Source organism: Orcinus orca, chromosome 4 (genome assembly GCF_937001465.1).
Source record: "Orcinus orca chromosome 4, mOrcOrc1.1, whole genome shotgun sequence".
NCBI classification, from domain to species: Eukaryota; Metazoa; Chordata; class Mammalia; order Artiodactyla; family Delphinidae; genus Orcinus; species Orcinus orca.
In genome coordinates, this window is record NC_064562.1 from 145,311,263 (window position 1) to 145,383,351 (window position 72,089).

The 72,089-nt window shown below is 35.2% G+C and overlaps 1 pseudogene; it reads right to left on the reverse strand.

The window, feature by feature from the left end:
* Positions 1–18,090: 18,090 nt before the first annotated feature.
* LOC101281793 (microspherule protein 1-like) lies at positions 18,091–19,501 on the reverse strand (annotated as a pseudogene).
* Between the last annotated feature and the right edge of the window lie 52,588 nt (positions 19,502–72,089).

Consider the following 72,089-nt stretch of genomic DNA (forward strand, 5'->3'; position numbering starts at 1 on the left):
ACATTCTTCTGAGTGTCAAGTGTCCAGCTAGGTAAGGTTCAGGTATGTTGACAAATTAAAATCCTTTCAATCTTTTCTTTACTTTCCCTACCTTGAAGAAGTCTGAGACTAAAATCCGAGACACAAGTTTTTCTGTTGGAATAGGGAGTGAAGTAGCCAAAGTTAAGATCTTGGTCTGAAGTTATTCAGACATGACAATTTTAGGAAAATAGGGATTCCCTATGACAGACTTAGTTGTGATATTTATCTGACTTAGAGTTTGGGGCAAATGCATCATCTAATAGTATGTGTATCATGGTATTTACTATCTTTATTCTGTATATATTTCCTACATTTTCTTATAAGTTGGGATGATTATTTCCGTGCAGTATTTAGATATTGTTATATCTTCTGGCCAATTATTAAATAAGAATATTTAATCATAAATACATAAAATGTGTTCCTATTTCAAAGTAAAATTTTGAAATTGCATATTTATAAACGGTATTATTATGATTCCTGTTGGTATTATTACTAAAGATGGCAAAGCCAGCTTTTTTTCAAAATTCTGCTAGTAATCTAGCTGCCAGTTTAAGTTGGGAAAAACAAAAGAACAAACAAACTAGACAAACGAAAAGCCCTGTTCGAAAGAATCTCTCAGGGATGTGATAAAGCATTATTTTATGTGCCACTGAAATTGTGTATTATAAAGGAAAAGCAAACTCTTAAAGACTGTGCTCAGAGCCAAAAAAGGAAGGCACACACACATACACAGAGAGAGAAAGAGAGAGAGAAAGATCTCACACCTACAGCGGGTCAGTATGTTGATACATCTGAGGGCCCTGAAGTAGTTAGTACTTGATTCAAGGCAGAAGTGGAGTTTCTCCACTCTTCATCTTCAAGTAAAGACGGATGGCCTTTCATAATGGACCTTGCTCTGACAATGGGAATAAATGACTGTGATATCTGAACACTTTCAAGGAGACCCAGAGATTCAGTATGCAAAGTCTTTCATTTTATCATTGGAAGTGCAGCCTTGGATTATTACTGACAGTAACAATGCAGTTAAAGTAAAGGTCATGCAGACTATTGACAATAATAAATTTTAAGATTTGTTATCTTTTTGCTGAGGCCTTTTCTGAGTCATTTATCAAAAAATAAAATAAAATAAAAGATAAAGAAAAGGAAAAAAAAGAAATAAGTAGTACTTTGTCCTGGTGTAGTTTAAAACATATGCATTTTCCAGATTATTTCTGAATAAATACCAAAACAACTGTAGTTTTTAAAATGTGTTAAAAACTACTCTCTAAATTCCTAAAGAAGTTTATCAAATTTTATAAAAACTGGTAGTATAATGTAAATGAACTTAGTAAATCTCTGTGTTTTGATAACTGTTGACTGTATATAGTAGGAAGTTTATTTTTTATTATATATGCTAGAGGTTAATAGGTCCTCCATTTTTTGACTGTTTATTTTAATTATTTATTAAATATTTCTTCTCTCAAGAACAACAAAATATAGTTTTCAAATTCAGTGCTAAACTGTTGTTGAAGTATTCATAGTTAAACTGTTTGGAGACTTAGAAAATGATTTATTTTCTTTTAAATCAAAACTTGTCTTCTTAGTGTAGCAATATATTTCTATCAACAAAATTATCTATTTCTAAAATTATACTTCAAGATAAACTTTAAGAATTTATTTTTATGGCTACAATTTTCTCCCTCATTTGCATTGCCCTTTGCTTTTCACTTTTAATTTACCAGTTCCTTCATTTCTCCATTCTTACAATGCATATATTTTATGATTTACTGAAATATAGAAAAATTAGTTTGGCTTAAGGTTTATTTATTTATTTGAAAGACTATCTTAGAGATGTTTTAAAGAATATCTTGGAGAAAGTAAACTTTCTGATTATATAAGCTTTTCTATTCGCTTTAGTTCCCCCGATGCACAATTATTGGCACTCCCACAGGGAAAATTGTCAGAACTATTGTTTATACATAGGGTCTGAATCGTGGCCATGAAAATCATGTAACAGGACAAGCATCTGGGGAGCTCCAGTGATCTCATTATTTAATTTATATTCCTTTGGCACAATCACAATTGAAGAATATAAAGGAAAACTTTCCAAGAAGAGGTTCATTTCTAGCAGGGACACAGATTAATAATAATAATCTCTGATCCCAAACTGGCAAAGCCCTTCAAGAGTAGTAGCAGATCCAAATGCATCTTCACTGTGTAGATTCCAAGTACACAAAGCAACTGGGTAATGTATTCTGGAAGTACAGGATGTACATTTTAACAATCTGTTGCCACTTAGGTTTAGACAGTGACAGAAAACACTTTAATATCTCATTGTAATTTAAGAAACATATGTTAATTATCTACAGGGTGGTTGGCACAGTGTCATTTACTTTGGGGAAGGAAAAGTCTGCACTGTAATAATTGTAAAATTATTTACATACCTAGATTTCCTTAGCTTTACAGATACTGTGAATATAAGCATATTACTTGATTTATTTATAAAAACATGGCAATAGAAATTTAGAAATGTTTTATATTAATAATTATGGATACTGTTAACAAGCAGAGAGTTTGCACTAATGTAAAAATTTTCTATTAAAAGTTGTATAACAGATTATGGTTCCTGGTATGGAATGGGTGTTCTATATTACTAATTGATTGTATATAATTTAATGACTGTACAAAAAAACCATAAATATGGCAAAAAGTAATATTAAAAAATAAATAATTATTTTAATAATAAACTTGTGTTCAGCACTTCTTACATATAAGAGCATTGTCAGTTCTTTATATGTATTAAATTATTGAACTATCTCCAAAATGTATGCACCGAGTGATTATTATTTTTTATTTTAAATAAGAATAAATGACTGCAAAAGACCCTGAATTGCCAAAGTAATCTTGAGAAAAAGAACAAAGCTGGAGGTGTCATGCTCCCAGACTTCATACCATACTACAAACTACAGTAATTGAAATAGCATGGTACCAGTACAAAAACAGACACATAGGTCAGTGGAACAGGACAGAGAGCCCAGAAATAAACCCACACAGTCTTGGACATTAATCTATGACAAAACAGGTAAGAGTATACAATGAAGAAAAGATAGTCTCTTCAATAAGTGATGCTGAGAACACTGGGCGGCTACATGTAAAAGCCTGAGATTTCCTCACACCACAAACAAAAATAAACTCAAAATGGATTAAAGACCTAAATGTAAGACCTGAAACCATATAACTCCTTGAATAGAACATAGGCAGACACTCTCTGAGATAAAACGTAACAATACTTTTATGGATCTGCCTCCTAAGGCAAAAGAAATAAAAGCAAAAGTAAACCATTGGGACCTAATTAAACTTAAAAGTTTTGCACACAGGAAATATGTAAACAGCACATACAACTCAATATCAAAACAGCAAACAACCCAACTGCAAACTGGGCAGAAGACCTGAACAGACATTTTTTCAAAGAAGATATACAGATGGCCAACAGGTACAAGAAAAAATGCTCAACATTGCTAATCATCAAAGAAATGCAAATCAAAACCACAATGAGGTATCACCTCACATCTGTCAGAATGGCTATCATCAGAAAGTCTAAAAATAATAAATATTGGTGAGGATGTAGAAAAAGGGAACACTTGTATACAATTGGTGTAATGGTAAATTGGTGCAGTCAACTGTGGAAAACAGTATGTAGGTTCCTCAAAGAACTAAAAATTGACTTACCATATGATCCACCAATACCACTGCTGAATATGTATCCAAAAACAACAACAAAAAATGAAAAACACTAATTTGAAAAGATACATGCACCCCCATGTTCATAGCAACATAATTTACAATAGCCAAGATATGGAAGCAAGCCAAGTGTCCATCAACAATGAATAGATAAAGAAGATGTGATATATATATATATATATATATATATATATATAATGAAATATTACTCAGCCTTAAAAAAGAATGAAATTCTGCTATTTGCAACAAGGATGGACCTAGAGAGTATTATGCTTAGTGAAATATATCAGAAAGAGGAAGACAAATACTCTATATTATCACTTATATGTAGAATCTAGAAAATAAAACAAATGAATGTATATAAGAAAACAGAAACAGACTCAGATACAGAGAACAAACTAGTGGTTACCAGTGGAAGAGGGATGGGGGGAGGGGCAAGATAGGGGTATGGGATTAAGAGATACAAACAACTATGTGTAAAATAGACAAGCAACAAGGTTATATTGTACAACACAGGAAATATAGCCACTATTTTGTAATGACTTTAAATGGAGTATAATCTATAAAAATATTAAATCACTATGTTGTACACCTGAAACTAATATAATATTGTAAATCAACTATACTTCATTTAAAAAATAAAAACTAAAATCAACACTTTGACTTGTATAAATCAATCATTTAATCAATCAATGGAGGCACAAAGATAAACTTGGCCAAATTTACAGAGATATGAGGGGCAGAGCCAGGATTCATAGCCTGGCAACTTGAAATATTTTGGAGCTTAGATACTTAACTTTTCAGTTCTATGTTGCTTCATCAATTAAGGCATGGTACTTTAGTTGATAAATTGACATTTCAAAATGACTGATGAGAAGGTTGGTGACACTGTTGAATGCATACAGAATGGCATCAAAGCCAAGGCACTGCCTGCAGCCAGATTTTAAGGTGTTTTTTGCCTCTCTACTTACTCTCTGTGTTCTATTGGTTAAGTCAGCTCCTGCGAGCATCAGTTTCCTCATTAATATAATGAGGGGGCTGATAACTCCTCATAGCCTCATAATGAGGATTGAAGTGTAAGGAATGCCTGGTTACTAACCTATTGGTAAACACAGTTGCTGTTTTGTTAAAATTGAAAGTTGCAGATTAATGTTGAAATAATTTGTTTATTGCAACTATATGGACATATTTTCTAAAATACAACTCTTGGAGCTGCAAACCTTAGAATTTTAGCATGAGAATTCATATTTTATTTTACTCTAAAACTTCCTTGCATTGTTATACTTTTCATTTCAAGAAGTTTTGTCCCTATTTAGGGCTGAAGCTTTCTTTATGTACATGACACAAGCAAGGATCACACGTTTTTAGCTCTAAAGTCTAGATACATCAAGTTCTAGTGAATCAATGGGAACCACTCTTTCCTGACCACAATACTTCATAAACAATTAACTAGGAGGAATAATAACACATGCGTGCACACACACACACACACACACACACACACACACACACACTCCAGTCTATTTTATCTTACAGTAGTCTGGCACATCAAAATGTTCTAATTCCAAATTTCTAATTTTAAACAAGAAATGTGTCAATGAAGTTATTCATTTTACATGCCCATGTCAAGGGGTCAGGGAAATTCTATTTGATTTATTCAATTATCACTTATTGAATACTGAGATATGACTCACTTTGTTCTTCTCCATAGAGTATTCATCATTATTTTAATACAGGTGGTAAGGTGGGTTATTAGCAACGATAAAGATAATAATAATGATGATATACTATTTACTTAGCATTTGCTATTTGTAAAGGATGTCAATTAATTCTAACAAAAATCTTGTGAGTTAAGTACCATTATTACGTTTTTACAGATGGGGAAATTGAGAGTTAAAGCGGTTTAACGTTTAATGTCCTATCCAAAACTAGTATCCATATGTCCACTGTCATCAATATCTGTTAATTAATTTGACAGATACTAGCTAACCAGCATGTTTAGTTTTTCTTTTGTCATACTATTGTTATTTTCTATTTTCCCTCAGTAAGAGAAAATAATGGTTTGGGGGTTACAGAAAAACTATAAGCTATTCAGCATCACCATGCCAATCTTATACTATATTTACTAAAAATCTGGGTGCTTTTGCCCCATATCCCTCCATATCATAAGCTAATTCACACACGTGATTTAAACTGATGCTGTATATTATTCCTAGAAGCTGGGGGTTCCCTTCCAATTGTATGCCTGTGTTGTGTAGCTACAATTTCACATATTTTTTATCCAATAACTGCATACTTAATAAGAGTTTTAAGTGTGAGGAAATAATTTTCAAGTTTCTTGGAAACGCAGAGGGCAATTGCTTTATGCACTGCTGCATTTCTGAAGATGAAACAAACTTCTGTTCATTAATTCTTCTAGCACCTGAATCTTTTGTTCAGTAATTCTCCTAGCACCATTTCCCCAAACAAGTCAATGGTTTAATCACTTTTTAACAAGTCCTGGAAGATTCATTTTCAGATGTTACTAATCCTGGGAATAAAATGTATTCTAAATTATTGATTGAAAGATGTGAAGCAAAGCATGTATCACCTAATTCCAAAGAAACAGCAGAAAAGGAATGGCTCTGGGAAGTAGGTCTAGCATTCATTTCCTGGTTGCACAACATGTATTGAGAACACACGATGCTTCAAGGTTCCTAAGTTTATAGTTCAGCCCAAAAGGTGGGGTTATTTTGCATCATGACATGCCCATTCTTGAGATGTTAATGTTTCATGCCTTCACCAACAGGAATAAATCTTGTTTATTAGCATTTAGTTGGTGGTTGATGGGTCGATTAGTTAGATTTCCTGTGTTATTTTGCTGTTTGTGGTGGTGTTGTCATGGGTATTTTCCATATTCATGACTGTCTCTCATCTTTTGAATAATCTTTTCAATATTTGGAAAAATTCCTAAGTATTCAATCTGACATGCTCCTCACAAAGAAAAGTCAGAGCTAAGTATCCGTTCTCCTTCACAGTAAAATCATGCTTATGTGACTCCATTTCCCAATCAGAACACCTGCATAAGAATTTAATTCAGAAGTGACCAATGTGATGAAATAGGCTTTTATAGGACATTCACTTTTGCTGGCAAAGTGAGGGGCAGAATATCAACACTCAGTGGTAGCAGAGTTATCTGTAGTTACCACAAATTTTCAGTGTTAGCAAACCTGGTTCCAGCAAAGGGACCATATCAATGCTAGCAGCAATAGCAGGTGCAGTAAAGAATTGATTCCTCCAAACTTCCAAGCAGTTCTGAAAATTGCTTACTATCATTTAATAAATCAATTTACTGATTAAACTATCCAGATTTGATTTGTGGATTTTCCTTTTCTTCTAAGAACTCTAGGTGGTTTTGTTTGTATATATGCTTGCTTTTAAGAATAAGGGAAGTTGAGTAGAATAGTTTCTGAGTTGTATGTTTGGGACTGATAACATACATGGAAAGAAAGCTCCCAGGATATAAAATTTGGGGAACATGATTGTCTTCCCTTAAAATTTTGTAAGCATTGATTACTTTCTTTCTAGCATTTTTATTGTCCCCAGTTGATGAAGACAACAAAAATGTGACCAGGAAGTGTGTTATCATTTAGACTCTCTCATTAATTTTGCCGTTGAATGCAGTGTGACTTTCAACTTGCTTATATATTATTTTTAAACCAGTAAATTCACGGCTTTTTTTTGGCTGTGCCACGCAGCATACAGGATTTAGCGGGATCTTAGTTCCCTGACCAGGGATTGAACCTGCGCCCCCTGCATTGAAAGCATGGAGTCTTAACCACCAGTGAACTCCCCACAGCTATGTCTTATATGATAATATTCCAAAAATTTGTCAGGTTTCTCTGTCAAAAACACTTTTATATTCTTATATTCGGTATCGATTCTCTGTCCTCAATTATAACTGCTCTTTCCAATTTTTTCACCCTCTTATATCTTTTCTCTTCATTCTGGAAAAAAATGCTAAGTTTGTTATCAGCATTATTGATATGTTTTTCCATATCATAATATCTTATTTTAAATATATCCAATATGAATTTTATTATGATAATCAAAATAGGATATAATTTAAAATCTTTATATTTGTTGATATACCTTATGACAGATATAAGTTCTAGCTTCTACTAAATATTTATATTAATTCATATAATAAGATTTTAGCTGAAAGCATATAATATTATGTGTAAATATGGCATACAAATGCTATAGTATGTCTCATTTATGACAAACATAATAAAGAGAAAAAATCCAGAATATTGGTTTTAGTGCCAAGATAAATGCACTAAATAATTTTGCTAGGAGTTCTGTGATGATCCTGAAGATCTGACTCTCTGGACAAAAAAAGAAAAAAAAAATCAGGGTCCAACAAGAGGCCCTGACCTATATTCATTCTAAGATTCATCAGAAGCATCATAATCACCATTTCTGCCTCAGAGAAATGGGATTTAATCATATACCTTCAGAAATATGTCTGCACGGAGTAGCTTATAATTAGGGTCAAGGTTTGAGGAAGAAGTTTCTTGTATCATTTTTTAATATTTTGATAGTCTTTAGGAATAGCCTTCTATTTTAAAGTCTGTATGGTATTACTACCTAACTAAATCAGTTGAGTACAGCTAGGAAAGACATTAGAAATTCCAGTAAATGTTGATAGGTATAAGTTTACTTCATGATCTAAGGTTTAGCAGGAGATAATTACCTATCTATGCATTTTTGCTATCTGCAATCTTTTCCCCTCAATCTCCATTTTAGCTTTGTTTTTGGCTTTTTAATCAGGTGTTCTGCACTTCCTGTACCCATTTAATATATGACATTACTTTTCATTTCCTATCAAGGATGCTAAACTGTCTAAAATACTATATTTTTAGAGTAGATCACTTCAGTGAGGCTCTCTCCTCTGAATTCTTGGAATTCATTCATTCTCTTTCACTATTTCATTTAATAAACTTTTGTCAAGCACCTATTAGGTGTCAGACACTCTTATAAGTGCAGAGAAGAGAACAGTGAACAAAACAGAAAAGGATTCTGCACTCATTGAGCATATAATCTAGTCAGCAAAATCACTATTAACAGAGAAATAAATAAATAAGTCATAGTTCAGAGGTCATAGGTACTATAAAGAAAAATATTGCAGGATAATAGGAAATTGAGTGACTCAGTGTGTGTGCATGTGTGTAGGGGAGGGGCATCTCAGATAGATGTTGTTATTATTAATATCGTTATTCATGTTTTCCTATCATTAAAAAGGGAGGTGGATGTCCAAATCCTGTCAACTTAGGCAAATAATTGCATAAAGTTACAGATTGTAGTATACATAATTCCCAGCCCAATTTCCAACATATATCTGCCATTTATTTGATGAGTGTTTTCATCTGTTGATGTGGGTCTTCTCCCATTTACATTAAATGTGTCTAACAGCCTTAACAGATGGAGAGCAAATACAGAAAAGAGTCCTATTAGGGTTTACCATGCTTTCCTTTCCCCTCCTCAATTAGTACTCTAGTCACAAGAATCAGTCTCAGCTTTCAAGTCATTTTCAATAATTCTTTTCCCTCCCTTGTTCCACTTTTTTGAAATTATAATATCTGAAGAGATAAAGAATGAGACATAGTATTAGGGGTAAGGGCAGGGGGCATGGGAAACTGAAACACTGCCTAAAATTTAGCATGCAGTCAGTAGAAGGATGGCTATTCAGTTTTCTGCTTTGTTGAGATTTTGTTTCTGATCCAGGAATTAGAGAAAGAGGGAAGGAATAAAGGTCTTTCTATCTACTTTCTGGCAGGCAGGCACACTAGCAGCATCGTACTATATCATGTATTTAATCCACTCCCCTTAGCTTTGTAGTTAATGGAAATTCCTCTCATATTCTAACAATAAGTTGACAGTGAGTCCCAGTTCACAGTGGTGTGCAATTTCATCTTAAGTCTCTTCCTAACTACTTTAGTGAAAATGTAGAGGAGGCTGCTTCAGGCCTACTAGCCAGATGACATTTTAAACTGGAAATGAAAGTCGAGGTGTTTGAGTTTCCAATATATATGTGAATTCTGTATAAGAAGTCATTTGTTCCACAGCAAAACAGATATGCTATCCTTTGACCACATAGAAGAAGCTGAAGAATGAAAGCTAAATAAATAGGACATGTATCTGCTAAATTTCCATTGTGATCTCCATTACTTTCTCTTTCTTTAACCTGTGAATCATTTATATCATTTATAACCTATTTCTAATGCACCCTTCAAGTCAATTATCATGTTAAAGACATAAAAACATTACTGAATAAAAGAGAAGTTACTTGATATCTTTAATATGGTGGTATTTTTCCAGGAAATTATTATGTGGAAGAATTGGATCTTTTTTTAAATTAAAATGTAAAAATCATACACAAACCATTTGTACTGTTTCCTATGCTAACAAAGGCATTTTCTTGAAATTTTTAAAATTCAGTTAAGATATTAATGGACATTAATGGAGAATCAACTGTTTTTTTCTGCACTGTTCCAGGCATTACATACAAGAGTAAATAAAACAGATAACTACTGCCTTCAAGGAGCTTACATTTTCCATTTTGTCTGTTAAATTTTCATTCAATTTGTTAAATTTTCATTCATTCTTCAAGTTTTGTGTCCCAGGCCATTTTTCATGACCTACTGGTTCTTAATAATAAGCTCTTTGAAGATGAAAAACAAATTTATAGCTTTTAAAGCTCCTGATTTAGTTCCTCAATATGTGCTTATTGAATAGAATCAAATTTAACTATACTGATATGCCTTCAACAGAAAATGGCATTTTGAGTGTCCTTGTATTTTCCCCTTAAGAGGAGTTTCTCTTTTTATGATATTTGCTTGAAATAAATAATTGTAATTATTAAATAGGAAATATCTGTCTCGAGTTATTCATTATTAGAGATTAAATTTTTCATAAATGTTAAAACATTACAAAACTTTGTCGAGTAATACTAGGAAGTCAGCTCATGAATTCTAATGAATCTGAGAAATATTTGAATAATTCATAAGTATATTCAAAACACATACACGCACACACACACACACACAGAGACACGCATCTTCAGATTAGCAGATGATAACATCAATGTCCAAAACAAAAGTTAAGTTTATGGAACTTACAAACTTATGGAACTCAGTACCATATTAATATAAAAAGTGACAGAGGTGCTAATAGAAAAAATCAACAGCATTACATGACTTTTGGAACTTTATTTCACATTTCTTAAATTAAATCACAAAAGAAGCCAGTATTCATAATTGGGTGTATATTTTCATAATGCCTCAATTTCAGTGTGTGAGAATTGAGTGTTTTCTTCTTAGCAACTGAATTTTTTTCTAAAGTGAAGAAGTTTGTTTTTTGCTCTGTTAATAAACTGAGGCACAGATGTGTGGTCAAACTCCACAATGTAAACAAGTTCTTAGGCTGAATTATCAAATTCAGGTTTGTTTCCTCTTATTTTATCACTTCATTTTCTTTATCTTGACTAATAGTGCTGACTGTTGTATTTTATGCATTTTTCTTTTCTATCCATTTTGGAAGAAAGCAATGTGTCAGTCATTAACTAGACAGGGAAAAAAGGTAAAATATAAACTTCAGGTAATTGTGTTTTTTAGTGAACTGACATTTTACAAAACACATTATTTGACAAGGGTAGTATTAATAAACATAAGAATTATGTATTCCAAAAAAGTAGTCAGAGTTAAATGTGGAAACAGTTATATCATTAAGTCATACCACGCCATATAACTAAAAAGATCAAAATAGTTTATCAGTTTCAGGCTTTTATTAGGGAGAAACATGAAGTAATACTCTTAAATATAAATCTATAATTTAACAAATTTCACAAGTAAAACTTAACAAATATCCCCATGCAAATTTAATTTTGCTAGAGTAATATTTGACATAGTATCAATAAGATCATACTTAATAAAAGTTTCCTCTAGTAGCAGACCTTGCTTGGATATAAATCCTATAATTTAAGGATAATATTATTATAATTCAATAATACAGGAAAAAAATAAAGAGTTGTCCCAAAAGTAGTCCTGGGGACTGGACATTATCATGTTTGTTTAGTGGAGTATGGACGTCAAGAATTGCCCCAATGTGACACTATATGGACAGTATAAAGAAAGGTACTTCCTGTTATATACATATGCATGAGAAGGTATTCAGAAGAGGCATGTGCTAGAACTGGGTAGCTGAGGACCTCCCAGCTGAGGGTCTCCAAACGCATTTGAGAAAGGTAAGGTGTTGTTGATCTTCTAAGGCATAAAATAAAATTAACAAAGAGGCAAATGATGGAAACTAATTCCATCACATTATTTCTCTTCTTGCAGGACATGGGGGCGGGAGGGTTTAACTGTGATACCAGTTAAACAGTGAGACTAGAACATATAGGATAGTTGCCAGTAGCACCAGTGAAATGGTCAATTAACAAAGACCAAAGCACACGGGGTGTATTAGCCAGAGTTCTCCAGAGAAACAGAACCTAAGAGATGTATGTATACATATACAGAGAAATTTATTTTAAGGAATTGGCTCATGTGACTCTGGAGGCTGGCAAGTCCTAGGCTAGAAACCTAGGAAGAGTCAGTGCTGCAGTTCAGTTCTGAAAACTGTCTGCTGGTAGAACTCCTTCTTGCTCTGGGAGGATCAGTCTTGTGTTCTATTCAGGCCTTCAACTGATTGATGAGGCCCATCCACATTATGGAGGACATTCTGCCTTATTCAAAGTCCAGTGATGTAAATGTTAATCTCATCCAAAACACCCTTATAGAAACATCCAGAGTAACATCTGACCACATGTCTGGGCACCTTGCCCCAGCCAAGTTGACATATACAATTAAACATTATACCGGGCCAGTCCTGGACAGAATGAACCATTTACTTCAAGAAATTTTAAGCCCTATTTCTTACATTTCTTCTTTCAGCAGGACAATAAATGGTTTGAAGTGAGAGACCAAAAAAGGAATCCACAAGAGCTCAAGTTCTAGTGACTCAGCCAATGACCGCAAAGTCCAAAGTTAATGAGTCTGACTGGTGAGTAGGTACATTTGTCATTGTTGTTTTTACTATTATATGTCTAGGCTGATGTATTTACCATACATTAAAAAGTCAGAACTTACAAAAATTATTGTAGGGCAATTGGCTGTCACCCTAGAAAGTAAAATATAATTCTATGCTATTACAACAACATACATAAATTTGTTTCGGTCATATTAAAAATTTAAATTGAACATAAATTCTTTAAATTTATATTAGAAATGTAGAGAAGAATCTTTATACTCTTAGGTAAGGATTCCTTAAGCAAAATACAAAAGTACTAACCATAAATGGAAACTGTATAAATTTGACTACCATGCAATGATTATTTCTGTCAAAAGAAACTCTAAACTAAATAAAAAAATACAACCCACAGACTTAGAGATAATTATAGGAAGATTGCAGACTCAAAGATCTGTAATCAGATTATAAAAATAATTCTCAAATAATAGAAGAACAAATAACTCCAATAAAAAAAAGGCTTGAAAAGACCATTCACAGAAGTGGAAATATGAATATGAAATAAAGGTGAAAAGGTGTCAAACTCAGTATTAATCAGGAAGAAAAACTAAGTTGAAACAATACTATTATTCCATTTCATATCCATCAGATTCAAGTTGGTATGTACCATAATTTAAGAAGGATAATAAATATGGGAACTCTCATTTACTGCTGTTGGGACTGCACATCATTATGTCCACTTTGGGAAGAAATTTAGCACCAACTAGTATAGTTGGAGATGTACATACAAAAGTTGATATTTCCACTTAAAACTATATATCTTTCACTAAAACTCTTGTACATGTACACAAGAAGACGTGTACAGAAATTTTTACTGTATCATTATTTGTAATAGAAAAACATATTGGAAATATGTTTATCATCAAGAGAACATATAAATACCTAAGCGCGTATGTATGAATAACACATTGGTATGTGTGTTTTCCTTTGTACCTACGTACATAAAGTTAAACTAACCACATCATTTCATGGCACTATGATCATCAGGAAGTATATGATTAATTTTGTTTTATTTGATTGTATATTAATTTTTGCCTTTTTTCTGATATTTCTTTTTATTATTTATTATTTGTGACTCAAAATGGCCCCTAATGATTCCTACCAACTGTTGTGTAGTCCCCTGCCACATCTACCAGGGTAAGGCTGTGTGACCTAGAGAATATTGCAGAAGTAATGTTATGTTAACTTCTGATGTTGCCTTACAAGACCTTGGGGTTTACATCTTGCTCCCTTTCTTTCTGAATTCACTTGCACTGGGGACAGCCAGATGCCATGTCTTGAGGACATTCAAGCAAGCCCCGTGAGGATACACATATGGTAAGAAATTGAGGTCACCAGCCAACAGCCATGTGCTATGCAAGCCATTCTGGAAGTTGGTCCTCTAATCCCAGTTAAGCCTTTAGATGCCTATAGGGCTGACCCACCTTTTGACTGCAACAAGAGAAATCCTGAACCAGAATCACCCTGCTAAGCCATTCCTGGATTCCTGACCCTCAGAAACTGTGAAGTAAAAATCATTATTGCTTTAAGTCTCTAAGCTTTGGAGTTATTTGTTAAGAAGCAATATATCACTAATACTTTCCTTTTCACCTTAGTCACCCATGCTAATGTGTTTGACATTGATTTTTTGTGAGTATATATCCTTGAGAGATATATAATTTTGCTTCTTGTGCATGTATTTTTAATTTATAAAAATGCCATTGTTTCCTTTTTCCACAACATGTTTTTAAGACCTACCAATTTTGCTTATAATTAGTATTATTTTTCTCTAAATGCAGAAAAGCATCCTATAGTATGAATTCTTCATAACTCATCTTGCTCCATATCCCCTTAGAGACCTGTGACTAGTTTTCTCAAAGGTATATACCTTGAAAGGGATTGTTGGGTCATAGAGTACACTCTTTCCATTTTCGTTTTGAAGACTTGCTTCATTGCCTCCCATCTCTTCCCTATCCCATAAATATATATATATATATTTAATTTACTGTTTTATTAGGTAATATATTCATATAGGGCAACATTTAAAAGTCTGCATTGTGGCTATTTCCTTCAGCTTCACATTTCTTTTCCCCATAAGGAAGATAATACCATTAGTTCCTTTTGAGTCCTTTTAAAATGATGTTTGTATCCACAAGCAAGTACAGATTCTTTACATTTTTACTCAAATAGTAGCACGTTAAACACATTGTTCCATACTGCACTATTTTTTTTTTTTACTATGTAATTTATCTTGAAGAAATTTCTACTTTAGAACATAAACAACCTATTCTTTGATATAGGTACATAGTGTATCATTGTTGGATTTTATCATAATTATTTAACAATGTCTTTATAGATGGATTAGATTAATTCTCATTTTTTGAACTTTCAAATAATCCTGAAAAGAATCATCTTAAACAGAAAAAATCATTTTATATATGTGCAAGATTATCCATAAAATATATGTTTAGAAATATATTTCTGGGTCAAAGGGTAAGTGTATTTATAATTAAAAGAGATTAATATTTAAATAGCTCCCTATAAAAGTTGTATCAATTTACAAATATATATCAAAGGATCAATGCTTGAGTTTACTAATTCCTCATTACCTTCCCTTGCCAAAGTGTGAATTCAAACTTTTGTTTTGTTTGCTTAATGTGTGTGTTTATGTAATGCACGCAAATATTGAAATGTATATATTTGAAAGGTTTATATGCATATATTCAAAATTTAGGAAGTACAGAAGGTAAATGGGGAAAAGTAGATTTAGCTCACATCACTTACTCATTCACACAGTAATTTCTCCTGTGGCAGCCATACTTGTCAGCTACATACACATAAAAGTTTGGGTATATAGATTAATTCCTCTTATTTGGACGTATTTGTACTTCTTTCGTGTTGCAGGAACTGGAATGAGAAAGCTCTTTCCAAGGTGCTATTTTAAAAAGAGGCACCAGATTCCTGCATAACCATTTATATTAGGAATATATTCCTTTATTATCTCAACGTTCAGCCTCAGGCAAACACCATGATATATGTGGATCTTAACAAAGTGATATACTTTTTAAAAAAATTGGGGTATAGTTGCTTTATGATGTTGTGTTAGTTTCGGTTGTACAACGAAGTGAATCAGCTATATGTATACATATATCCCCTGCCTCTTGGACCTCCCCCCAACCCCCCATCCCATCCATCTAGGTCATCACAGAGCACGGAGCTGAGCTCCCTGCGCTATACAGCAGGTTCCCACTAGCTATCTGATTTACACATGGCAGTGCACATACGTCAATTCCAATCTCCCAATTCATCCCACACCCCTTCCCCCTGCCCAGTGTGTCCACATGTTCCCTACGTCTGCGTCTCTATTCCTGCCCTTCAAATAGGTTCATCTGTACCATTTTTCTGGAGTAATGAGTTCTACACTACTCACTACTGTTGGTCATAATGTTTGAGCCTGCTCAGATCCAGCCAGTGTGCTGTACAGCAGTCATCCTGGGATCGTTCCCTGCAGAGCATCTATCATCTCTGTCCAACCAATGAAAGGCGAGAAGAGACATGCACACAGGATGTCTTAAGTATCTTATCCCAGAATTTCTGAACATAACCTTTGTTTGCTTTCTACTGTAGAAAATGTATTTACATGGTCACACCTAATTTCTAACTTCGAAACTATACACAATTTAGTTTTGAATATGTTTCTTTATTATGTGCCCACATGTGAGCCATATTTTTGTCTTTTATTGTTTTATTGTTGTTGTTAAGCTGTTTACTATGAAAAGTGAGAACAGATTGAAGAGCAGAAGTTGTCTTTGTCACGTTTTAGAGTTTTAGCTTTCACATTTATATCTATAATCCACACAGAATGTACATCTAGCTGTGGTGTGAGAAGATATCTTTTATTTTCCTTCTAAGGGTTGAATTTTCTCAGTTTAATGCTGCTGTTCTTGACCTACATATTTCCATATATATGTGGAACAATTCCTTCAGTTTTCTAATATGTTCCTTTGTTTTCTTTATCCCTGTGCTAATATTATACTATATATCTTTTTACATATTTTGTAAAGCAATTTTCTCAGTATAATTCTTCTTTTAATTGTTGTTAATTTAAGAACTTACGTCAAAGATTTATAAAAGATTTTTGAATTTTACACACCCACAACTACAGACACAAACACTTATTAAAATTTTTATTAGAATCCCTTTAAGTGGAACAAATTATAAAGTGTTAATAATCATGATATAGATGTATCATTTTCATAAATATGATATCCCATCCATTTATACATGGTCATTTTCATATATTTTAATAAAACATTTAAATTTTTCCCATAACTTTTATATATGCTCTATTAGTAGTTTGACACTTTATCATTTTTTGATAATTGTATGCAGTGTCTTTGTTTCTATTATGTATTCTAATAAGTATTTGCTACTGTAAAGGAAAAATAACAATGCACTCTACCATCTGTGGCTGCCATCATATTAAGTAATATGTTCAGGATCTTAAATACTAATTTTAGAATATTTTAATGTTACCTTTGGGTGAGAGGAGAATGATGCTAGGGAAGTTTGCAAAAGAATTTCCAACCATATGTAAAATGTCTTATTTCTTTATAAATTTAAACAATTTAACCAAATTACTATATTCATTAAATTATCATCGTATGTTACTATTTGTTTAATATTCTTCAATAATGTGTTCTTAAAAGTGGAAGAGTAATATTTTAGTTTACATGAGGGTTTAAAAGTGTATCATTCATAATAATAGTTTAAAATGAAGTAAATTATTATATCCCTTTCTGAATTTTTGTATATGTTTTCTATTATATAGGTTCTTCATTGAAGGGTATAAATAAGGCTACTTATGCATTTGCAGTGTCACAAATGTGGTAACTATAGTTGAATGAAATTTAACCTTAGAGGTAAACATATCCGGTTCTAGTTTTTTTTTTTTTTTATTGGAACTCAGTGCTTTGTATTTACAAAAGAAAAATAATAAAGGAAAAGTCTGAAGCTGATCAGCTGGAGACCTGGGGCAAAGGTGGGAATCTGGGGAAAAGGGTAGCGTCCTCTGCAGGGAGAGAAGGGGAGGGGCTCCGACACCAAGGAAGCCTGAGGGTCCCAGCCTCTAGGGGCTTCCCCAGGGCCAGCCCCAGCCTCCCCGCCCCCCGCAGAGGCTCAGATCGAGGGGCCAGGAGCTGAGTCAACCACAGCCCCCTCTGGAGCTGAGTTCCCAGCTCCAGGGGTCTGGGATGGCAGGGGAAACTGAGGCCAGAGAGAGCCCATGGGTCCTGCCACCACTTCTCACTGTGGCATGATCTTGGCAGCCTCGGCCGGAATAAGGGCAATGAGGGCCCGGTTGATGAGGAAGACGAATCGCAGGCTGGCAATCTCCACCACGGAGTTGTTGCTAAGGCGCCATTTGGAGCCACACAGCACAGGTCGTCCATCGATGTAGATGGGCCGCCGGCCCTCATTGGTAATGAAGTCACCATCTTTTTTCCGGCTTGATGACACCTTGCTTCCGGGAGATCTTCCAGGCCGGACCCTCCAGAGACAGGTCCACGTCAATCTGGTTACCCTCGGTTGCTCTGCCTAGGGTGATCTTTCTCAAGCGCCTCAGGCACCGCACCATGCGGCCCCGCAGCACTGCCAGGGTCTGGCTGTCAAAGTCTGGAGAGCTCATGCCTGTGATGCTATCTACTAGCACCTGCCACTTATGCGGTTCCTGTTCCAGCTGCCGAATCTCTCGTTTCTGGAGCCGGTCAGCCACCGTCAGCTCATGGTCTAGGACTTCATCTCACATGTCCTTGAGCTTTACTGTCGTCAATCAAGTCCTCTGCATCCAAGAAGTTCAGCACTTGGTCCCCCTTGGGCAGCGGCTGCACTGTCTGGTCCTCCAACAGGTAATACTGCTTCATGAGCTGCCAGTGGGCCTGTAGAGTCTTGGCAGTGGGGGCCAGGTAGAAGGCATCAGGGCGTCTGTGCAGCAGGTCCTGGAAGTCTCCAAGGTGGGCTGGCTGGCCGATCTCGCTTTGCTCAGCAGCTGCTCTTCAGCCTTGCTAAACAGGGCCTTGCTCTGGATGGCGGCAACGGCCTCTGAGTGCAGCAGTGAGTCTCATGGCCTGGCAGGCCAGCTTGGAGATGACAGGATCGTAGAGCAGGGCGTACCGGTGCTGCTGGGTGAAGCGGCGGCTGAACTTCACGCCCAGGTGGACAGATGTCAGGTCATTGGTCTGCAACACGGCATCGATGAGCAGGAGGTCGTCCGCAGGCTTCCAGCAGCCCAGATCCTTGATCACCTGGAGTGGCTGTTTGCTCTTCTTCACCCGCTTGGTGAGTCCAGGGGCTGGGGCTGGGCTGGGTGGCACAGGGACGATGGGGACCTTGGACACCTTCTTCTTCTCATTGGAGGAGGGAGGGTTCACTCCCCGAACAGTGCCCTGGTTCCACCCCACTGGCCCCCTTCTCCCGGTTAGAGGACTTAGCCAGGCTGCTCTCCACCAGCTCATCATCAAACTTCTTTCTCTTGGTGAACCTGGAGGTGCTTCTCCGTTTAGGGATGGTGCCAAAGCCTGTGAGGAGGCCCACTTCTGCCAGTGCCATCCTCATCCTCTGAGCGGCTGGCAGTGCCTGATGCCATCAGGGGTGAACCTAGCAGTCCCTGAGAATCTTTGTAGATCCTCTTACAGTCCCAAAGCCACTTGCTCCAAACCACAGGGCTAGAAGGAAGGGTCCCACAGGTTCATCCAAGGATTCTGACCAGGTGAACTTAGAGGCTGAGAGGAGATTCATTCCTAGGCTGCCAGCTCCAGCAATTTCTCCATGGCGATGATGGCAGCAGCCGCAGGGCCAAAGCCGGCTTCCTTGAGATTCGTCTACTTCCCTGGTTCTAGTTTTGACTGCACTGTTGTTTCCATGTAACCATGCCCAAATTCTTTAACTCTACATGACTTGACTTAGTAAATTAGAAATAACAACATGTTTGCTTTATTTCAATGAATTTATCTAACAATAATATGGTACAACATATATAATTTCTGTGTCTATAATAATAAACTGTACAAAGTAAAATTAATGTAATATTGGTACTTTGCAGAGCTCAGTTCAGTAAACATTTATTGAGTGCATGCTATGTCCCAGGTACAGAATTTGGGATAACAACAACAACAAAATCATAAAAGGAGTATGTGTTTTGGCTTAAGGTGCTTACATTCAAATCCTTTTAAAAGTTTTGGGGTGAGTGTTCCATTAAGAACACCTATTCATGGTTTCTAGGGCCTTAATCTTACAATCCTTCTCAGTGTTGACAAATGATTTTGTGAGTCTGTTAGCATGAAAAGTTCTTATTAAAATTAAAAATAACAGATTTGTGTATTACTATTTTAGCAAAAGATGTTGGTATTCCTAAAAATTGAAACAAGACATTCAGTAAACTTACCTATTATGTGAAATAAATTTTATCTGATGGTGGGAAAAATCTAAAATACTATAGTAATCACTTAACTCATGACTTATATCATTCTTCCCCCTCCTTGGTTGAGTGTCCTTTCTCTGCACACAAGGTCAACATAACAGCGGTCAGCTAGTGAGTTGAATAGTAAAGATCAGACTATCTTTGCATAGTTTCTAAATTTAGCTTTCTAATCATTATAACTTTTCATCAGTTATAGCTCTGAATCTTTGGTTTTGATTGACAAGATATTTTACTTTTATATAGTAATATAGTAAAATATATAACATTATATATTATATATATAATTTAGTAATAACTTTAATGCCTCTATATGAGAGCTAAACTGTGCCTCAAATTTCAGAAATTATTACTAACTGAAAACCAATCACAACCACATATGTCCCATAAGAATCTCAATATGTACGTCCGAAGTCTAAACTCATTTTAGTTTTCCTTAAAAAATATTTCATGTCTAGTGTTTCTCATCATCACCCTATAGTCACTTTAGTTAGAACCTGGATGGTCATGAGTGCCTTTCTTTCCCTTGACTCCTAAACGTAACTTTAAATCCCGTGGGTGCTCAATTCTAAATACCTTCTTCAAACATTTCTATTTATTTCATCCCCACTGCCCCTGTCCTACTCAGAGCTCCTGTCAAGTTTCACTTACAATAACACTAATGTCTTAATAGGTTCTCTGCCACCTTCCTGTACCGCCGCATTTAGTCTTTAGCATTGCAGTTAAAATGAGTTTAGTGTGTGCATTTGCCCTTGTTTCAACCTACTGTGATCTTTCAGACTCCCCAGGAGATATAAAAACTCTTTGTGATTGGGTCCAGCAAAGCTGTCCAGAATCATCTTGCAAAATATCAGAGCCAGAATAACCTACTCGTAATAGCCTGGACATAAGACTATCTGCCCCATATACTGTGTCTCTACCTGAATTACACATGCCTTTTCTTTCATGGAAATTTCTACAAAGCCTTTTGCCATTTCTTAAAACAGATTCTCTCTTCTCTACCTCAATAATGTTTTGCTTACACCCCAAAAAGAGCACCAACAGGATTCCATTTGATTTCTTCGTTTTGTTTGGAATCCGAGATGATGAGTCTCTGCAGGAATTCATCTTTCTTCTTTATCTTCTTACACAGTGCTTTGAGCATATACGTAGATATTTGCTAACTGTATACATTAATGAATATGTATTGTGTTTTCTATTGTGTGCTGTGTTTTTAAATTTTATTTGAATAATTTTTCTCTCTCTCCCTCCCTCCATCTATAGCTGTGGGTATATGTTTACATAAGTAATGAATAGTTTATTATACCACAATATAGAAATAAATGGGATTGCTATAATGCAAATCTCATTTAGATCCCATTCTAGGAAAGACTTTGTAAAACAAACAAAAGACATAGTACATACCAAATCATGAGTTTCTGAATTTCTTAATATACATTGTGAGCTCTATGTATATGGCAGGTAAACCAATTATTCAGAACATCTGGTCTCATCTCATATTGCATATACTTGCTATAATGTATGTAAAACAGAAACAGTAAAAGTGAGTGTAACACACTCATTTTTGTGCGCATTCTTTGTGCACAAATGCAAGTCTGGCTCATGTTTATACCTCAGCGATTTTTGAAAGAAGATTAATGACATGAATATTTGCAAAGAAAATGTCTATGTGACCTACATTGGTGTGGTTCTTGAATATCAGTGTCACAGTGCTTTGCAATGGCTGCCATATTGCCACACAGCCCTATTTTATGGAGGTGACAAGCTGTCACATGTAAGGTTTATTTCTATTACTTCTTTTGCTGCTTTAATTCAGTCTATTTTCAGTGTCTTTTCCTTTCCTTTTCATATGTTAATTGCGTTTTGAACCAATTAACATATCTAACAAATCCTAGAATTAATTTTTCAATTCAGACTGAGGCATGTATTTCTACTGAAATGTACTAGTCTTTTTTAATAGTTCAGTTTCCATTATTTACCTACATTTTGGAACAAGGTTATGCCTATAGTTACTCACTTTGTTGCCCACTCTGGCTTCACTCAATGGCCAATTTTAAGAACCAGGACTTTACTACAATTGCAAAACATTCTTGTTAAGCTCTGTCTCTTGAGGCAATCTCTAATATTTCCTGAAAAGTTAGATTTTTGTACAAATACCATTGTGAATTCAAATGAGACAGTCTTCTTTTAAGTCATAGGAGTGGGGCTAGAGCTATGAAGACATGTATGAAAGGGATTTGGGGCAGGAACATATGGTTACATTTTTTAATGTCTGAGATGTCAGGGCTGGCAGGAATAAATAACTGCATCTATGCTTCACATAATACAAATATTATTTTATAAAATTGTGATGAACAACTGCACACATGCCAAAAATCATTTAGTTTCATAGAAAGTCTTTTATATTCATTTGGACTTATCAAGGATTTTATATTTACCATTCAGAGATATTTTCTTTTTTTCAAACTTGAAACATAGCTTAAAGACAAAATAGGTCAAAATCTGAAGATTATGGAGTTGAATCACCTATAGCAGAGAGTTTTTAGATTAGCATTTGTTTACTTATTATGCATCCTATACCATTGTGATTTTATTCAGATGTGAATAAAAAATAATGTTTGTTTACTGAAAATCTAAGTCTCTCTCAAACAATTTAAAGATCCACAAATATAAAATCTAAAATATATGAAAGCATAATAGACAATGTTCTGTTCACTACCCAGTCTTCATTACATCAGGTAAAATATGATCAATTGCAAACAACAGAAAATCCAACTCACACTGACAAATGACAAAGGATATTTAGGTACGTGCCTCATATTCTCACAAAGAACAGGGTCCACAGAAATGATCTTTTCCAACTCACAAATCACTAAAGACCCAGATTATTTTAGAACAAGTGACCACTCAATATCACTGAAATTATCTCATCTCTGAACTCTTCTAGGTGCTACCTTCATCCACAGGCTGGTTTATATGCTAGTAGTAAAATTGATGCTGCAACTTAAGATCTCACATTCCTTTTACACACTGTCCAGAAGAGAAAACTTCATTTTTTCCAACCATTAACCAATGTTCTGGGCTTGATTCCATTTAGAATAATTTAGGATCAGATTCTGAAGTAAAAACGTTACAAAAAGATGTGCCATCATGGTCCTTCTTGGAGCTGGGAGATGGAATCAAACTCACTCATACTACAAGGCTGCAAAACAATGATGTAGTAGCAGATGAGTGAAGCAGACAACAGTATCCACTGTCTTCCTACGGTATAGAGACACGGTATTTAAAGATAAGTCACTGTAAAAGTCTGAGATAGTTGTCAATCAGAACCTCTCTCTAAATATTTTATTGTCGATTATTTTCAAACTGCAAAAGCAATAAATGGCCATTGCAACAAAACAAACCACACAAATGCAGACAACTAATCTGCGTATTTACTCCAATGCAAACCTTTACCCTATCAAGTCAAAAAAACATTTCAAAAGTGGATTTCCAGACCAACCAGAGATGTGACTAAAAATTATATTCAGTTGTATATTGAATTATATTCAATATACATCTATTTTTATGAAAAAAATACCCTCCCTGTTCCTTTTTATAAATTTAGTCTATTATTTTTGGCTCTTTTATTGAGAAGTAAGATCTATGTAGAGAAAATTGGAAAATGTAAAAGTCCAGTGTAATATGGATTACTTAAAATCATACCCCTTCTCCAAAAAGAAGAACCCCTCCCATATCATTATCACCTAAGATAAGAAATAGAACCCCAGAAGCAATCCACTTTCTCCCACCAAACATAAATCCATCACTCTCCCTAAAGGAAATCACTATCTAGGCTTAAAGTAATCACTTCTTTCTTTCCAAGATTATATCTGAATATGCATTACATTAGAGCTTTATTTTGTCTACTTCCAAACCTTTTATAAATGAAAATATACATTAAGTATGCTTTTGCCTCTTTATTCTTTAACTTATACATTTATTAGATTCATGCATTGAAGACCTATATTGCTATAGTTTATTCATTTTCCATGCTGCACAGCATACTACTGAAAGAAACTATCATATCTCTAGCTATGACTAGCAATACATGAAAAAGTAGAAATTCCACCACTGACTGTACCATGCATGATTGGTGCTCATCTCTGTGAACCCAAAACACATCCTGAGGAGAAAAGTGCTTTTAGGAAGCTGCATTTGACAAATTCAGAGCCCTGTGATTAGTGATGCAGCTTTGTTGTGGTTCCCTATTAATAGCATACTTTGCTAATTATGAGTAAAGCTCAGAGTTGAATAAGGCTTGTGTATCGTGACTCTGGAAATTCAGCCCTTTGTAATGGTGCCAAAATTAAAACAATAACTAATATTTATAGTGGTTTTATATGAAGTAACTTGAATAATCATAACAACACTAGAGTTTAGGACTACTATAATCTCAGTTTTCTAAATAAGGAAATGGAGAGCTTAGGTAACTTTACCAATGAAGCATAGCAACTATGGACTGGAAAGTAAACCAAAACATCTGGCTTCAGAGTCTATCTCTAGCAGTGTACTATAGTATTGCTAGAATGCCTTACATTTTGTGTTGTTCAGTATAAGAGAGAAAAACCTGTGGAAATATAATTTGTGGAGGAACTTGCAACATTGACCAAAAATTTCTTTTTTCAGTTGTCCTGGGTCTTAAGATGGAGTGGTTTGAATGGGAAGAGTTGTCATGATTAGAATTATGACATAAAGTTATTTTAATTCATAGGATAAAGTAAATATACATATACCATCACATACTTTCTATTTATTCTATATCTGGAATTAAAATTAATTTTCATATACTCTAGTGGTTCACAAAATAGGTCAATATGCAAATTAATATTTTTCATTGTTACTTTGACTTTTCACTTAACCTGAAATACCACACAACTTGTTCTACTGTACATGGAAGTTCTGGGTATATGAACAAACAAGAATATATAAAAATAATAATTATCTAGGCCTAAGCTTTACTTTTATTCTTCTTCTATGTCTCCTTATATTTTATTTATGCCTGTAGTTACAAATTTTAATGATACAATTACCTTGTCTTCCTTTACACGTAATCACCTGCTGTCTCATTCTCAATATCCCGATGACTTTTCTGCTCTAGACCTATCGTGATGATGGCCCTGCCGTAATGTTCATCTCCACTTGATCTTATTCAGTCTCTTTCTTCTTTTTCTTTGTCCATATTTTGGTTCTCTGTCTTACGATCTAGCTGTTTGGCAAACTGTCTTGTATAAAAATGTGCTCTTTATCCAGTTAAGATTTATAATCTCAAAAGCACAGATTTGGAAGAAATTCTTAAAGGTCTGTTCATGCAGACATGTGTCCAATATTTTATCCTGGTTCTCCATGAGTTAAAAATCACAATTTTATACCAAGACTGGTTCTTGTATCAGTCAGGGGCTTAGCAGCAAACAATTCACACTTGTAAAGTAATTGAGACAAATTTAATAAGCAAAAGTTTTAAAACTTATGAACAAGGTTTAAGACTACCAATACGATATCCTAAGGCTATGAAATAAGGGAAATTTTACCTTCCTTAGCCCTGAAAATATAGGGTAAGGATTCGTTCTTCCCACCCCCTGATCTCTTTCTGGAGTTTCTTATTTTCCAAATCCCAAACGTAAACCAAAGGATTAGGGAGTTTAGTCAGAACAGAACTGTTTTCTGGGACACAGACCATGATGGTGATGTATGGATGGTGGAGTTGGAGCAGATTGCAGAAGGTTTCCAAGAGAAAGATTGAAGTCCTTTATACATTTCTAAAGTTAGAAAAGTGTATGGATGAAGAAAGTGACAGTCCTTTTCAGTGTGTACCATTTTGTGAAGAATGTTCTCTAGTTCAAGTTTGAGCCAGTTTAGATATCATGCTGTTTTGAAAATCTGCTTACCTTATAGAATAATTATACTCTAAGAAACAGTATCATTGAAGAGATGAACAATTTCCAAACATTACAAAGCTAGCACACACACAGTGTGACCTATTTCTAATAATTATTGAACATTTTCATTACGTGGTAGGAGATTTTGAGGCATTGCATCACTAGACCAATGTAAATTGCAGTGCTGAGACTTGAAGAAGATGAATAATTCTATTGCTCTTTGGAGAGGTGTTTCTATAGATATCCCTTTTTTTGAATGGGAAAAGAATTTTCAGGACTCCCATCTGTGGATATCAGTATCTGCCCCAATGCTTGAATGCTATTGGCATCTGACATCATTTTTGGCCACTCAAGGATTATGTTTTATTGTGTTTTTTTTTAATATACTCATTGTATGCATATTAAATTTCAGTACTGTGACTATAAGCATCAGTGATAAATATTTAGCTTATGATTCCTCAGAAATCAATGTCTATTACTGAACTTTAATATCTAGCTGGTTTTGTGAGAAGTTTTCTCATTTTGAAACTGTTTAAACTCTTTCCCCCCAAATTACATTATCGTTATCATCATGGATGTTAATAGTTACTTGATAATAAGCACTTACTATGTACTAAGCACTGTATTAACTGCTATATGCATATTTGATATTTACAGTAGTTCTACAGCTCAGTCCAGTGTGGTAGTCAGTAACCACATGTGGCTATTTACATTTAAATTTAACTAAAATTAAACAAAATTAAAGTTTCAGTCTGACTAGTGACATTTCAAGTGCTCAGTATTAGTAGACAAAACAGGTTTAGAACATTCCATCATCACAAAGATTCTATTTGGCTATTTAATGAGATAGAAATAGTAAGTAACCTGAAACTTTAACCACAGCTATCTGATTCCTAAACTACAGTCATAAATTTCATATTATACTGTACATTTCATGACAATAGAAACCATCTCTACTTTGCAGTTTTTTTCATCAGAAAGTCTATGCATAGTAAACTCTTCATGAATTAGTGGTAGAAGAAATGACTGAGCAAATTAAAAAAAATCAAGAAATATTACTTAAAGCTAATTATATATCTAGATTTTCTATGGAAAGTAATTATTCAATATCTGATTTAGTGTATGATCTTGTGTAAATTGTCATGTCCTCTATCCCTTCAACACAGTTATTTTAATTCCACACATGTTTTATGTTCCTCTCAGAATTTGAGTTTTGTTATAGTACCTTATACCCACAAATTAATTTCCCCATTGAATATACTATATTTTTGTTTTATGTTTTGCACATTGGTTAACTTTATAAGATGTAATCCATCAAAATAGCAATCAATTTAGACTGAACAGAACTTGCCTTCTGAGTCTGACAAAAATAAAAATGAACTAAATGTTTCATTGCTATTTCCATTGGATTTTACTCATGTATTTCCAATACCCATTTATTGTTATGACATTGTTTTATCAATTTATAAGTACGTAGCCTTCTTACTATGCTCCCCTGACTATTCATTGTATCATCCAAATTTGAATTGTGCAAACTTTTCTTTCTACTATGTTTCTGTAGTGCCCTGAAAATGGCATAAATCTTTTATTTATATTCAGTTCTTCTAGAGACTCAGCAATTTCACAGGTACTTTTATTCATTGAATGGTGTTCAGGGAACAGTTGTGGATATTGGGAACTTCTCCTCCTTCAGTGCTTGTACAGCATTCGTTCTGATAACTAATGTGTATCTGGTATTATTTTTTTAGCTTGTGTATATTCTTCACCTTGAGAGGCAGCTTTCAACAACTGTCAGAGAGCAGCTTTCTCTGCAATCATGTGGATTTGTAAAGACCAACTAAGAAGAAGAAAACTTTATTTATGAATGATTTTAATTTGTGGAAATACACTCCTCCTATAGGAACAAAATTTAAATAAAATTCCATATAATGTTTCTAGTTTGTGGTCACTGAAAATTCTAACCAATGCTAGAAACCAAAAACTTGCTAATCTCTGCATGAAAATAACATTAATTAGAATAAACTCAGTTTATATATCTGGATTTGTGTGATGTTTAAGGCCTAAAACTAAGGTCAATATTATGTGCTGCCTTGACAGTTAGTAAAATTGGGATGGCCTCAAATGGCCTAACTTCAAGTAGGCCTCCCCACTCTGTTCCCACGGATAAGGTTCCCCAGAAAAACAACCCTCCTTATTTAAGGGGTGAGACACAATTCCTGCTTATACATGAGTAGTGAGTTTCAGTTCTCTGCCAGTCTCTGGAATTATTCAGACAAGCTAATCACATCCTTCCATAGGAAACAGGGGCACCCCACCCCCTTGACACTACAAAGCCAGCAACCCCCCATAGCCCCTGGTTTACCCTGTTCTCAAGTACAACCCCATATGGCCCTGCCTAGTACATGGTGTCCTCTTCCTCTGACCCGTGCGTATATGTGACTAATCACCTGCTGTCAGTCTCATCTGTCCCATGCAGTGTGTCAGGTCTGGCCATCCTCATAACCCTAGGGTGGAAACCCCTCCCTTAACAATGGGATGAAAGGAAGGTAATTAAAACAATTTGATGCTTTATTGAGTATCATATGAAATAGTATTTTCATGTCAGAAACAGAAGCACTATTAACTACACCAAATGACGTGCATATATATTGAATCTCTTTTTATAGCTAATTCTTTTAATACTGGATTTTCACTAGGTCACTACAATGATAAACACCTAAAGGACGATGACTATAACTTGAAGTAGCATAGGGTCCAATGAAGACACAAGGACATAAACAAGAAATTTAACAAGATGATAAGTATTGCTATATAATCACATTTTAAAGCTGTTTTTCTCAGTGTGCTCTGAGAAAGTAGAAAAGATGTAGTGCCTGGCACGTAATATGTATTCAGAATGGTTTTCAGAAATAAATGAAGAAAAAACAGCATGCTAGCCCAATCAGAAGGAGTAATGAGGAAAGGCTTCTTTATGGAGTGACCAGAAACTAAGAGGGGATTCAAAAACACAAGTCAGAATAGCAATTCTGAGCTGACAACATGACAGCTCAAGAGACAGGACTTATGAATGGAGAATGGGGTTTTAACACACTCATGTTTATAAGATATGTGACCTTGATCTTCTACTCAGTGAAGACGTAGATTAAGCTGAAGAGCTTGTGAATAAACATGAAAAGTAACTTGATTTAATAATCAGGTAAGTATAAAGTAACTTTATTGAGACACCAGCCTATATCCACCATATTGATATAATTCAAAATGTCTGAGAATGCTAACTATTTTTAGGGATATGAGGAAAGGGAAATTCTTATATATTACTGGTTTCTCTAATCTATGGAGATCAAGAAGAGTATATATGAAGTAAAATATCTTGAGAAAAAAGAAGTTCTGTAGAATACAGCGGGGAAAAGTGTCATGTTTGCTCTTTTTATTTCTCATGGTGAATAGCATCATGTAGAAATTCACATGCACCCAGTAAAATACATTTATATTACATTATCTAGGGTTAGCTAAGTTAAGACTCATTAATGAATAAATGGTCTAAAATCTTTTTTCCAAAAATATTGAATATACTACTAATAACATAAGATCAAAGTACAATATAATAATGGTTGGAAAAAATAATTGTCTAATCTAATCATCTCTGACATGATGTCAGCCAAAAAGTGAATTATCAAGATTATTTTAAATATAAATACACCCCTGTGATCTTTATTGCTGGACTAGACCCTAAGTGTATATTTTGACTTGCCCACTTGGAAAGTAGGAAATCATCAAAAATAGAAAGATTTTACTTTTCTTCTCTCTTTCATAACTTTTTATTTTATATTTAATTGAATATTTTATATGCATATATTATATTAATATGGAAGAAGAGAAGAAATGCTTGAGTGTATTGACTAGAGATTTACTGAAATAATGAATTTTTGTTATATAAACTCAATAGAGAATCACCTGGGGAAAAAAAGAAAAGCTCAGTGGATTGGTGGACAAATGGGGAGAAAAATTGAAGTGACAATGGTTTGGAGCAGTCTTTGATCTAGTTCACCAGGCCTGACTCGGTATAACAGAGCGGGTAGGGTAGGAGGAGCATTAAAGATTTAGGATTTAGAACTTATATAAGTTCTTGCTTCTGATATTATTTTAAAAGTGATTGAGGGCTTCCCTGGTGGCGCAGTGGTTGGGAGTCTGCCTGCTAATGCAGGGGACACGGGTTCGAGCCCTGGTCTGGGAGGATCCCATATGCTGCGGAGCAACTAATCCCGTGAGCCACAACTACTGAGCCTGCACGTCTGGAGCCTGTGCTCCGCAACAAGAGAGGCCGCGATAGTGAGAGGCCCGTGCACCGCGATGAAGAGTGGCCCCTGCTTGCCACAACTAGAGAAAGCCCTCGCACAGAAACGAAGATCCAACACAGCAAAAATAAATTAATTAATTAATAAACTCCTACCCCAACATCTAGAAAAAAAAAAAACTATTAAAAGTGATTGATTTATCACATTCATTCAGGGAGATGAATGTGATAAATAATGGCACAATGTTTGCATTATGCATGACCACCAGAAATGTGAACCTAAAAGTTAATATTATTTGTTTTCCTGAAACATAGAACCAAACTTAAGAATTATCTAGAGAATTTGATTCAGGTGCAATGACCTCATTCCAAAAAAAAAAAAAAAAAAAAACCCACCAAGATAGAAGCTTAAAAAATACTGAGGCAGAGAAGGAAGGAATGAAATAGAGACAGTAAATAAAAAGAGGGAGAGATTGAGAAAGAGAAAAAGAAACTTGTTGACAGTCTTTTATGCCAGAATGCTTTCTACAGGTGTACAGAAATATCCCTTTGAAATGACTGACTATATGGTCAACTCAGACTACGCTCTCCATAGGCTTCTCCTCTTCTGCACATAACTCACATTGCTGACTCTTCCCAGTGTTGACACAGTGTGATGCCAATCCAAACCTTAAACACTCTTCAGAGTACAACTATGCCTTTCTTCCCCTAATCTAATGCATTAACATTAATAGGTTTTCAGGGAAAATAAAAGAATTTTATAGGAAATAAAGAGACAACACCTGAGGCAGGGGGAGTTAAAGGAAAAAAAATGGAATTCTAGTCTTTATTTCAATCAACACTTAATCAAATGTTGCTCGCCTAGTCAGTTTATGAAACAGCAAGTCCCTAATACTATAACCTTTTAACCCTATCTGGTTTCAGTGTTAAAAAAAAAAAAGAAACACAACAAAAAGTTGATAATAGAAACAAATAAGATAAAATTTCTATTCAGGGAAAGATGTGATACAATTCTGGTACCATTTCATGTTCTAAAGGTGTCCTAATCTCGTATAACTGCTTTTATGGTTCTTCAACATGTAGCTGCCCAAATTATCTTCTTGAGTCTCTAGAAAGGTTACACACTTTATGTGACAAAATTTTTCTCAGCACCTCAGGTAGGACTATGCATATTGCCTCCTCAGAGGTGCTTATTTTTTCTGAAGACTATTCTTTGGTAGTGGCTAAGCCTGGTTCTTTCTTTCAGTAATTAAAAAATATATACCCTTACCATATTTTCCTTTTTAATTTAGTTATTATTTTGAGATAGTTGTAGATTGACATACAACTGTAAGAAGCTACACAGAGAAGTCCTGTATACCCTTAACTTGGTTTTCTTCAATTGTAACATCTTGGAAAACTATAGTGGTGATACAATATCACAACCAAGATAATGATATCAATACAGTCAAGGTGAAGAACAATTTCATCACCACAAGAATCCTTCATGGTGTCCTTTTATAGACACAGACACTTCCTTTCCTTTCCCTACTACCTCCTTAGTCCCTGGCAATCACTAATCTGTTCCCTATTTCAATAATTCTGTCACTTCAAGAATAGTATATAAATAGAACCAAGCAGTATGTTAATTTTTCTCTCAGCACAATTTACTGGAAACTGAGCCACACTGTGTGTATACCAGTAGTTTATTCCTTCGTATTGCTGAAAGCAACCAATGATGGGAATATACCTGTTTTTCTTTTTTATCAACTATTCACCCCCTTAAAGGACATCTTTCCAGGTTTTGGCTATTTACGATAAAGCTGCTATAAACATCTGTGTACAGGTCATTTGAGTAAACATATGTTTCCATTTTTGTGTGTGTAAATGCCCATGAGTGAATTTCCTGGCTTTTATGGTAGTTGTATGATAAGTTTTTTAAGGAAATAACAACTTGTGTTGCAAAGGGTCTGTATCATTTTATACTTCAAGCAGCAAGAATGAGTGAAAGGAATCTCCATGCTGTTTTCCATAGTGATTGCACCAATTTACATTCCCATCAACAGTGCAGGAGGGTTCCCTTTTCTCCACACCCTCTCCAGCATTTATTGTTTGTAGACTTTTTGATAATAGCCATTCTGACCGTTTTGAGGTGAAACCTCATTGTGGTTTTGATTTGCATTTCTGTAATAATGAGTAATGTTGAGTATCTTTTCACGTGCCTGTCGGCCATTTGTGTGTCCTCTTTAGAGAAATGTCTACGTAGACCTTCTGTCACTTTTTTGATTGGGTTGTTTGTTTGTTTGTTTTGATATTGAGTTGTATGAGCTGTTTACATATTGTCAGTTAGATATTTGCTCTATGTACATTTAGAAGCACATCAGTGTTAAAATCTTGCTTCCACAAACAAACATAACTTAGAACACTCAAAAAGAGGAAGACTGCAGTCCCCATATTTTTTGCTTATCATGTTCTTCTTGCCTCCTGTTCCAAGGTTCATTCTTTTCTCATTTCTTTTTTTGTTTAGGAAAACTCCCCTTAGCCATTCTTTCAGGTTAGGTCTCTAATGATAAATTCTTTAATTTTCCTTCGTCATAGAATGTCTTGATTTCTCTTTGTCTTGTATTCCTGAAGGTTATTTCCACTGGGTTTGGATTCTGGATCTACAGTTCTTTTCTTAACATGTTGTGCCACTTTATTTTGGTCTCTAGGGTTTCTGATGAGAAATCTACTGTCAATCCAATTGTTTTCCCCTAAAGCTATGGTCATTTTTCTCTTGCTGCTTTCAAGATTTTCCTTTGCCTTTAGTTGTCAGAAGTGTCATTATGATGTGTCTTGAAGGGGATTTCTTCGGGTTTATCCTGTTTGAACTTCACTCAGTTTCTTTAATCTTTAGGTTTGGGTCTTTTGCCAACTTTTCAGTCATTATTTCTTTGAGCTCTTTTCAGTCTCACCCTTTTCCTCTTGTCCTTCTGGGACCATGATGACACAAATGTTAGGTCTTTTGTTATAGTCCTACAGAGTCTCTGAGGCCATGTTCTTTCTTTTTGTTTTTTTAGTCTATTTCCTCTTTATTGTTCACATTGGGTAATTTCTATTATTCTATCTACCGGTTCCTTGATTTTTTTTCCCTGTCTTCCCCATTCTGCTGCTGAGCGTGTGGATTGAGATTTGGGTTTTTTGTTTGTTTGTTTGGGTTTTTTTCTTATTGTATTTTCCAGTTCTAAAATTTATATTTGGTTCTTTTATTTCATTGCTGAAACTTTCTTTTTCTTCACTGTGACTTTCTATTTTTCATTTGTTACAAACGTATTTGTAATTGCTCATTGTAGCATTCTTATAATAGCTACTTCAAAATCTTTGTAAGATAATTCTGTGATGCCTATCCTCTTAATGTTTACATCTATTGATTGGCTTTTTTCATTCAGTTTCAGATTACCCTGTTTCTTGTATGATTAGTGATTTTTTTATTGAGATATAATTGACATATAATATTATATTAGTTTCAGGTGTATTATATTATGACTTGTATGTACATATTGCAAAATGTTCACCACCATATGCTAATTAATATCAGTCACCATACAGTTATAGAATTTTTTTTCTTCTCATGAGAATTTTTAAGATCTACTTTCTTAGCAACTTTCAAATATGGAATACAGTACTATTAACTATAGTCACCATGCTGTACGTTAGATCCTCAGGACTTATTTATTTCATAACTGGAAGTTGTACCTTTTCACCCCCTTCACCCATTCTGCCCAACCACCTCTGGTAACAACCAATCTATTCTCTGATGCTAAGTGATTTTTTATTGAAATTTGGATATTAAAGATATTGTGTTATGAGCATCTGGATATTATTTAATCCTTCTGTTTTAGCTGGTATCTTCCGAATTATTCTTGCACTAGAAGTCCAAATTCCTCACTTTGCCTCCTTGACCCCCAGTGATGGGGAATCTTCATTATTGCTGGGTGGGAGTGGCTATTCTGACTCCCAAGGAGAACTTCAATGTACTTCCTTGACTGGAAAGGACAGGAATACCTCCTATTGCTCCCCATGTGGCCTCTAGTGATACTACAGGGGAGGAGTTTGGTCATCTCTTAACCCCTGGGCTATGGTGTAAATCCTTATTAACTCAACCAGGACAGATCTGACACTGCTCTAGCAGAGGGCATAGGATGTCACCCAACTGCACATGGGGATAGATGAAGTAGATATCTGTTTATTTTATTTTTTGAATGGATCTGATTTCTAACCTTCACATTATTAACTTACTTTGTGTTCAATTAGCCCCTCCAGCTGTTCATTTACAGTTCAGGGATGACCTAAATACTTAAAGTCCAATGGTTCTAGACTACATCTTATCAATTTTAATATGTCATTGATTGTAAGGTAATTGTAGCTAAAACTAAATGGAGGTGAGGTATATATCAAGTAAATGCTACACCACAATTCCAGTAAAACTATAATGGGCGGGGATTGTCTTACTTAGGATAAAGGAAAAGAAATATATGATTTGCTTTTTCAAGTTTTCAATTTCTGACACTCAACGTAGGGTACTTTTATAATCAGCAAGCAAACAAAAAAGCAGCAATGTAGAGAATCAGGTACACTTTTGAGGTACAAGTATATCATCATTAAAACTATGATTCCAAAGAATATTTAATAATACATTGCAAAGCTAAAATTTTAATGCTGAATAAGCTTATGAAACAAAACCAATTGAAAAGCTAAATATGTTACTACATGTCCCGCTTTCTTACAAATGCCCTGATTTTTTTATTCACAATTTTCTGTGTCTTACTTTCACATGGTCAATATCATATATTTGTAATCATATATTAGGAAATGTTGAATTTTAAATATAGCTGAATATGTACAGAATATCTAGTTTATATCACCCATAGTTACAATGAACTCAGATAAAATTTGAAAATCATATACAGCTAAATAGCTAGTCTTGTGAAATAGCATAAAGGTATCCAACCCAGCCTTTAGACACGTTTGGGGTTCTTGAAGCTCTGGCTCACCAGAAGAATCACCAGAAGAATCATGTGGACTAGATTTAGGCAAGTAAACTCTCTTTACAAAGATTTTGAATTCTGAACACAATGAAGCAGAGTAGAATGAAACATTCAAATTTTTATATACTAACACTGGTACCTTAATAATTGATTATTTTGTTCCTGTTTTATCCGCTTTTCTTTTTCTATCTCTAATTACAACAACTGATTCTGTAACCTTCCAGGTATCTTTAAAGAGTGCTGCATTTTCTTTCATTCTTAATCAGATTTGGTTACTGTTATTTACTACCAAAAAACAATAAAACAAACAAAGAAAAACCTAAGTGATATCTGCAGAAACTTAAGTAAAATTGTAAGTTGCTAGAAATATATTTAAATATACTATAATTTAGCAAATAGTGACTTACTTTAGTGATATTAGGAGCAATTTTACTTTTTTTTCTTGTTTATTTTTCTCTGGCATTAACAAAATAAGCCAATTTTTGATATTATTTTTATAATCAATAAAGTCATTGTAAAAGTAAAGAAGGCAGAATATAGAGCAATAGGAATTAGAGAACTGAGGCCAGTCAGAGAGAGAACTTGCTCCCTACATATCACAGCTCCCTATACTCCTGTTAGTTTACCCAACTGTGAGTAAGACAGTAGATGTGGAAACATTATATCAAGGTTCTATACCACATTCCTTACGTCAAACTTTGCTGAGATAAAGATTTTAGTTAATTTTTCAATTGAAAAAGTCATTATTTTTCTAGAAAGAAAATTAAAATAAGGAAAACTACATAAACCAATGCTATTCAATTCCTGTGTTTTCTCCCATTTCTCTTTTTTTTCCCTCTAATGATAAAATAATTGAATTGGTTTTGATAGTAATTGTATCAACATCCCCAATCTTGGTTCCACCAGGGTCTTTCTTTGAAAATTGTGACATTTCCGCCTTTGCAATTGTATGACTTTTCCTGATGTTGATGTGATCAAGGACAACACACCATGTCTATAGTCCAGGTTTATCTGTGCCATTTTCATGTAAAAAATATCTATGAAAGTAAGAATAAAAGATGTGTGGAATCTCAAGTACCACTTTGGTATTTTAATAAAGGAGAATGCATTTTGGAAGTAATTTCCCATCTGATGTTGAACTATTTGAAGAATGGATTTGAGGATGCTTCAATATATTTTGTACATAATCAATTACTTTCATAAAAAATGGTATGAAGAACCTAGGGGCAGGACGGGAATAAAGACACAGACCTACTAGAGAATGGACTTGAGGACACGGGGAGGGGGAAGGGTAAGCTGTGACAAAATGAGAGTGACATGGACATATATACACTACCAAATGTAAAACCGATAGCTAGTGGGAAGCAGCCGCATAACAAAGGGAGATCAGCTCGGTGCTTTGTGACCACATACAGGGGTGGGATAGGGAGGGTGGGAGGGAGGGAGACACAAGAGGGAAGAGATATGGGGATATATGTATATGTATAGCTGATTCACTTTGTTATAAAGAAGAAACTAACACACCATTGTAAAGCAATTATACTCCAATAAAGATGTTTAAAAAAAAAACGTAGAAATTAAATGAGCTATTCACAAGTAGGCCACATCTTTGGTATTATACATTAGGATAGAATTGAATCTCAAGTATGGATTCAAATATGCAGAATATAAAATTTTCTATTATCCATTATCTCAATGAACTCTAACAAAAATTTAAAAGTCAACTACCATCTACAGCTCAACAATTATTCTTTTTAATTCCCATTTCTCCTGATGTAAATAGGTCATCAAACTAAAATATCTGAGGAGCAGACAAATTAAGAATTTGTGAATTTGTGTTCTTTAGTTTTTAGTCATATTGTGCACCAGAATGGCCACTTTTCCATGCTTTATTTGAAAATAAAGAATTTAAATTATTTTGTAAATTTAAATGAATTTTCAACTCAGGATTTTAACATAAAAATAGAATAATAGAGAATTTTTTTTAGAAAATTGACTCTTTATGTAATACATTTTTATATGATACTGTTTCAATGCTACCTGTATGTTCACATCATAAAAACTACAAGATGAATGGGCAAAGAATATTGTTTTCTTGACGGGAAAGGTACTGTGCATATAAATATTGAACTAGTTTTATAGTAATTGTGTATTCTCCTAAAAGTTCATTGACCATTTAGATAGCAATGTTTTTTAATAAAACGATTAGTTACAATTGAATTATTTGTTGTTGTTGCTATATGTTGTTAAAATGAAATAGCCTCAATTTAAAGGGAACATTAACAAGATCCCATATTTCACATGTTTAATCTCAAGGATGGTAAACTCAGGTATCAATAAGCAAGTACATAATAGCCTCATCCACCAGAGGGCAAACAACAGAAGCAAGAAGAACTACAATCCTGCAGCCTGTGGAACAAAATCCACATTCCCAGAAAGATAGACGAGATGAAAAGGCAGAGGGCTATGTACCAGATGAAGGAACAAGATAAAACCCCAGAAAAACAACTAAATGAAGTGGAGATAGGCAACCTTACAGAAAAAAAATTGAGAATAATGATAGTGAAGATGATCCAGGACCTCGGAAAAAGAATGGAGGCAAAGATACAGAAGATGCAAGAAATGTTTAACAAAGACCTAGAATAATTAAAGAACAAACAAACAGGGTTGAACAATACAATAACTGAAATGAAAACGACACTAGAAGGAATCAATAGCAGAATAACTGAGGCAGAAGAACGGATAAGTGACCTGGAAGACAGAATGGTGGAATTCACTACTGCGGAACAGAATAAAGAAAAAAGAATGAAAAGAAATGAAGACAACCTAAGAGACCTCTGGGACAACATTGAACACAAGAACATTCGCATTATAGGGGTCCCAGAGGAGAAGAGAGAAAGAGGGGATCAGAGAAAATATTTGAAGAGATTATAGTCAAAAACTTCCCTAACGTGGGAAAGGAAATAGCCACCCAAGTCCAGGAAGCATAGAGAGTCCCATACAGGATAAACACAAGGAGAAACATGCCAAGACACATAGTAATCAAACTGGCAAAAATTAAAGACAAAATTAAAGGGAAAAATGACAAATAACATAAAAGGGAACTTCCATAAGGTTAACAGCTGATTTCTCAACAGAAACTCTACAAGCCAGAAAGGAGTGGCATGATATACTTAACATGATGAAAGGGAAGAACCTACAACCAAGATTACTCTACCAGGCAAGGATCTCATTCAGATTTGATGGAGAAATAAAAAGCTTTACAGACAAGCAAAAGCTAAGAGAATTCAGCACCACCAAACCAGCTCTACAACAAATGCTAAAGAAACTTCTATAAGTGGGAAACACAGGAGAAGAAAAGAACCTACAAAAACAAACCCAAAACAATTAAGAAAATGGTCATAGGAACATACATATCGATAATTACCTTAAACATGAATGGATTAAATGCTCCAACCAAAAGACACAAGCTTGCTGAATGGATACCAACACAAGACCCATATATATGCTGTCTACAAGAGACCCACTTCAGACCTAGGGACACATACAGCTGAAAGTGAGGGGATTGAAAAAGATATTCCATGCAAATGGAAACCAAAAGAAAGCTGGAGTAGCAATACTCATATCAGATAAAATAGACTTTAAAATAAAGAATGTTACCAGAGACAAGGAGGGACACTACATAATGATCAAGGGATAAATCCAAGAAGATGTAACAATTATAAATATATATGCACACAACATAGAGGCACCTCAATATAAAGGCAACTGCTAACAGCTATAAAAGAGGAACTTGACAGTAACAAAATAATAGTGGGGGACTTTAACACCTCACTTACACCAATGGACAGATCAGCCAAAATGAAAATAAATTAGGAAACACAAGCTTTAAATGACACAATAGACCAGATAGATTTAATTGATATTTATAGGACATTCCATCCAAAAACAGCAGATTACACTTTCTTCTCAAGAGCACATGGAACATTCTCCAGGATAGACCACATCTTGGGTCACAAATCAAGCCTCAGTAAATTTAAGAAAATTGAAATCATATCAAGCATCTTTTCTGACCACAATGCTGTGAGATTAGAAATGAATTACAGGGAAAAAAACATAAAAATCACGAACACATGGAGAGGCTAAACAATATATTATTAAATAAACAAGAGATCACTGAAGAAATCAAAGAGGAAATCAAAAACTACCTAGAGAAAAATGACAATGAAAACATGATGATCCAAAATCTATGTGATGCAGCAAAAGCAGTTCTAAGAGGGAAGTTTATAGCTATACAAGCCTACCTCAAGAAACAAGAAAAATCTCAAATAAACAATCTAACATTACACCTAAAGGAACTAGAGAAAGAAGAACAAACAAAACCCAAAGTTAGCAGAAGGAAAGAAATCATAAAGATCAGAGCAGAAATAAATGAAATAGAAACAAAGAAAACAATAGCAAAGATCAACAAAACTAAAAGCTGGTTCCTTGAGAAGATAAACAAAATTGATAAGCCATTAGCCAGACTCATCAAGGAAAAGAGGGAGAGGAATCAAATCAATAAAATCAGAAATGAAAAAGTAGAAGTTACAAGAGACATGGCAGAAATACAAAGCATCCTAAGAGACTACTACAAGCAACTGTATGCCAATAAAAATGGACAAACAGGAAGAAATGGACAAATTCTTAGAAAGGTATAAGCTTCCATGGCTAAACCAGGAAGAAATAGAAAATATGAACAGACCAATCACAAGTAATGAAATTGAAACCGTGATTAAAAATATTCCAACAAACAAAAGTCCAGGACCAGATGGCTTCAGAGGTGAATTCTATCAAACATTTAGAGAAGAGCTAACACCCATCCTTCTCAAACTCTTCCAAAAAATTGTGGAGGAAGGAACACTCCCAAACTCATTCTATGAGGCCACCATCATCGTGATATCAAAACCAGACAAAGATACTACAAAAAAAGAAAATTACAGATGAATATCACTGAAGAATATAGATGCAAAAATCCTCAACAAAATACCAGCAAACAGAATCCAACAGCACATTAAAAGGGTCATACAGCATGATCAAGTTGGGTTTATTCCAGGAATGCAAGGATTCTTCAATATACACAAATCAATCAATGTGATACACCATATTAACAAACTGAAGAATAAAAACCATATGATCATTTCAATCGATGCAGAAAAAGCTTTTGACAAAATTCAACACCCATTAATGATAAAAACCCTCCAGAAAGTGGCATAGAAGGGATCTACCTCAATATAATAAAGGCCGTATATGACAAACCCACAGCAAACATCATTCTCAATTGTGAAAAACTGAAAGCATTCCCTCTAAGATCCGGAACAAGACAAGGATGTCCACTCTCACCACTATTATTCAACATAGTTTTGGAAGTCCTAGCCATGGCAATCAGAGAAGAAAAAGAAATAAAACGAATACAAATTGTAAAAGAAGAAGTAAAACTGTCACTGCAGATGACATGATACTATATATAGAGAATCCTAAAGTTGCTACCAGAAAACTACTAGAGCTAATCAATGAATTTGGTAAAGTTGCAGGATACAAAATTAATGCACAGAAATCTCTTGCATTCCTATACACTAATGATGAAAAATCTGAAAGAGAAATTAAGGAAACACTCCCATTTACCATTGCAACAAAAAGAATAAAATACCTAGGAATAAACCTACCTAGGGAGACAAAAGACCGGTATGCAGAAAACTATAAGACACTGATGAAAGAAATTAAAGATGATACCAACAGATGGAGAGATATACCATGTTCTTGGATTGGAAGAATCAATATCATGAAAATGACTATACTACCCAAAGTAATCTACAGATTCAATGCAATCCCTATCAAATTACCAAAGGCATTTTTTTACAGAACTAGAACATAAAACCTTAAAATTTGTATGGAGACAGAAAAGACCCCGAATAGTCAAAGCAGCCTTGAGGGAAAAAAATGGAGCTGGAGGAATCAGACTCCCTGACTTCAGACTATACTACAAAGCTACAGTAATCAAGACAATATGGTACTGGCACAAAAACAGAAACCTAGATCAATGGAACAAGATAGAAAGCCCAGAGATAAACCCACACATCTATGGTCAACTAATCTATGACAAAGGGGGCAAGGATATACAATGGAGAAAAGACAGCCTCTTTAATAAGTGGTGCTGGGAAAACTGGACAGCTACATGTAAAAGAATGAAATTAGAACAGTCCCTAACACCATACACAAAAATAAACTCAAAATGGATTTGAGACCTAAATGTAAGACTGGACACTATCAAACTCTTAAAGGAAAACATAGGAAGAACACTCTCTGACATAAATCACAGCAAGATCTTTTTTGATCCACCTCCTAGAGTAATGGAAATAAAAGCAAAAATAAACAAATGGGACCTAATGAAACTTCAAAGCTTTTGCACAACAAAGGAAACCATAAACAAGACGAAAAGACAACCCTCAGAATGGGACAAAATATTTGCAGATGAATCAACTGACAAAGGATTAATCTCTAAATTATACAAACAGCTCATGCAGCTCAAAATTATAGAAACAAACAACACAATCCAAAAATGGGCAGAAGACCCAAATAGACTTTTCTCCAAAGAGGACATACAGATGGCCAAGAAGCACATGAAAAGCTGCTCAACATCACTAGCGAAATGCAAATCAAAATCATTAGCGAAATGCAAATCAAAACTACGATGAGGTATCACCTCACACCAGTTAGAATGGTCATCATCAGAAAATCTACAAACAACAAATGCTTGAGAAGGTGTGGAGAAAAGGTAACCCTCTTGCACTGTTGGTGGGAATGTAAATTGATACAGCCACTATGGAGAACAGTATGGAGGTTCCTTAAAAAACTAAAAATAGAATTACTGTATGATCCAGCAATCCCACTACTGGGCATATACCCAGAGAAAACCATAATTCAAAAAGACACATGCACCCCAATGTTCATTGCAGCACTCTTTACAATAGCCAGGTCATGGAAGCAACCTAAACGCCCATCGACAGACAAATGGATAAACAAGATGTGGTACATATATACAATGGAATATTACTCAGCCATAAAAAGGAATGAAATTGAGTCATTTGTTGAGACATGGATGGATCTAGAGACTGTCATACAGAGTGAAGTCAGTCAGAAAGAGAAAAATAAATATTGTATATTAACGCACATATGTGGAACCTAGAAAAATGGTACAGATGAACCGGTTTGCAGGGCAGAAGTTGAGACACAGATGTAGAGAACAAACATGTGGACACCAAGGGGGGGGAAGCCGCAGGGGGGTGGGGATTGTGGTGTGATGAATTGGGACTGACATTTGTACACTGATGGGTATAAAAGTGATGACTAATAAGAACCTGCTATATAAAAAAATAAATAAAATTAAATTAAAAAAAATAAGCAAGTACAGTTAATTATATTATGAAGGATATCTAATAAAAACATTCTTAAAGATGGCTAATCACCTAAAAAGCTATATTTATTTGAACTCTAATTAATGAACTGACAAATGTACTAAAATATGCAACATCATACTCCTTCTCTTAAAATAGTTCTAAATCAGTCGGGAAATTACTTCAGAATGCATTCTCTTCTATTAAAATAATTTCAGCATCTAATTAGAGCAGGAATCTTTTGTTCAACAAGCTCTCTTTCACTATTATATAAATAATTGTTTTAACTCTTAACTTGCCTAGAGAATTAAAAATAGCCTACAGTGTGTTAAGTTTTGCACATTATCCTTCTGAGGCTATGGAAGAAATTGTTGGGAGATAATGTCTTTAAGAAAGATCATGATATTTTAAAGAGGTGTACCAGAAGAAGAATCGGCTTAGGGTTGGGACACTTCTTGAAAGTTACTTAAATTAGTTATAGCTATGATTGCTCATGTAGCACGTGAGTATTAGGATATGGCATACCTACTTCAAAGATTATTCAGAGGATAAGATACTAAATGTATAGAGGTACTTTATAAAATATACATGGTTTATAAGAGAGAAACAGTGACTAAATACACACCTAAAGAGAGTATATGTATGCAGGATCATGTGTGTGTATATTCACAGACGTTACACAAATATTCGAGGTATAGAGACATAAGCCTCTGTTTTGCACATAGAGTACCTGTGGCTATGTGACAAAACTATGTCTATGTGACAAAACTATATCATATTTATATTAAATAAATATGATATATTAAATAAATATTTGTATTAAATAAAACTATATCATATTTATATTAAACTTATATTAAACTGTATCATATTTATATTAAATTTGTATTAAACTTACATGTACACATGTAAATTAATTAGACACAGCACCTTAATAATCAGCTATTTCAATCATAGTCTATGTCAGTTTTTTATTTTTTCCCAACCATAGTTCTGATGCTCACATATCAACTTTGATCCAACAGAAACATAAAGGAAAGACAGGGAACTGCTTTTGGTACATTATAGTCTGCAAAAAGGATGTCAAAAGTGAACGTGGTCTGTTAAACTGACCAGGAGAAAAACACAAACATACTTTTTAGCTCAAGTTTAACATTAGATTGGCTTAAAATCCATGAAGCATAATTGGTTGAAAGTACTCTGAATTTTGTTTGTTGGTTTTCTAATTAGGACAAAATTCCAAAGCTGCTCTTTGAGAGGGGTTCTTAGCTCTGTCAGGAGAAAGCACTGGAAAATCCTGAGAACACCCAGCACTCACGCTAGAAGTGGAAAGTTAATTGGATGTCATTTGTGTTAAATAAAGAATTGCCAGGCTTGATGTAAGCTGTTCTGACTGTTTCTACCCAATTGCACACTCTGTCACAGATTTCCCAAAAAGAATAAAGGAGTATTGTCACATCTGTTTGTCAGGTAAAGAAGAAATATAATCATGATAAACCCTAGGATGAATATAAAACAGCTGAGCTTCCCAAAGGTGTGAGTTAGAAGGAAAATGCAGCCACAAGAGAGCTCACTGCATAGAGAATCCTCGGCCAACAAAACATCAAACCAATAAAAGAAATGATATCACAGTGTTTCTGAGATCAAATCACTCTTGAAATCTGTGCTTCCACCCTCACTGTTAGCATCATTGACAGAATGTAAACCTTGGACACTGAGAAGTCATGTCACAATTAAAAACTCCTTATCAAAGTAACGTGTCTGATTTGATTCTATTTTACTTTTTTCGGTATTCACGTTCCAGAGCTAGCAATATTTTCCTTCTCATTATAGCATGTCTTGTCACTATGAACAAAGTTAAAAATTTCTCCTAGGTAACTTAATCACCTGCTTCAAAATAAATGTTTCCTAGTTCCTAAAACATGACTTTCATCTCAAAGATTGGTGACTAGTTGACCAAAATGTTGGAGTCTGAGCATGTGATAAATCTCCAAAGGCTCTGTACATTTTGTTTCCAGTAAACTTTAAAAAATTAGGTTAGAAGTAATAACTATTTTTTCTGCACAGCAAAACCCTTGTCTCGGGCACATGTAAATCATATTTTCATGCTTCGTACTTTGACTTAAAAGAGTATCGTATGGATAGAGAGCACATTTCGAGATTGTATTTGTGCTGGTGTCTATATCTCTCCAGTACTGAGGATGACTTTATGTAATTAACATCTATTCTTCACTGATCTGAATAGACATAAAGTGTTTTACCTTTGTAAGATTAGGGCAAAATCTAATTACGTAGAGTAAATTAGATGGAGAGATAGTAATATCACGGTTTTGGCTATATTATCTCTGTATTTAAGAAACAGTTTCACTGCTAACCCATTTCTGAATTTTTAAATAGTGGTCATATGCACACTAAAGCATACATGTTTTCTATAAAAATATTGGATAGAGGGGCATATGTTTAGCTAAAGCAGCCAAGAAGAAGACAATTGCCTCAATTTTCACTGAGATCCTGGCTCCGGAGATACTTCCTATGAATTTAAAATGGGTAGTGCTTTAAAACTCTTATTAGGTAGCTTATTCCCTGCCTTCCAAAGGTCCCTTTAACTTTTACATTTGAGGAAAATGGGTGGAGTTGCTTTCTTTCATTCTTACTCGATTCATGTTAGAGTCTTCTTTTCTACAACTGCTTTACTTTTATCCTACCATCTCTTTTTACAGTAGCCTTGAAGCTACATTTGCTGCATTGTATGAAAGTCTAGGAAGATCACTCACCCTTTACGATGCTTCTACTGGAGTGCTGAACTTGGGGGTGGGGTGATTTGAGCAAAGATGTGATTCCCCTGAATGTACCATTACTTAATTTTGAGTCCTATCATGAATACATAAAATGGCTTTATACATATATAAAGATGTGCAAACTCATTCGTTATCTCAAGAATGCATATTAAAGTGACAATGAGATCTAATTTTACCACTATTGGAAGGAAAAACATGTCAGACTAACAGTATTGATGGCAATGGGGAGTTCTGGGAACTCGCATTTACTACCGTAGGAAGTGTAAATGAACACAACCATGCTGCAGAGAGAGTGGGAGTTGCCTTTTGGTTAAACATGTGAATAGCCTATGTTAAGCATAAATGCTAGAGAAACTTAAATATGTGCATTCACAGTAATCCATAAAAATGTTCATAACAATCTTTAAAAAACATCGTGAGGAATCCAGTTGTCTTAACAGAGAGAATTAAATATAAAAAATGTTAACTACATATAATTTTTTAAATTAATTAATTAATTTATTTATTTTTGGCTGTGTTGGGTCTTCGTTTCTGTGCGAGGGCTTTCTCTAGTTGCGGCAAGCGGGGGCCGCTCTTTATCGCGGTACGCGGGCCTCTCACTATCACGGCCTCTCGTTGTGGAGCACAGGCTCCAGACGCGCAGGCTCAGTAGTTGTGGCTCACGGGCCCAGCCGCTCTGCAGCATGTGGGATCCCCCCGGACCAGGGCTCGAACCCGTGTCCCCTGCATTGGCAGGAATATTCTCAACCACTGTGCCACCAGGGAAGCCCCAAAATGTTAAGTACATATAATTTTTAAAGTAGGTATCAGAAAAGGCAGAAAGAAAACAGAAATCTTTCACAAACGTCAAACTGCAGGGAGCAGCTAACAAGCCTAGGGTTAAGGTGAACAAGTAAAAAAATTGGAAGTATTAAAACTCAAAAGCTTGGGCTTCCCTGGTGGCGCAGTGGTTGATAGTCCGCCTGCCAATGCAGGGATCACGGGTTCGTGCCCTGGCCCGGGAAGATCCCACATGCCGCCGAGCAGCTGGGCCCGTGAGCCCTGGCCGCTGAGCCTGCGCGTCCGGAGCCTGTGCTCCGCAACGGGAGAGGCCACGACAGTGAGAGGCCCGCGTACCGCCAAAAAAAAAAAGAAAAAAATCCCTCAAAAGCTTAGGGAGAAAACCCTACAGAGCTGAAAGATAGCTGAGGTCTCTGAGGGAGGAAAGAGTGGTGGGCGTAGCTCTAGACCTCTGAGTAAGAGGCACCTGTTACCTGGTGCTCATGTCTCTCTGAGGGAAGACAAGGCAGTTTTGTGAGTTTTGGTAAAACTGCAAAGTGGATCTAGCTATTGCTGTAGGAAGGAACTGCTATAGCTGAGATCTTTTGCTAGGATGATTCTCAAGGAAGCAGAGCGAAGCAACAGGAAGCAAATAGGAAAATGTAAGACCATGCTTCGTCCTCTAGCTTGGTAGTCTCCCCAGAACACCCCACATTAATGGAACCTAACCAGAGTCAGCTGGTAATGTGGAAAAGTGACTTTCAGAAGTTCCAGCCCCCGAATCACAGAGTGGGTGTAGAGTTACAAGTTTGGAGTTGAAGATCAACAAGCTAATACCGGCTAAAACTGGAAAGAACCTAAAGGTCCACCCTTGCATTAAGGATATGCAATTATGGTGTGTTAATAAGTAATATACTATACTTCTGAATCAGTTAACTGTTGTACAAAACCACTTTCTACAAAACAACATTGGAACACAAGAAAAAGCGTTTGTTTCTCACATAGTCTTCCCTCTTGGGCACAATTACTCATAACCGTCCCACATGCAAAATGCAATCACCTTCATTTCAGGACCTTGTAGACCTCATCTAATCCTGACCAAGGTCTCATCAAATACATTAGGCCCTCAGGTCTGAGTGAAGTTGCTCTTGATCCAAAGACCTGTGAACTAAAAAGTTGTATCTGCTCTGCACAAAAGCAACCTTCAATCAACAGTGATGATCCTTTGTCAGGAAAACCACAATAAACACTTCAATTAAAAAAAGATAGAATGGGAAGCATGTGACAGTCTTTAGTCCACAGAAATTCTGAATTTCTACTGGGAAAAGGCTGCTAAATACCCTTACTTAGAGTAGGAAAAGTACCTTGTTCAGTCTTCCGTTATACAACCTGGGAGTGTCTTCTTCAACCATTTTTCTCCCATGCTCCTGACTCTACTCTTTGGAATTTTCTTCCTTTTTTTCCTATTATCCTCCTTTGCCATTTCTAAAGAGGACTTTGCAATATATGCTTTTTGCATACCCTGCTCCCTGCCTGTAGAAAGTCGGGGGCTAAAATGTCTTCTTATATCACTTTGTGTCTCATTCTCTTTTAGTTCAATGCTTTTTGCCAATATGGCTTTCTCTAAAAAAAATGTTTTTGGATATTTGGTTCTAATCAAGTTAGTGTGCCTAAAGTCACCTGCAGAATTCTTGTTCAGGTGTGCTTCTCTCTCTAGAGTCAAGTAGAAATACTTGGAACACATCAGGCTTCTGTAAGTCTATTCTCCCAATCTTTCTTGGAGTCTATTTTCAGTTGAAATGATAAGTTGTCACCATAATTCTTTTAAAGTTCTTTACAAAAAGTTGTGATGATTTTGGCCTTGACTCGTTCTGCAAGTCCAATGCCACATATTTTAAGATTTTGTTCAGTTCAAGGCCAAAACATGTCAACATTTCATGGTCAAGCCCACATTCAATGTACAGGGAAGTTTACTTGCTCATGATGAGGCTTTAGCAAGGGTGTGGATGCAGGAAGGGGTAAAGAATTGGGGTCAATCATTAAACAAAACATCAATGAAAAGACATCTACCAGGGCTACATACATTGACATAGTTGCATTACAACATTTTAGTGGTAAGTAAAAGAAGTGAATCACAGAAAAATTTGCACCATAAATTTACTTTTAAATAAGATTAAAAGCATGGAAAATTAAACAATGTATACTCTAAGGAAACACACATAGATGATTAGAACTATTTGAAAAGAATACCAAGGAATTGTTCACCAAGTTTATGACAGCTTTTAACTCAAGGTGGGGGAGAGACAGAATGAGACAAGGGAAGAAAGCACAGGGGATTCTATGATAGTAGGCTTTTGTAGTGTTTTGTTTTTTGGGGGGGTGGGAGAGTTGATTAGTATACAAGATTTTATTTATTATTATTGTTATTTTATCTGTTTCTCTAAGTTGAATGAATAGATTTTTATATGTAGTGATTATACTACAGATATATTTTATGGCACATATCTGTATATTATAAAAAGTAAGTTTTAATCCACTTAGCTTTGAGAACAGGAAAATCAAGGAAGTACATAGTGAGAGAGGTGGTTAATTTTGTTTTCCCCCAGAGGAGAGAGTGATGGGGAATGTGAACAGGGGAGGACAGAATGGAGGAAAAAGCCAAAAATGGGGCCAAATTGTGTCAATCTCAAATTTTCCCTGCCCATTCTTGTTTCTACGCCCAACAATGCAAACTGGGGTAATTATTGTCCTCATGACAAGCATAATCATTAAAAAGATTAGTACCAGTGTAATTAAGTGATATCAACAAGGAAACAAAAGAAAAACTGATTGGCCGGGTCTGTGAAGGAAATAGAAAGATAATCGGGCTTATGGAACATTATGAAAAATTAAATCTACAAGTTCACAAATCTCTTTCGGTCTACTCATGATATATTACCCAAAGCTAAGTAGTAATTTAATACTACTTTGGAACAATTGAAAGAACGATTTAAGAGATGGGCTTTCAAAAGACATTTTTATTTTAAGTTGCCTCATAGCGAAAAGAAAGAATCACTTTAACTGATGGTAATATGCCAACCTGATGCTCATCATAATTCATGATACTTCAAAAATGCACCGTTGTTAAATTTTCAAGTATTAGTCAAATAGGTAATTCATCAATTTGGATGGTAGGTATTTGAGATTAAATACCTTAGACTCTAAAACTTTATTGCAATTACTAACAGAGATCTCTGTTATATATTTTAGATATGTTATGAATATATTCATACATTTTACATGTATTTATTTTTATACAGATATAATACACAGTTTTATAAGAATTTAAATTATGAAATTAAATCCTAATTTCATGCAAAATGACAGGGAAAAAAAACCTTTTGTAAAAGGCAATTGAATTCAACAATACCAAGAAGGTGACTTTTGCCTTGCAGAAGCACTAGCAACAGATCATCAAAAGAATTGCTGCCAGTTTCTGGGAGGCATCTCTGATTAACAGTGCCTTAGCATTGGTGTTATGCCTGTATTTTTATGACGCAAAGGTTCACTTATTAACACACTATTCAGAATGACTATGTTAAGATAAATGTGACCATTTACACTCCCTTTTTATTTTCAAGAGTCTTGCAAAGAAAAATAAAGAGTTGTCTCTATGTTTCCTTTTCACCCCTAGTTATTGAATCTATCTTGCAATCAACTAAAGAAGTGTCAATAACTAGCTCCTAGTCAGCCCTTTAGTGGCTTATCCATTAAATTAATTTGCATCTTTACCCACTCATCTTTGAAGTCCTGTTGAATCACATGGCCTTATTAAAAAAAATCATGTGGGATTTTACTGTTAAAATCACAAGGGTTTTTCTCATTAAGTTAACAGAAAATTTGAAAAACAGTTAAATTAATATTGTCAAGAAACTGTCTTTGATTCTATTATTAGAAATAAAGACAGATTTACAAATACTTTTTGGAATCAAATTTTCATAAGTGAAGGAAACTATTTTAAGAATGGAATCATAATAAGTATCGTTCAGGTAATCAATTTAATTTCTCTTACAAGGGTTATGTTTTGGAGGGACAAGTATTGGAGTAATCATAGGGAAGGAAACACAGGGGCCACTGTGACTAGAAAGAAAAGGGAGAGAGCAGCCTGGGAGGTCAAAGTTCATCTGTGTTTCTCCTCCTCATTTGATGCTGCTATTTTCATCTTCTCTCCCATCTCTCTGCCTCCCTTCTCTTGCATCCTAGGAAAAACCGAGCTGTTAATTGGATTAATTTCAATATTGTTGCTTCTTAGGGAATAGGGAGGCCCAAAGAGACCGAGAGAGATAGGGGAATGGCCAGTGGGTGGGGCAGTCAGAACAAATTCTTATATAGCCCCAAACAGTTTCAACAGTGACATCGAAGATCACTGATCACAGATCACCACAACACATAGAATAATAATAAAAATATTTGAAATTTTGCAAGAATTACCAAAATGTGACAGAGACACGCAGTGAGAAAATGCTATTGGAAAAATGGCTCTGATAGATTGCTTGACCCAGGGTTGCTACAAACATTCATTTTGTAAAAAATGCAATGCCTGCAAAGCACAATAAAGTGCAAAAAAATGAGGTATGCTTGTACTATGCGTTATGAAATATCCAACTAGTGACAAGTAAGAGGTGTGTAGGCACTAAAAGTCATCTAACTAGTCAAGGAACTTAAATTGCCAAGCCATTTGACTACTAGGCATAATCATTTGAAGAGCTGTCAGAATAATTCTTTTTCACTCTCATGTACACACATAAACACTTTAAATATTTTCATGAAAGTTAATTAGGCTTCATTACTGAATACATTTGTTAATTCATTTAACAAATATTTTTTGAGAGTCTATGCCAAACACTGTGCTGTACCAGGGTATATAGTAATCAGCAGGGCAGACTCAATCCCAAGTTTTTAGAGTTTATAAGCTAACAGGTGAAGAACTAAACTAATACAAGATAAATATCATTAGATACTGTGGTAATAACAATGAAACAAAAGGCTCTCTTGCAGAATACTATGGAGTGTCTTTTTTAGATGGCTACCATGGGAATGCCTCTCTGAGGAGCTGGCATTTAGATGAGTTCTGAGGATAAGAAGAAGGCAGAAATGCAAATATCTGAGGGAAATATCTTCAGGGAGAGTGAACTATGTGTATTAAAGACCTGACTCAGGAAAGAGCTTACTTATTTTGGGAAGTAAAAGAAGAATGGTGAGCTTTGCAAGAATATGGCCATTCAAATTATAGGATTTGGGACATATAGAGTAAGGTCCTGGCCCCCAGCATGCAAAAAAAAAAAAAAAGAAGAAGAATGATTGATGTGTTTAGAGTGTATTGTATAGTGTTTCCAAATGAAATGGGATGGATATGAGGATATGATAGATTATGTAGTACCTTCTAAACCATGTTTAAAATTTTATATATTAATATAAGTGCAATGAGAAGCTATTGAAACAGTTTCACAAACATGGTAGGGATGCAGACCAGCTATCTTAATGTTCTGGTGAGAGAAAGATATCTTCATCTCTAAGGTAGTGGCAGTGACACTGAAAATAAGTGAATAAATATGAGAAACTAGGTGAGACAATTATGGAATTTGAAGATGGATGTAATTAAGATAGAAAAAGGCAGGGTTAAGAATGACTCCCAAACTTCCTCTTAAGGTGAATAGTGATAAGATTGGAGTAGATGGGAAAAACAGAGAAATAAATTAATTTGAATGGAAAGGAAATCAAGAGTTCAGTTTGGGATGTAAGCTTAATACTCTTGAAAGATAGTCTAGATGGGAAAGGGGAACATGTGCATATGGGACTCAAAGAACGGGTCAGCTGGTCGACTGGAACACACATTTAGTTCACTATTATAAAGACTTCATTTAAATAATTAAAAAAGAGAATGCAGAGAGAAGGGAAGAAATCTCAGAACAGAGAATTAAGGAACTCTACTATTTAGAGGTTGATGGAAGAAGAGGACCTAGACAAGGGGACAGAGCGAGAGGTGCTAGAAAGTCAGGAAATGTTGAGTCACATGTCTCAAGAGAAGAGAGTGCAGAGAAGCAGCAATAGCCCAAGAAAAAGTTAACAGTTAACTGACAAATACCCTTACAACTGGATAGCAGATGGTATCAGAGGATGTAGGCAGAAGTACAAGGAGCTAGGCTCTGTGAAAGCATCAAAGAGTCCCTGGATATGACATCAAGACTCAGGAAAGATGTAGGAATATGGTGCTAAACAACTTGATGTGGGAACATAGGCTTCAGAGTCAAGAGATGTGACCTAGAGAATATGATGAGAACCTGTTTAGAATTTGAGAGGTCACAATATAGCACCCTTTTCTCTGTTTCTATTCAGTATAAAGTGAGACAATAGACAGAAAAGAGTCAAGAAGGCTATTACTGATAGAACTTAGATTGGCTGTTAGGCCTTCAGTAAGCCTCTTACTTGTGAAACCCAGAATTAGAGTCTTATCCATTCAATCACAGGAGTAATCATGGGCTTTCTGCATAGGGGAAACCAAACCATATACAACTTATAGCATGGTAGGGTACAGCAGAAAAGGTGCTTTCACTCGGCTTTGGGCTTCCCATCTCACCATCTCAAAAGTTACTCCAACTTCCCTCGTGAAGTAGAGCACACGGCAATGGAGCTAGAGACTAGGAGTGTTCAGAAAAATCGCACATCATGGAAACCAGAAGAGACAGCTTGGGAAAAACCATCCCTCCCACAACTCAGCACACATACTTATTGGTGCTGTGATAGATATCAAGTCTCTGGTCGAGAAATAAAGAAGGAAAAGAGCCAATAGAATTGGAGGTCAGAGAGAATCCATTCTCGAGGCTGAGTAATGTAGCTACTGAGCAAAAGTTCACCATCAGTAGTGAGGGACAGGATGGAACCTGGAGACTGAGGAAGAATTGATTTACAGGGAGCTTGAAGTGACTCCAGCTGTGAATAGAAGGAATTTTGGTCATGAACACCAGTAGACTGTGGCCATGGATAAGAAGGCACTAATGGCAACCAGATAACTAACAGCAAGTTTTCCTTCTAACAGAAGAGTAAAAGAGGAAACCTATACTCTCTACTGCATAAAAGAAAACCTATGATACCAGGGGACTGAGGAATCCTATCTCTAGGTGTAAGATAAAGACATAGGTGATTTTGACTTTGATTCTATGTGGTTTTATCACAAACTATTTATTTAGGAAATGATTTTAATAGAAAGATCAAGGAGAAGATGGCAATACTTGTAAAAAATTACAAAATAAGCAGTATATTAATCAGAATGCTTTAGTTGAAAATGGCAAAATCCTAACTCAAACTAGCTGGTGTCTCTAATATGAGAAACATTTTAAAGGAAACTAGTTGTTGTATCTGGGAAATCCAGGTGTGGTGTGGGTTTTATAGCTGAGAGGGACGTACCATATAAGTTCAGATCTCTCTCTAATCTTTTCTTGTGCTGTGTTCCCACTCATATTTCCTTTTCCCTCTATGTAGACCTGATACAAAACTTTATGTAGGCTTTCTATGAACTAAGTCCCCAGGAAATGGCCAGAGAGAGCTGGAGCTGAGGCCACCACTGACTGGCCTATATGGAACTTCTGTGTGAAATTGAAAATGTATCTGTGTAGGTAAATAAATTAGCAAAACATACTTCTTCAAAATAAGCTCAGCCATATGAGCTCGATAATGACAGGTCATAGAAAAGCCTGCCTCTTTCTCTGGGGAAAGCAGCCCTGTGTCAGGGCACATGGCTTGGCCAGAGGCATTCAGGCTGAATTTGATCTTCCAATCACCCATCTGTTTGTGCCTAAGTGCAGTTAGCAGGAGTCCCTGGGGGCAGGCTTACATTATCCCACCAAACAACCTGAAGAGATGGAAAACTCCCTCTCATTACACACGCATATAACATTTTTAAAAAGACTAATTGCCTGAATCTATGTGGGCATGGATTAGGATGCCTTGATTAGTCAGGCACCATTGGGAACACAAGACAAAGAGGGTTGACATTCTGCCAGAAGCCCAGGGTGTTCTTATCACAGAAAGGAAAGAAGGGCTGCTGAGTAAACCAAGACAGTCCATGTGCCCGGCCTCCCAAATCTAGCCTATCACACAGACTCACAGACACACACGCACACACAAAGGCCATTTCTAGAACACATATGCCCTCCCTTAGACTCTAAACATGTTCACAGTTCTCTAATTCACACACACACACACACACACACACACACTCCTATCTTGACTGAATATCACCCTCCAGCTCTGCAGCCACTGCTTTTTCTCTTCCCTCCTTCACATGCAGATTTCTGAAGAAAGTCTCCTAAAATTGCTGCCTCTACTTCTTTTGCTTTCACGACTTCCCTAGCTCAGATCATTCTACTGAAACCGTTCTTGTTAAGGCTACACCTAACTTTCTTGTTGCTAAATCAAAGAAACTGTTTTTCTGTTTTCACCCAACTTGACATCCTAGCAGAATTTGACTTTTTGAAGAAGGTTCTTCCCTTGCAAAAAGTGACTCCATACTACCTTGATTTTCCTAGCATCCCTGACTAATTCCTTTTCAGTGCTTCTTGCAAGCTCATCTTCCTTATTCCAGATGTTAAATACAGGATCACCATGAATTTTGGTGCTTGGCCCTCTTCTCTTTCCTCACTTTATATTCCCTCCATAAGTAATCTCCACCATGGTTATGTCTTAAAATATAGGTATACAGAGATGATTAAAACTCTGCTCAACTGAGGAATTCCCTCTAAGTTACAGATTCTATACCAAACTGCTGTGTTAATATTTTTATTTCTTTTGGGATTCTTAGGACCACCTTTAATTAAACACCCCCTAGTTAAAAGCATGTTATTTTCCCCTTCTTCCTCCATCAACCTTCCACACATGCACTGATACAGTCTTCTAGTGGCACTGTCTCAGTTTGTGACGCCTACCGCCACCCATGCCTGCTGTCTCCTCTCCTTTACCACTCATATTAGGTGTATTTCTACCTTCTGTAAACTTAACCCTTTAAGTGGTTCATTGCATCTTAATTATCACTATAAAAGCCAACTCTACTGTCACCTCACCCCTGGAACTCCACATTTGCCAGTAGGCTCCCTAGCATCTTCTCCTCTGTCTTCCAATCTCTTCTTTCCCAGTACAGCCAGAGAAATTTCCTGAAATTCAAATAATAGTACTCAGCAACCAAAATCTAACACACTGCCTGAAACATTCCACACTGTCTGCTCCTATCTACTTCTCTGATTTAATTTTGTGCCACTTCCTGTCACTGTCTTTCCATTCAAGAGCTCTTTCAGTTTTTAGCATGTACTCTTCCCTCATACCACAGGACCTTTGCACATACTCCACACCTTTCATTTTGAAGGGAATGGTTTTTCTTGCCATTCTCACCAAGTAACCACAGGTGCTACAGATTTCAACTCAGTTGTCACTTCAGAGGTATGTAGTTCTCTGACTTTCTAAATTGGGTGAAATCTTCCTAGTACACCCTCTCAAAGATTCATGTACATCTCATTCACAATACTCTTTACACTTGTAATTTTGAATTTAATGTTTGTTGAAAAAATGAATGAACAACATTCAAACAATACTTTACTACCCTAACCCCACATTCAAAATAAATGATGCTCAACTCTCTGCAAAGTAGACATCCCCAGATCTCTACCAATCACTGTATCTAATTTCTGCCTGAGGACTGTGGATTATGTTTAACCTTGTTGCTTAGATACAGATGTAGCTCCTTACAATCCATCAACAAAGGCCTGAATGTTGGAATACTGTATATGTTACTGAGTCTAATGGACTCAGTATCATTGATGGCATAATTCCAATAGTTTAGGAGAGTTTAAAACGAATAAACAAACTCTAGTTGCTGGTTCAGAACATAAACTGTATACTGCTTATTAGTATTAATGAATACTTTCCCTTCAGACAATGGAATTAATTCCTTCGTCAGATGTAACAGATGTGTGACACAGATCTCCCTGTTCCAAACCCCAAGACTAAAGCACTCATTTTTCTAAATGCCGGCAGTATTGTCACTCAAGAGCTCTCAGATGAATCCATGTCTGGGATTTGTTTTGGATGAATAAAGCCACTTTACTCAAGGTCTCACATTCCCCCTCCCTTAATTAGAGCATCTCATATCAAGAGACTAGTTGATGCAAAGATACAAATTGCTAGCCACAGTATCTCAATTTGGGACAATCCTTTAAAAGAAAGATCTGTATTCATTTTCCAAAGCTGCTGTAACAAAGTACCACAAATTGGGTGCTTAAACAGTAGAAGTTCATTGTCTCAGAGTTCTGAAGGCTAAAAGTCTGAGATCAAGATGCCAGCAGGAAAGGGGGGGTTATTTCTGAGGGACGTGAAGGAAAACTTTGCTCCAGGCCTCTCTCCTACCTCCTGGTGGTTGACTGGAAGTCTTTTCTCCTTAGCTTTTGTGCATTATGCTGTTCTCTGCCTTCATCTTCCCACTGCATTCTATCTTCTCCCTGCGTGTGTCTGTGTCCAAATTTCCACTTTTTATAAGGACATGAGTCATACTGGATTAGGGGCTCACACTATCCCGCTCTGGCCTCATCTTAACTAATTACATCTGAAACAACCCTATTTCCAAATAGGGTCATGTTCTGAGGTACTGTACCTTAGGACTGCAATATGAATTTGGGGAGGGACACAGTTCCACCCATACCACCTTCCCAGGTCCGGAGCTGCCATAGGAACCGCTGAAATATCTGTTGCCACTGATTTACAGGTCAAATGACATTTTTTCTACAGTTTCTTTTCCTTCAATCTCCCACAGATGTTGGTCCCCCAAACTCTATTCAATATCTTCCATGAACGCAAATACCTAGCTAAATTTCTGCTTTTGGAGAATTTGACTTGCAATATTTTGCACTAGAAGTGGTCTGAGACAATAGACCATAAAGTAGGATTTTGGAACTGGAACAGTTGTTGATCTGCTGGCTTGGAGTACCATGTAACAGGTGATGGGTAGTAGGTGGAGAGGGACAGCTTTGAGATATACTAGTATTGCAACTGTGAAAATTTTCAGCCATGATGGACTGGGTTGGCACACAGATGGGTGGACTTATGAGTCACAGAAATTTATAAAATATGGGGCAAAATAATTATAAGGACTATGAAGTGTAATGGTTGTTTTAGAGCAATTGATGATTTGGCAAATGGCAAAAATGCTGAGGCAGATTCATCACTAATAAAAAATTAAGTGTGAAAGCTAGAGAGTCTCTTTGAAATCATACAGATAGACTTGGATCACCTGAATCTGGAAGGCAGACAAATATGATAACCAGGCACCGGACTGAATTCCAGAAAAGGGTGAACTCTAGATCTCATCAGTCATGTGCCAACATTGGCACCCTCATTGGAAAGAAGTAACTTTGTGAAATTTGGGATAGAAACATTTGAATTATATATTCGAAAATCTTGAATCCCCAGATTCACCTAAAACTTCTAGACATTCAGAGTTATCCCATCCTTCCCTATGAAAGCCACCTTTTACCTGAATATGATGCAGAGGTCTTTGCCTTGCAAGACAGCACACATTCCCCTGATTAAGATACCCCCCATCTCCCTCTTGGTTACCAAACTAATAACTAACTATGTGAAAAGATAATCCCTCTGGAGAAAGGCTGGGTCTCATAATGGAAAAAAAAGAACTATATCTCAGAGTAACAAATACTGACAGTTGCCAGAGGATACATATATGGCAATATCCTACAGAGAGTAGACCAAGACAGGTAAAATACAAAGGTGAAAAAGAGAAGAGTTAGCAATCTGGGAACACGATCCCATGTTTTTTTTAATATAATTAAAAACATCAAATTTCCCTAAATAAATGAAGAGATTTACCATGTTCATGGTTAGGAAAAATTAATATCATAAAGATGCATCCATTGAACGAAGAGCTATTTATCAAATGCCAATTACGTGTCAGGTACTCTTCTGAAGAACTGGGATATCTCAGTGAACAAAACAGAATGAGACTTTGTAATTCCAATTTTCCACATACCACTTGCTAAAGTTAATACAATTCTAATACAAATGATAGCAGGATTGGTTTCCTGAGAATCTTAACAAGCTAATATAAAGTTCAAATGGAAGAGTCAAAGACCAAATACAGTCAATAAACTGAAAGAAAAAAGAAAAAGTAGAAGGAAACACTGAGGAAAATGAGTGGAAAAAAGAACAAGGACACATCACATAAACAGAATCACTGTAATGTTCTCAGTTAAAACACTCCAGTCCTGGAGCAGGGACATTTCAGCAGATACAAAAACCAGAGCTGCTTTGCTCTAAGATTGTAAACCATGGCCTGGGCTTCCCATATTAATTCCATGCAGTTGTAGTTCTAGCGCCCTGATGTTTTATGGAAATGAGTAATTGAGTTCACAAGGGAATCCTCTCAAATTTACCAGATAAAAATAATGTTATTGAAAATACTGCTTTTGCAATGAAATCTGATATTGTTTCTAGAAAATATGAGGTTAAATATGATATCTAAAATGTATAGCTTATTTTGATAAAAGTGAAATTTTATAAATAATTTCAGTTTATTAAATATTGAAGCTAGTGTGAATTTGTACAGTTCACTTAAACTTGCAAAGCCATAGTCTTTTTCTGTTCTGAAAAATAAGATGTTTAGACTCGTTATTCACTAAGCTCTCTTTCTGTTATAGATTACCATGATCCCTATTTTTCTTCCAGTGTTATTTGTATCTCAATTTTCTAGCTTTAATTTGGCTTAGAAACAGAATCTTTTTTTCCCTACATTAATAATGATCTGTTTTATAGGACCTATCATATCTCCTAGGCACATAATATTACTGTTGTTATTTTCCTCACCCCATCCCTCTAAGTACTGGGAGATACATGCAAATATCTATCTTTTATAATTTGTCTTTTCATTCTTAGACCCCACCCATCAGAGTATCTTATACTTAGTAGGAAAACAGTGTTTAATTTAATAACTGATCAATTATTCTATAGGATTTGAATCTAGGATTTTAAAACATCAAACCCAGATCCTAACCCTTAAGACAGACTGACAAATTCTCATTTATAATTAGTTTTAAAAATAGAAGCCTTTATATATAGAGCTAATTGGCTTCTACCTGTATAACAAAATTACCCTTAAAAAAGGGGTTTTTTTGGTACCAAATCACTGGTTGAAATTAAAAACTACCGCTGGAAAAATAATGGAGTGGGTTTATTAATTTTTATTTATTTATTAATTTTTAGTACAGACTACTGTGCTTTAAGTTATCTTCTTTGACCTGAAATGGCAATGTGTAACCCAATTTCCAATGACCTCCCTCCAAAACATAAGGCAGGATGATTACCTGATTTGGGAGCTATGGTTTACTGCCTATTTGTTACTTTCATTAACCAGAATGTTCCTTCTTTTTCTAGTGAGAATGAAAATAAACACATACTAGATATCTGTTAAACCCAGAAAATACAATAAGATGCCAGTACACCAAGAGTTGAATCAGGCATAGGAGATATATCTACAGAAGCCTCTAGCCAGTTAATTGTAGCTTCTGGCTTGCCTAGTAGCTATATTGACAATACTTTGGTCACCCCAGTTTTTCTGACATGTTGAAATGCTCTGAGAGAATCATGGAAATAGGATATTCCTTCCTTTTTTATTAATCAAATCCCAAGTACTTCATAGCAAAGTTGGGGGACTTGTCATGAAATTGTCTACTGTTATAAAGTGTCCTATTAATTTAAAAAGACATAGAAATGTAGCTAACCTCCAAATATCCTTTGATATACTTACTTAATCTGTACATAGCCCTTCTGCTGCTCTGACCTCATTAAAAATCACCAAGAATAGTAACCAATGTTATCAGGGTCCACCATGTTGTGCTGTAAAAGTAACGTGTCGGAGGGTTTATTAATGAAATACTTTTAAGCAGACCACAATTAAGCTTTATATGACTTAGTTCTGAGCTTTGTAAAATGTACCTTTGGATAAATAAGGAAGAAAACATGTTCAAAAACAAAGTACAAATACACCTGATTTTGATTGACAATATGTCTGGTTTTAGTCTTCTCTAAGACATATAATAATAATACATTGAAAATAACTTGAGAAAATGGATGCACTAAATGAAAATTACATTGCTAACGCAATTCAGCATCCGATTTTAATTCTAAGTAGTTATTTAGCAGAATCAGCAGTTTAGCCTAACAGGAAAAAAAACAGTCGTTTAATTATGATAACTTGCTCTGTTGAACATATGATTCATTGTTTCTTTTAGATTACAATGGCTTTCAATTATTTTTAGCATAATTTGAGGCTGGAAAATAATTATAGAGGCAAAAGAAATAATATGCATTTCTTGATATTTAAAACTCATAAAAGAACACTAATCCAATGCGATTGAGAAGATTAAATTCAAGTACATATCTTTCAAATTGATGCTTTTCATCAATGTCCTGACTAGTTATTACTTTCATTTTACTGAAATACTAATAACATTAGTTCTTTGGGTGTTACAAAGTAAATAAGAAACATGTTATTTTTATTATGCAATTATTATGTTTAACATGGAAAAAAATTAATTATAATTCAAATCAATATACATTATATTATGTGCACATTTAAATATATTAAATATACAACTGAATAGAGACATAAAATTCATAAACATGATTTAATGCCCTATTCAACATCAAAAGTACTAATATTATTGAGGAAGTTAATTTTGCCATGCTAGCAAAAATTTCATGATAAAATAGAGACTCTTTCATTTCTGAACTATTTCCAACAAAAATATAATAGAAAGGCAAAAACAAATTTTCTATTTCAACATATTTTTAAACTAAATTGAGGAGATAAATGGAAGTAAAGTAGTTAATTGTCTTAATTCCTTTGCACAAATATAAGTTTGACCATCTTACTTATGTCATATGTGCTATAGTTTAAGGCAAAAATATCTACTCCTGACGACCTTAGCCTTTAGTTAGCAGGTGACCAATACTGTCAGAATCCAAGTTTAAATTTTCCAATAATTCTGCCATAGTCCAGGACAAATTTTATGCACCAAGGGAAATGAGAAATAATCATTTACTTGAAATCTAATTAAACCCCTAATGCATGTAATTGCTGTTCACCAGTGGCTAAACATGCATAATCATGAAACTCGTTGTAGTGTCCTGGAGAAAGTGTTTGTCTCAGTCAGTTTGGGCAGCTATAACAAAGTCCCAAAGACAGGGTGGCTTAAACAACAGAAATTTATTTCTCATGGTTCTGAGGGCTGGGAAGTCCAAGATCAAGGCAGTGACAGATCCAATGTCTGGTGAGGGCCCTCTTTGTGTTGTATCCTCACATGTCAGGAAGAGAGGAAGCTCTCCTGTCTCTTATAAGGTCACTAATCCCATTCATAGACCTCCACCCTCATGACCTAATTATCTCCCAAAGGCCTCTCCTCCTACCACCATCATATTTAGAGTTAGGATTTCAACATATAAATTTTGGGGATATGATAACATTAGTCCATAGCAGTGTTTAATATAGAACAATAAGACATATCAAATATTTATTTTGCTAGTTATGAATATTATGGAGGATAAAACATAACCCATAAACTCCCATCCTCTTCAGATTATTTTCCCCCTGATTAATCCACAGGCTTGAAAAATAATCACTATTATATTTAATACTATTTTGTAATTCTTGCTTCATGCAGTATCATCATTTCTTATATAATTCAAGGTACATACAAAAATAATCCCAATAAAGTAGTCTTTAGCTTTCAGAACTTCACAGGAGCACTATACTTTGTTCAAACACTTAATTCACATGCAATCAACACTTTTTGCAAAACATAAAACACTCATACATATTGATACAGGTTCATTCCTAGAGTTATGGATGTGGACATTTATTTTTTTTATAAATAATTTTTATAATTATTTTTAACTATAAAAGTATAGTTACTTTACAATGTTGTATTAGTTTCTTGCTGTACATCAAAGTTAATCAGTCATATGTATACATATATCCACTCTTTTTTAGATTTCCTTCCCGTTTAGGTCACCACAGAGTATTGAGTAGAGTTCCCTGTGCTATACTGTAGGTTCTCATTAGTTATCTTTTTTATACATAGTAGTGTATCAATATATACATCAGTCCCAATCTCCCAATTCATCCCATCCCTCTCTTCCTCCCTTGGTAACCGTAAGTTTGTTCTCTACATTTGTGACTCTATTTCTGCTTTGCAAATAAGTTCATCTCTACCATTTTTCTAGAGTCCTCATATAAGCAATATTATATTTGTTTTTCTCTTTCTGGCTTATGTCACTCTGTATGACAAGCTCTAGGCCCATCCATGTCTCTGCAAATGGCACTATTTCATTCCTTTTTATGGCTGAGTAATATTACATTGTATATATGTACCACATCTTCTTTATCCATTCATCTGTTGATGGACATTTAGGTTGCTTCCATGTCCTGGCTATTGTAAATAGTGCTGCAATGAACATCAGGGTGCACGCATCCTTTTGAATTATGGTTTTCTCCAGATATATGCCTGGGAGTGGGATTGCTGGGTCATATGGTAGGTCTATTTTTAGTTTTTTAAGGAACCTCCATACTGTTCTCCATAGTGGCTGTATCAATTTACACTCCCACCAACAGCATAGGAAGGTTCCCTTTTCTCCACACCCTCTCCAGAGCTTATTGTTTGTAGATATTCTGATGATGGTCATTCTGACTGGTGTGAGTTGACATCTCATTGTAGTTTTGATTTGCATTTCTCTAATAATTAGTGATGTTGATGTTGAGATGTGGACATTTTAAGCTATAACCCACTCACAATCTGATCTCTAACAGCATTTTTTTTTGTGATACTTCTTAAGCCAACAGATTCACCATCTTGTCCCAAGATCCATATGTTCTAGAAGTGCTTCCCTACATCGTCACAAATGTATTTGTCCAGACACTTGAAAACAAAGAAAACCCTCTCTAGTCAGATTAGCTGCATTGCTTGAATAAATGAGAATATTTGGTTTGTAGTATGTCAAATTTCAAACTTAATTTTTAAAAAATCCACTTTGTTTGAAAATTGGGAAAGATCCATTAATTAGAGTCACATGGGTGTATGTTTGAACCATAGCTACATTTCTTGCTTGAGTTACATTGAGTAAGTGACTTAGTGTCCTTAAGATTCAACTTTTTCATCAATATCCTCAACATAAAGGTAATAACATGTACTTGCAGCATTGTATGCTAAGTGTCCTGCTCCTAGTTTATGCTCAATAGAATTTGGTTTATTGAAACTAATTAGAACTAGATTTTCAAAAATATCATTCCTTCTTTCAGATCGCTAAGTGAATATAAATGTATACCCTTGGAACATTTTGTGCTATATTTAAAACAGAACCAATCACACCCTATTGAGTCTTAAAAGTTTATTGGAATATTATCTCCCTCAAAAAGTACAATTCCTGAAATACTGACAAATGAGTATATTAATAATGATGTATTTAATGAATTCCCCTAAAAATTAACATATTTATAAATGTTTGGATAACTTAAGGATGCTTTTGAATTGTAAATATCCCTGAAATATTAATGAATCATATGAACAGTTTTCATGAAAATATTTTCTATAATCTTTCACAAATAAAAAGTACAAAGAAATAGATATAGGTAAACTTAATCTATTTAATTCAATGCTGAAAACTCTGAACTGCTGAAAGTGAAATATTAGGTAGAGATTTCACATCGTATTGCTTTAAAAATGTGGCTCAACATGCCACATTATTAATTATACCAAACCACACTTATAATCTCCTTATATATATCAAATAATTTTTGTATTTGTAAGCAACCTAGGAAAGATAATTACTGATTTTAAAAATAGTGCATAAAGATTTGCTTAATGAAACAAATTCAGGGTAAGTATTTAAGAGGCAGTAAAAGCATTATCTTTTATAGTAGTGTAAGAGAGACAGTACAGGAATTGGGATGAGATGGTTATTGTTTTTAAATGCAGCCTTAAATTTAATTGTCTATTCTTCATGAAATAAAATCTTGTTAGAGGTGATGATTTAGAGAGGTGATGCAAATTATTAAAAAAAATTGCACTTTAAATACAAATAAATGCTTATTAACAATTAGACATTATTTATGATCTAATATAATTTGTATTATTACTTATATAGGTAGAATAGATTACAACTAAAGCACAGGTAGATTTATATTCTCTCTGCAGTCTATGAAAGTCAGGATATTAATGACTCATTGAAATATTGTTTTCAGGGCAGCTTCTCAGATTACATGGGCCTAGCAGGCATGACTTGAGATTTCCTTTCATTTCACTGAGAAGAGTAGGATCACGTAAATGATCTATTCTTGTGCATGGCTTTAGAATTTTAACATTTAGCATAGATCTTCTTTTTAATACCCCTGTGGATATTAAAAAGTTTGTTAAGAAAAAAAAACCCAGAAAGGTTAGAGAAACACACTTGAATTCCTCCTTGCAAGCATTCATAATTGAAAAATGGAGTTCAAGGGGTCAAATTGTTTAAAGGGATTAGTGGAACTAACCGAGGAACAGAGGACTTAACGGGACAGAATATGCTGCTCTGACTAGTAAAGAAGGACTAAGGAGAAAAAACAAAATAATGGTCACTTCTAGTAGAATGGATTAAGTTATCTACCACTATCTTCCTAAGAGGAAATGTTTATTACTACAGTTATGGATTTAAAAATGCAAACAAATGAACAAACCAACAAAACTTTAAATACACTGACTGGTGTCCTTGTGGACCATGGCCTCTCAGAAGATGCAGTTTTGCATTCCTATCTGAGATGAGCCTGGAAATGGCTGAGAGAAATACTCTGCAGAGATCACCAATGGTTATCACTCCCCAAGGACCCAAAGGGGTGGGGAAGCATCACTTCTGAAACAGAGCACTCAAATCACAGGGTAAGATGTCAGGAGGCTTCACTGGGAAGCGCCTACTTCATTAGCAAGCTTGCTTCATTCTCAGTCAGAGATTTAGTTTGGGGATAATATGGAGATTGGACTACAAACAGGGAAAAATATGATTTCAGTAAAAAGAAATTCCTCCAGTTACAACTCCAAACATCTGTGCTTAGAAAATGTTGATGATTAAGATATAGATATTTCTCATATTTATGGAATTGTTTTTTAAAGAAAGAACAAGTTATTCAAGGCTAAAGGAAAAACAAGAGGAAGATGCAGCAGGAATTCCAGTTTTTACAGTTTTCGAAAGAGTTTTCTTGATAATAGAACAGGTATAGTTGCTATAATGATTTTAATAGAAGATCAGAAGATTGAAATGTCAAGTTAGTAAAACAGCTTAAGGCAGAAGTCTTTAGAGTTGTTTTGTTTTGTTTGGTTTGGTCACATTTACCTCTCTCTGTTCTAATAAATTATCTTTAAATCACAAAACATTGAACGTATAATATTCATATTTCAACATAATGCATCTAAATAATTTCTCATCATGAGTGAACCATATTATATTACTTGTGCTTCTAATTCCCTAACTCCTAATGAAGTTTTCCAAAGCAATAGCAATGCAAGTGGCCTGATTCTAGATGAATAACGTCAAGCTTAGTAAGAATTATTAAACTCTGGTATCTGTAGAATAATCTGGCACCTGTTTTATATTGTACACATCAAGAGAACACCCAAAGGAAAATAAAGTCTAATATAGTCATTATTAAATGTTTATTAGTCACAGCTCAAAATCTCATTTATTGTATTGCAGCAAAGAAACACCTATTTCCCAAGCACAAACATCTATAAGTTTTGATAATTAAAACTTTGGATTTCAATATTTTTCCAGCTCAAGGTAGCAGGTATTACAGTGCTTATCTAGTAATGAAAGCTTATTTCTAGCCATTCAATTTTCCTACTTACAACCTAAGCCACATTATTTTATATCTTTCCTTTCAAATTAACTAACTGAATGCTTTTAAACTGTTGCTTTTTCATTGACACAGCAAAATATACAGAAAGAATATTTTAAAATATACATAAAGTAGAATAAAACCCACTGATGGCTTAACATTACAATTTATGAAAGTTATTTTGACATTTAAAATATAGAAATTATATGTTTGGGTTTTTTTCTCCCTATCCATGATAAATGCTCAGTGAGAATGAGGGAAAAAATAGCTGAGAGAAACCAAAAAAAGTAATAAAGTTCTCAAGACTGTTTATTTGATATTCCCTCATTATTATTTTTTCAGCTTTACTGAAATATAATTGAAAAATAAAATTGTAAGATATTTAAGTGTACATCATGATGATTTGATACACGTATACCTTATGAAAGAATTCCTCTATCTAGTTCATTAACACATCCAACACTTCACATATTTACCTTTTTTTTTGATAAGAACATTTAAATTCTACTCTCTGCAACTTTCATTTATATAATACAGTGTTATGAACTACAGTCACCATATTATACATTACCTCCTCAGACCTTATTCATCTTATATCTAGAAGTCTGTATGCTTTTACCAACCACTCCCTATCCCCTACAACCCCCAGGCCCTGACAGCCACTTTTCTATCCTGTTTCTATGAGCTTGTTTATTTAGATTTCACATAGAAGTGATACCATGCAGTATTTGCCTTTCTCTGTCTGCCTTATTTCACTTAGCATAATGTCCATCCATGTTGTCACAAACAGCAGGATTTCCTTCTTTCCTATGGCTGGATAGTATTCTATTGCATATATATACCACTCCTTTATCCATTCATCCATTGACAGACACTTAGGTTGTTTGCATGTCTTGGCTATTGTGAATAATGCTGCCATTAAGATGGAAGTGCAGATATCTCGTTGTTATCCTGTTTTCATTTCCTTTGGATATATATACCCAGAAGTGGGACTCCGGGATCACATGATAGTTCTATTTTTAAGTGTTTACTCTTTTCCATAGTGTTTTTCATAGTGGCTGCACCAATTTACATCCCTACCAGTAGTGCACAAGGGTTCCCTTTTTTCTACATCTTTGCCAGCTCTTGTTAACGCTTTTTTTTTTTTTTTTTTTTTGAGGATAACTATTCTAACAGGTGTGTGGTGATATCTCATTGTGGTTTTGGTTTGCATTTCCCTGATGATTCGTGATGTTGAGTATCTTTTCAGGTACCTTTGGCCATCTGTATGTCTTCTTTGGAAAAATGTCATTTTAGATCCTCTGCCCATTTTTAATTGGATTGTTTTCTTTCTTTCTTTTTTTTGCTATTGAGTTCTATGAATTCATTATATATTTTGTATATTAATCCCTTATCAGTATGTGATTTGCAAATCTGTTCTCTCATTCCATACATTGCCTTTTTATTTTGTTGGTCGTTTCCTTTACCATGCAGAAGCATTTTAGTTCAATGTAGGCTCATTGTTTTTTGGTTTTTTTCCTTTGCTTTTAGTGTCAAATTTAAAAAACCTTGCTAAGACTGAGGACAAGGAGCTCACATATGCATAGTACAGGCATACACACTTTTTTTTTTTTTGCGGTACGCAGGCCTCTCACTGCTGTGGCCTCTCCCATTGCCGAGCACAGGCTCCGGACGCGCAGGCTCAGTGGCCATGGCTCACTGGCCTAGCCGTTCCGCAGCATGTGGGATCTTCGCATCGGCAGGCGGACTCTCAACCACTGGGCCACCAGGGAAGCCCAAGCATACATACTTTTATTGTGCTTTGCTTTGCTGAGTTTTGCTCTGTAAACAAACTGAAGGTCTGTGGCAAGCCTGCGCCGAGCAAGTCTATTGACACCATTTTTCCAACAGCATTTGCTCACTTTGTGTCTCTCTCTGTTACATTTTGGTAATTTTTGAAATATTTCCAAAAGTTTCCTCTTTATTTTATTTGTTATGGTGACCTGTGATCTTTGATGTTAATATCATATTCGTTTGGGGGCTCCACAAACCATGCATATAAGATGGCAAATGTAATCAATAAATGTTGTTTGTATTCTGACTGCTTCACTAACTTGCTGTTCCCCTATCTCTCTTCCTCTCCTCAGGTCTCTCTGTTCACTGAGACACAAGAATATTGAAATTAGGCTGTTTAATATCCCTGCAATAGCCTCTAAGTGTTCAAGTAAAAGGAAGAGTCCCAAGTCAAAAGCTAGAAATGATTAAGCTTAGTAAGGAAGACACTTCAAAAGCCTATAGGTCAAAAGCTAGGCCTCTTGCCCCAATTAGACAAGTTGAAAATGCAAAGGAAAAGTTCTTGAAGGAAATTAAAAATGCTGCTCCAGTAAACACGTGAATGATAAGAAAGTAAAATACCCTTATTGCTGATATGGAGAAAGTTTTAATGGTCTGGACAGAACATCAAACCAGCCACAGCATTCCCTTAAGGCAAAGCCTAATCCAGAGCAAGGTCCTAACTCTGTTCAATTCTATGAAGACTAAGAGAATGAGGAAGCTGCAGAAGAAAAGTCCGAAGCTAGTAGAGGTTGTTTCATGAAGTTTAAGGAAAGAAACCATCTTCACAACATAAAAGTGCAAGGTAAGCAGCAAGTGCTGATATAGAAGCAACAGCAAGGTATCCAGAAGACCTAGCTAAGATAATTAATGAAGGTGGCTACACTAAATAACAGATTTCAATGTAGATGAAACAACCTTCTACTGGAAGAAGATGCCATCTAGGACTTTCATAGCTAGAGAGCAGAAGTCAGTGCCTGGCTTCAAAGCTTCAAAGGTCAGTCTGACTCTCTTGATAGGGGCTGGTGACTTTAAGTTGAAGCCAATGCTTATTTACCATGCCATTTGCAGCAACATGGATGGACCTAGAGATTGTCATACTGAGTGAAGTAAGTCAGACCAGAAAGACAAATATAGTGCGATATCACTTCTATGTGGAATCTAAAAAGAAAAAAGAAAAGGGTACAAATGAACTTATTTACAAAATAGAAATAGAGTCATGGATGTAGAAAACAAATTTATGGCTACCAGGGGATAAGAGGGGGGGAATAAACTGGGAGATTGGGACTGCCATAGACACATTACTAGATATAAAATAGGTAACTAATAAGAACCTGCTGTATAGCACAGGGAACTCTACTCAATACTCTGTAATGGCCTATATGAGAAGAGAATCTAAAAAGAGTGGAAAGAGTAGATATATGTATATGTATAATTGATTCACTTTGCTGTACATCTGAAACTAACACAACATTGTACATCAACTATACTCCAATAAAAATTTTAAAAAAAAGAAAAAAAGAAAATTCTAGGACCCTTCAGAATTATACTAAATCTACTCTAACTATGATCTATCAATGACACAACAAAGCCTGGGTGACAGAATATCTCTCTACAACCTGAATTACTGAATGTTTTAAGTCTACTGTTGTGACATATTTCTCATAAAAAATATTTCTTTCAAAATAGTATTGCTCATTGACAATTGTCATTGGAAAATTTTAATCACACAGGTACTATAATTTTGAACACCAGACCCAAATCATCCTTGGCCTATGGTTCCAATATTCAGGGAAGACAATTATGGCTATATTTTTTCCTATGTAATGTTGGTATAGTTGGTATAGTTGTACATTTTAGTTTTTGGATCACTGTTTCCATAAATAGATTTTCTTTTTCAGCTCACTCTATAACTGGATGTGAAATTCATGTGAACATCCTAGCTTTCATTAGGTGCTTCAAGTTCTGTTCTCCCCAAAGCTGTTTGAGTAAACATTCCCCTCTGATGTCAACAATTTCCATCTATTCTGATAGTTACTATGTCTCTGTTGAGGTTGTCTAAGTATTCATTAATTATAAACAATGTCTGTTTTTATATTGAGCATAATTATAACAGTCTGGTGTTCTTAATTCCAATCACTAGGTTATCTCAGGATTAGTGTCCATAAATTTATTTTGGGGGGTTTGAGTGTGGTTCACATTTTCCTGTTTCTTCACATGTGTAATCATTTGGATTACAATCAGGACAGTTGGATGTTATATGTAGACAATCTGGATTGTGTTGTATTCCTCCAAAGAGTATATTACATTATTTGTTTTATTCTGTGAGACAGTTAACTTGGTTGTTTCAGACTGTAATCTCTATATTTTGAGTGACAAGTCAACCTTGTGTTTAATTATTTGATTCTTAGCTGTATTACTTGGAATCGGCCCTGTGCAGATTAAATTCCAATGTGTAATTTACTGGCCAGTGAGAGATTTGCTTAGAGCTTATTCTCAGTATATGGAGTTCCCCTTCTATGACTCTTTTACTTCTGGGTCCTCCACACTATCAAATAGCTCTGGTTTATTAAATACACAATTGGAGGGTGATTCTTTAGGTCACAAAGACAGTGTGTTATCTCAGAGATCTACCCAGTCTTACACTGATGATCATAGCTAGCAGCCATGAAAATTTACTCCAAGCCATTTCCTTTTTATAAGTACCTGCTTTGGGTTGCTTTCCAGTATCTTCAGATATTCGGGTTTGGTTGTTTTTGTTTGTTTGCCCAGAATTTATAGTTGTTACCAGTAGGAAGATCTGCCCAATAGGAACTTACATAGCCATATCAGAAGCAAACTCTACTGACATCAAGCTTAATGCTAGCATTCGTATTTGAATCCAATACAGCCCTGACTTTAGTTTCAAGCATTTTTGTTGTTGCCATTGTTTTTTTTGTTTGCATTTTGGCCTTGTTGGTTTTCTAGATTTTGCAAACTCATCAATAACATAATGTAGATACTTTATAATATTTCCTGTATTGAGATAAATTCATTAATAGATTTCACAAATGCCTCATCTATTATTATACTAACCAATAAAAGGCATTATTTATTATCCATGTTATCATGGATATGCTTTTTTTCCAATATATCTAATCTACTTATACCCCCTATTTCCATCAGTTTTTTTTTTTTTTTTTTTTTTTTTTTGCAGTACGCAGGCCTCTCACTGTTGTGGCCCCTCCCATTGCGGAGCACAGGCTGCGGACATGCAGGCTCAGCGGCCATGGCTCACGGGCCCAGCCGCTCCGCGGCATGTGGGATCCTCCTGGACCGGGGCACGAACCCGTGTCCCATGCATCGGCAGGCGGACTCTCAACCACTGCGCCACCAGGGAAGCCCCCATCAGTATATTTTTAATGCAAGCATTCCATAACAAAAAATAAATCAATAGGAGTAGGGGAAATAAAGGGTTAGTTCTTACTGTGTTTCATCAAAATTATAAGTAGACTTGGTTGTTTGAGAAAAGAGAATTTAATTTTCAATTCCTTTGTTGAGAAAAATTACATTTTCCACTTACAAATCTGCTCAGGGATGAAGCAAATATATTATATAGATATAAAAGGAAAAAGTTTGGATGAATTTCAAAAAAAATTGATCTTAATATTTCCCTTAATACAAGGTTATATCTATACACACACACACACACACACACACACACACACACACACACACACACCCCTTCTAGTTTGAATGCAATGAAAAAAAATTTTCCCTAGATTGGTTTAAAAGTTATCTGAAAGAACCAAAGATCAATGATGCAGCTAATATTTTTGC